The sequence below is a fragment of the Lissotriton helveticus genome, chromosome 11 (assembly GCF_964261635.1).
Source record: "Lissotriton helveticus chromosome 11, aLisHel1.1, whole genome shotgun sequence".
NCBI lineage: Eukaryota > Metazoa > Chordata > Amphibia > Caudata > Salamandridae > Lissotriton > Lissotriton helveticus.
In genome coordinates, this window is record NC_136072.1 from 713,604,737 (window position 1) to 713,676,825 (window position 72,089).

Genomic DNA, 72,089 nt, shown 5'->3' on the forward strand with positions numbered 1-72,089 from the left:
CTTACTAAAAGAAAATAATGATGCTTGCATTTAGGACTCTATGTTCCAGCATACATGAAAATCTGCACTGAGCATACGCCCACTGGGGGGCGGTGACATAATTTAATAAAGCTGTTAGTGGAAGAAGTGCGAGATTAAGGTGTTTCATTTTTGGCAGCCCGAGAAGAAGGGGTTTTTCCTCGAAACGCGTTGGCACTTGGAATAATTGAAGAGCAGGAAGGCAGGCTGCATCAAGGAGCCGTAGGGCGAGGCTCTGTTGTGTGACCTCATATCGCTTCAGGGCACTTTGGATTACAAAAATAAGGAAGGCAGCCTGGCCGTGAGGAGGAGCACCATCGCCGCTAAAGCTGGAGGAGAGTTCCAAATACCAGCAGGGTGAGGCTGTTGTTTTGCACGAACCAAGACAGTATCAGCACAGTGCCTAAAAATGCTAAATCAAGCCTGCCAAATGCTCTACACCTACTGTAGGATAAAAATGCGCCTTTACATTTAATGAAACAATTGAACTTACTAAAAGAAAATAATGATGCTCGCATTTAGGACTCTATGTCCCAGCATATATGAAAATCTGCACTGAGCATACGCCCAATGGGGTGCGGTTACGTAATTCAATAAAGCTGTTAGTGGAAGAAGTGCGAGATTAAGGGGTTTCATTTTTGGCAGCCCGAGAAGAAGGTGTTTTTCCTCGAAACGCGTTGGCACTTGGAATAATTGAAGAGCAGGAAGGCAGGCTGCATTAAGGAGCCGTATGGCGAGGCTCTGTTGTGTGACCTCCTATCGCTTCAGGGCACTTTGGATTACAAAAATAAACACGGCAGCCTGGCCGTGAGGAGGAGCACCATCGCCGCTAAAGCTGGAGGAGAATTCCACATACCAGCAGGGTGAGGCTGTTGTTTTTCACGAACCAAGACAGTATCAGCACAGTGCCTAAAAATGCAAAATCAAGCCTGCCAAATGCTCTACACCTACTATAGGGTAAAAATGCGCCTTTACATTTAATGAAACAATTGAACGTACTAAAAGAAAATAATGATGCTCGCATTTAGGACTCTATGTCCCAGCATACATGAAAATCTGCACGGAGCATACGCCCACTGGGGGCGGTGATGTAATTCAATAAAGCTGTTAGTGGAAGAAGTGCGAGATTCAGGTGTTTCATTTTTGGCAGCCCGAGAAGAAAGGGTTTTTCCTCGAAACGCGTTGGCACTTGGAATAATTAAAGAGCAGGAAGGCAGGCTGAATCAAGGAGCCGTATGGCGAGGCTCTGTTGTGTGACCTCCTATTGCTTCAGGGCCCTTTGGATTACATATATATACATATTATATATATATATATATATATATATATATATATATATATATATATATATATATATATATATATATATATATATATATATATATATAGATATATATATAGGTAGATAGATATAGATATAAATAGATATATAGGTATATAGATAGATAAATATTTATATATCAAAGGTGAGTTATGTTTTTTCAAACAAGTTATCAATTTATAGTTAGTGTCAATCCATTAAAAAATTAAGTACACACATGAATTTTTAGTAAACCGGGGGTTACTTTATATGTTTAGATAAAGCTTGATGCTGTTAAAAAAAATCTTACATGTGTTTGATAAACCTTTTGTGATTCCAGAGTTTATTGTATTGTTTGTATTTTATTTTTATTGATAAAGTGTCAAAAGTTAAGGCCTGAGGAAGTGGTCTGTTATCACGATTCGTGTGTTGGCCAGAGTGTGATTATATTTAATCAAGGACATTAAAGAATAGTGAAACTACTTAAATGTTGTGCTCCTTTTTTTCTCCTGATTAGTAATCCAGGATAATGTGACTTAATCTTGATTACATTTTGGGAATATCTTCTGGAAGAGATAAGGGAAAAGCTAACTATCGGGATTAAGCCAAGATCCAATAAATCACCCGTAAAAGATGATTGGCTTACAAAACAAAAACAGCTGATAGGGATAATAAAATGTAAATTAAACTACATGATGGGGAAAACCACCAACGACACCTCTGAACACTGATCCGTTCAGGTAAAGGTTGCAGAAATTTGCTAGAACTATAGGAAAGCAAGATTCTCCTATCGAAGAATGATTGAAGAAAACCACTGGAATAAAGCGTATGAAATAATAAAGTCACGGAATCAGAAGCGATTTTGGGAGTGGATGAACAATTGCTTTAAATCAAACCAGTGACCCACAATCACAAACATCTTGCCTACAGCGTAGGAAACCCACATAGAAGCCCTCTACGTGGAGTCACCATGTGACATCAGCATAAACCTTAAAATTAAGTCCATTAACATCGGTTCACAGTACCCGGAGACCCAAAAATGACCCCATGATCAAACAGAAATAACACCTGAAACAGTCATGCACTGTATCAATAAAATGCATATTGGCGAAGCACCTGGCCCAAATGGCATTCCACCTATGGTATCTAAAGGGATGGCCCGGAAATGGGCCACAATCATGGCACCGTTATTTTCGGAGTACAGGCCTTGAAGAAACATCCCGAGTCATGGAGGGGCTCCCTCTTAGTGCCATACACTAAAAAGGCCCGCGATCCAAACCAGAAAACTACCGAATTATCGCACTCTTGACGTGGACAGGAAGTGCTACGCCAGTACATTACTACAAGAACTGGGGGCTTGGGTTGAAGTGCGTAACCTGATCCCGCACACGCAACCAGGCTTCTGTAAGAGATGTAACACTGAAGATAATCTGGTCTGTATGTCCCATTTGATCGAAACAGCGCTTGCAAGAAAACGACGAGCTGTACCTAGCATATATCGACTTTCAAACAGCTTTTGACAGCGTGGCCCGCTCGAGATTCTGGATGAAATTAAAAAATGGGGCATTGACAACACACTACTAAGTGCACTGGTGGCCCTATATTCGGAAACCTTGGTAAAGATTAGAGTGTCTACTGACTCGTCCACGTCCCAAAAAATTAAAACCAACAAAGGATTAAAGCAAGGATGTATGCTAGCGCCAATGCTTTTTAACCTGTATTTGGCAGATTTACCCGAGTATCTGGCTGGTACTCGCGCATTTCTCCCCAAACTCGCCGGAACCAAAATCCAATCGCTGCAATACATATATGATGCGATATTGGTTGACCAAAATCCCATCCGGTTGCAGCAGCTCCTAACTGCACTGTCATTTTATTGTAAGACAACCCGAAAATAAACACAACAAAAACATAGGTGATGATATTCTCCAGACAAATAAAGAGGAGAAGCGCATGGCATGTTGATGGTAAACCCATTGAGATAGTCACAGCATACAAGTACCTGGGAGCCTGGATCGACCATGAAGGAAGGCACTTCACTCATATTACCGCAATGCAAGGTTTGGCACACTCGTTGGTGGAGACTTTCTGCAGAGCAAGGAATGTCATGAGCTCTGCTGATCTCTCTCCCTTAATTCAAGGAATGGGGGCAAAACTCTTACCATCTGTGGCCCATGGTGTAATAGCCTTTAAAGACAAGATGTCACTGTGGCTGGACAGATCTCAGTCAGCCTGCTTTCAAAAAGTATTCTTCTTACCTACCTCCACCTCCCAACCCCAAATTTGCATGGAATTTATTCTGACATCCCAAAAGTGGACACTAAAAGCCAGGTTTATATCATACTACTTAAAAGCCAAACAAGCACAGGACAATTTGTTAAAGAAGTACATCTGGCAAATGATAAATGATCCTGGGTAAACCTGGCATGACTTTTTAACACATTCTCTTGAAACACTGGCAGATCGCGAAATATGGTCCGCCCCTATACCCATACCGGCGGCAGCAAAACTTCTAATAAAACAAGCGAAAATAATGTTGGCGGACTGTGATGCAACAACCTTGAAAAAGCTAAAGCACGGATGCTGGGCATCAGAACTATATACCAGTGGGGGCCAGTCATATTATCTGTCTTCTACCTTAAAGCTAATAATGAAGCATCAACTAATGAGGCTATGATTCCGCTTGATCCCACTAATGGCATATAAGTATGGTCAATGGTACAAAAAAAGGCAGCCACACAGTGCCGAGCATGTAGGGGAGAAGAGGAATCACTAAATGACATATTGTGTACCTGTGAGAAACTATGCCCCTTGAGAATTTATTGGCTCTGTATCATTTGGTGTATTTTAAACATACAGACATGTCAGGCAGCCCTGGTAGAGTGCATGAAAGGAGACTCAGCACAGCTGGCAGCATGTTTTATGAAATCTATGACAGCTCCAAAAGCCATGCTGGACCATGACAACTCTACAAAGCTTTAACGCCCAATGCCGTGAAAATTGTTTTAACTTTCTTGTGTCTACAGCTGACAACAAGATGTTTAAATATTTACATTCCATTTTTTTAACATTGGAAATTATGTACTTTATACTGTTTTTAACCTAGTTCGATTGCAAAGATTTTAATTAATTGTGCAATAAAAAACTATCTATCTATCTATCTATCTATCTATCTATCTATCTATCTATCTATCTATCTATCTACCTCCTGATTAGTACATATTGATTCGTATATGCATCAAGATAAGCTGGTATGAACTGAGGGTACAATGCACCTGTCTATGGATTGTGTTTGTCGGTCTGGAAAACGAATATTGATCATGCTTGAGTAGTGGCGTAACAAAACTTGAGGGGGCACCCCTGCAGGGTACGTGGAGGGGCCCCCTCCAGACTCAATCTGGAGCTCTCCGGCCAAAGTGCGGTACTGAGGGGGTCCCTTGGAGGTCGGGTGTTACGCCCCTAGGCTTGAGAGTGCATGGCCAGATCCAACAAGGTGTTGTGAGGTCACAAAACCGGTGATTCGTCAATACACAGTTTGTAACTGTAATACAACTTTTTTTAAATGCACAATGTACTATATTGACAAGTGGCAAAACAAAATAGAGGATGAAAGAGGTGTTCCTCACCAGCTTGTCTGTAGCAAACTATTGGTCTGTTACCAACCCTCCATTTAGGGAGGTAACTGATTCACATTGACAGTTCTCTTTTTGGAATGAGGACTGCTGGCCTCTGAATGATCAGACAGTAATCTAGAGGACCACTACATGCTCTCCAATGTCATTTATTGCAGAAAAACGTTTTAAAGCAGCAGGCTGATTCAAAAACAAAATCCTACTAGGAACATGAGCGCAGAGATGAAGGTCTGTTTTCCCTGACTGCATGTCAGAAAATAAAGTTATTAATACCACAATATCATATTATCCTGGCAAACATATCAATGACCAAAATATTAAGAAGTTAAGCCAAGCCATTTTTGTAGGCAGAGGGACATTTACAAATTTACATATTGACAAATTAGCCACCCGACCACTACTCCTCACAAATGAACTGTTGTAGTTTGCATTGAACCAAGATGTCCCATTTAAGGGCAATGACAGAAGAGTATGGTAGCAAGGCCTTCTCTTGTCTATTGAATTCTAAGTACCCCTCCCCTATCCAGTGGTGGCTCCTCCGTTAAGACAGAGGAGCGTTGGCCCACTGCGCAAAAAGGAACAATAAAATGACAGTAACGTATCATTATTGTCATTTTATTTTTCCTATTACATGCAGTCAGCTGCCTGTGTGGGGCAGGTCTGGCTGGAGCAGGGAGGAGTGGTTTGAACTCAAAAAGTGTATATGAACTGTTTGACAAGCCCTCTTGTGCCGACCAAACAGTTCATGCACACTTGGCATGTTCCCACCAGGCTGCATTAAACAGCCTGGTCAGGAACATCCACAGGAGCCCTGCTCGAGTCTCAGCACTGATCCATGGTGCTCAGACCAATCACAACGCTACATTGCAGTGTTGTGATTGGCTCAGAGGAGCCTGTGTGCCGGGTGCTTCCTGCTGCCGCCAGACTGCAGAAAGGAAGAAGAGGTAGAGAAGGCGGCGGCTGTCTAGGCGGACGGCCGTTCCAAGGTAAGTTGTTTGTTTGATAATTAACACTCCCTGCCCACCACCACCATCTGGTAGCAGCCGCTACTGCCCGTATCTCACCAATGTGCTGGATGCACCATTCTACAATCCCCAATAGGTGGAATAATACTGAGCTTTTATAAAACACTTAATAAAAATGAATATGGCAGGATTTCACATGGGTACTTGGAGTCCATCCATGGGTGCGGCAGTCCCAAGGGGCATGTGATGCACCAAGAGATGTAGCATGCGATGACAGACAGCAGGCAGCTAGGGTCAGGGTGTAACGTTCTTGCTGTCTTCATACGAATGAAAAGTAGAGAGTGTTCCAGCCAGGGGCCAAGAATTAAGCCCAGCGTCTGTGCATCCATGAGATGTAGATACATTTATTACATATACTATTCCATGTCAATAATGGCTAGAGTCATAGAACAGATCCTGCCTGGGTGTAGCATAAGCAAGTTCAAGAAGACAACAATCAAGACAGTTCCAATGCGATGGCAGTCAAGAGGTCTGCATCACTGATCCTTCCATTCCTTTGGGGTTACTCGACCAACAGGTGAAACATTCCATGTAATCCCTAAGTTAATACATAACCCCATGTGGAGACTGATAGGGCCGGGTTTCTCTACACAAATTTACTCTGGAACCATTGGTCAATGGACCTTAATTACCTGCTGAGAAGTGTAGACAGGAGAAATAACTCCTTAAGGCAAACTAATATTTTTTTTTAAGAACCATGACTCTGAAGAATCACAGACTCCGAATTCTAAGTTAGTGTGTTTATTACAAAGCCAAAAAAACTGGATATACAAGCACCTCAAGACGAGGTTGTAGATATACATAGGAACTAATACAAATCCAAACTTACTGGTGAGAATAAAACGCTGAAGCATAAAAAGAATGAGAAATTCCAGAACGAAGACAATGATTGTCCCCACGTCAAGATCAGTTTTCATTTGTGATTGATGAGTAAGAAGCATTAGTCTGTCCCTACACTACTACTACTGTGAAATCAATACTTAGCATTCCCCAGGCAAGATCAGGAAAAGGTGTCAGCGCATGAAGACTTCCTAAGAAGTGCACTCACGTTGCATGGGTCAAGTAGCCAAAGCTAAAGTGCTCGTTCTAAGATACTCCTTCCCTCTACATCGATCTCCTCTACTCTTCTGCCCACTCAAACCTCGGGGCACTGTCCCTAATTCAAAACACAAAGATGTAGAACATGCCCACAGATCACCTCATCTCCCTGAGCACTTCTCATAGGTGATTTTCCATATAGTTTCGATACTCCCAGCTCCTGGCTCGATGACCTTGATTCCCAGGTCTCCTTCAGTGAGAAAGAACACCGTCTCCCAATTATCAACGTTCCTTGCAGAAAAGTTTCCTCTCCTCCCCGAGCCTAATTCCTAAAGCAAAAGGTGTTATTCTAACTAAGACGACTTTCTCCACCTGCAACAGAAACGTTATAACAGAAGAAATCCAACATGCTCATGAAATTCACTAACAAGCCTAATGAGAGAGCTTACAGGGAAAATACATTTCAGGCCTACAAAAATCAGCCAACATAAGAGTAAAGCACATAGGCCCTTCAAATACACACATAAGGGAACATTTCATCTGGGCCTTTCTAAATCATCATGTTACTAAGCACATCAAATGCATATTTCATTGCGAGCAGACTATGAAATCCTACACGTTAAGCACAATCAGCCATATCCACTTAAAGACTTTAATATGGTGCACGTTTAAATCAAATGCATTACAATATGAACAAGCAACTTCATTAATTAATAGCAAACAACTACTAAGTGTTTCATGGTTCAGAATACAAATGTCACATTGTTTCTTTACACGGTGCAAAACATTTCTATCACTGCACTTTCACAGGTTATTAATTGCCAAGTAGATTCTAATAATCAAAAGTTAACACAACAAAGAAATATATATGGATGCAGACTATTCATGATTATGATGCACCCCTACAAACGAAAGAGCACCATCGCACTCCATCAAGACACAGAACACCAATCCAGAGACCAGGACAGCATTGCCATATTTATCATGGAAATCGGGCCCAGCTTTATGATGGCTCGGTCTTGCTGCAATCCTCGGAATGCCACGAGCCAGATGGCAGTTCTAGCCAGAGGAAACATGTATGCACAGAGAGCAGACACACCGGGTGTACTTCCCACTATAGTACCTGTCAAAAGGAGAGAAAAACAAAATGGCCGCTATCCTAACAGGAACTTCCGGCAACGGAAATGACGACTGCAGCAGAAAGCAGATGATAAATCTTCCAGGTTCTCTATTAGCGCTGTAGGGCATGGTTACTATTTATTGGCCTGGTGTAATGATATAGTGCAGTCTTAAGGGATTCTCACACAAGGACCCACTGGTTGTGGTGTTTGAACAGGTGCACTGCCTTTACACTGACTCTCGGAAGGGATGGAAGAAAAAGGAATAGGAACACTTAATGTGTAATTCTGGCCTTGTTTTGGGAAGATATAGGCACTTCTTTTCAGCAACCTGGCTCAAACAGGGCAGCCCGACTGCTATAAGAATGATATTAGGGTCACTGCAATGCCAGGATCGCTGAGCCAATGCACTAGGGGGCAGTGCAGTGCATGACATCTCCCTCCTTCTTCTCTGCTCAGACCACAGTAGAGGCAAAACCGCCCCCTCCCCGCCAATAGAGAACTGACGAATTACCAATCGTGGCCTTGATTTTTGACTGACTTCTCAAAGGTCAAAGTTGCCTTTTTAGTGGGTGTTTACGCATCTAGGGTCAACCGTGTTTGTTTACATTCTGTTCCATAACAAATCCCTGGGGCTACAGGCCAGAAGATTGTAACATTACCTGTGCAGGCTCCGTGACAAGAATTCAGGGTGTTTTTTTCAAACCAATGGTTAGAAGCAATATCCGACAAACTCGTGTTTAGACGATGCTAATCTTTAGAGTTAATACTCTGATCCGCTTTTTGTTAGCTTTTTTACTTTTGGTTTAACTTGTGTTTTTTTCAATAACGATTTGTAGGCACTGACCTAGCAATAATACAATTGATTTTTAACGACAGCACAAATATAGTCAAAAAGTGACAGCAGCATGCACATATTTAGCAATGCTTACAAAAGTGTCTTTTGGAAACTTTTAAGTACCATTGGGTTTTCTTCCTTTTTGCATATCGTCTTCAACCAATAGTTATTCGATTCGAAGAATCCAAATATGGCTGTATAACATAGCACATTATTATAGGTTCAAACACATATCCTTAAAACTTTAATAGCCCGCTTAATGCGCCTGACAGGATTTTCTTCAGATGAAACATGCTTCCTATTTATATTTAACTGTGTTAATTTATCTTTGCTATTTGTGCAAATTTTAAGGCTGAAGTTACATTTCAAGTGTTAACTTCTGAAGTGATGCTATAAATCTTAGAAAATGTGATCACCTCATGAGAAGTTAAACAAGCATTTGCAATGCAATAGGTCTCGCATTTGTGAGAGTTTGTACTATTGGCATTGTAAATGATAATGCCTTTTATTTATGTGTTTTAAAAACCTGCAAGTGATGTCTAAACACTACTTGCAGCTTTTGTAAAGCACACCCTGAGGAATTCATCTATTGTAATCCAGTCTGGCATCACAGGAATTTCAAAACGTTGAAATTAAATATTTACTTGAGTGCTGTTTCAACTTTTTATTTGCAATTCACATGTAATGTCCAATTGTCCCGTCAGAGTTAGACTGTATGCTGGGTCTGCGGTGTTAGTGGGGGTGTAAAGCAGGAGTGCACAACATGCTGGCTCTGCAGTGTCAGTGAAGGTGTAAAGCAGGAGTGCACAACATGCTGGCTCTGCGGTGTTAATGGGGGTGTAAAGCAGGGGTGCACAGCATGCTGGCTCTGCGGTGTTAGCAGGGATGTAAAGCAGGGGTGAAGAGCATGCTGGGTCTGCAGTGTTAGCAGGGGTGTAAAGCAGGGGTGCACAGCATGCTTGCTTGCTTGCTATGTGGTGTCAGCGAAGGGGTGTAAAGCAGGGGTGCACAGTATGCTTGATCTGCTGTCAGCGAGAGGGTAAAGCAGGAATGAACAGCATGTGGGTCTGTGGTGTCAGCTGGGGATATAGAGCAGTGGTGCTCAGCATGCTTGCTCTGCTGTCAGTGAGAGAGTAAAGCAGGAGTGCACAGCATGCTTGCTCCGTGCTGTCAGCGAGAGAGTAAAGCAGGAATGAACAGCATGTGACTCCATGGTGTCAGCCAGGGGTGTAGAGCAGGGGTGCACAGGATGCAGGGTCTGCAGTGTAAAGGGGCATGTATAGGAGGGGTGTACAGCATGCTGACTCTGCTGTGTCAATGGGGGTGTAAGGCAGGCTGCGCAGTGTACTGGATCTGCTGTGTCAGTGGTAGGGGTGTAAAGCAGGGGTACACAACATGCTGCCTCTGAAGTGTCATCAGGGGAATAAAGCAGGGGTGCACAGCATGCTTCCTCTGCGGTGTCATTGACTGTGTAAAGCAGGGGTGTACAGTTTGTGACTCTGATGTGTCTCCTGGGGGTGTGAAGCAGGGGTGCACAGCGCGCCAGCTCTGCCGTGTCAGCGGGGGGAGTGAAGCAGGGGTACCAAGCATGCTTGCTCTGCTGTCAGCAAGAGTGTAAAGCAGTAATAAACAATATGTCCCTCCGTGGTGTCAGCCGGGGATGTAGAGCAGGGGTGCTCAGCATGCAGGGTCTGCAGTGTAAAGGGGGTGTAGAGGAAGGATGTGCAGCATGCTGGCTCGGCGGTGTCAATGGAGGTGTAAGGCAGGGTGTGCAGCGTACTGGCTCTGCGGTGTCAGCAGGAGAGGTGTAAAGCAGGGGTGCACAGCATGCTGGCTCTAAGGTGTCAATACCTTCCGTGCAGGTGGTGTGGCTCACAGGGCATACCCACACTGTGAGGAAGCGCCGGGAGCCAAGGGTGGGCCCAGGGACTCGGCTGCTGGTCCCCAGTTCATCATAGGTCAGAGAGAGGTGATGCATGGGGGTGCCGCGGTTGACTTACTGGTGACTTACTGACTGCAGCCCCTTAGTTCGGCACAGAAGGACATATAGAAGTCGTGTGTAACGCCACCTGCTGGGGAGCTAAGGTTCTGCCCTCTAGGTGGGTTCTCTCGACACCTCTCACAGCTCTGCAGTCTTTCTGTGGACACGAGCACTGATCCTTGGCACAGGAACACGTCGAGCCACTGGTGAGCTGTGCTCCGCGTCATGTGTATACAACAATTTCATTGTCTTAGAACTCCCAACAGGGGTGCTAAGATGACTCACAAGGTTGGAGCACCTGCTGCTGCTGTCTGAAGGCTGGCATACAGAGCCCAGGTTTGAATCCTCAGAGTCTAAGCATCTATGTGAGCAGAGACAGGAGAGCTCCGGAACGTGATAAACAAAAGATTCAAACAGAGAGGCCCTGCTGGATCTGGAGGGTTGAGAGGACCCTTCGAAGGTGAAGGGGGTGGAGGGATACGCCCTCCCAAGTAAATCAGTTCTACCAAAAAGGATCCCACCAGAGGTCATGGGGTGGTTTTAAATGATGCACAGGACACAGGATATAGGAGTAGGTCACCCCAAGTGGGTATGCTAGCTCTGCATAAATTGTGCAGGGAAGGAAAAAATTCCTTTTTATATACAACCCTCACACACTCTAGTAATGTCATGCTTCATCATTGGGTTCACCTTGACTCCTAAAGGTCAGGGTGGGCTTGACCGTATTTCAGGGAGCCCGTAATAGAAGGGTGACCAGGGGGGCTTAACTAGAGATTACAAATCCCTCACCTTCTCCTAGGTATCCCTTTATTCGTGGAGATAGTGGGAAAACTAAAACAGTAATTTGTTGGTAATGTGGACCTATGAGCTAACCGTGAGTTCGTTTTATAGAGCTTACATAAAAATATTTAATCTATTACTGCTTAAATATCCTTGAACAAATCCCTTGTAGGCACACATATTGAACTACCCAAGCCAGCAAGGGTCTATTGGGTATCCCACTATTTGCAATTTTTTTTTTTTTTAGCTCTGGAGACAGGCTCCACCTTGACAACGGGTAAAGGGATACATTCCTCTGATAGTCAGAAGAGACATAGAAACAGAGCTGTCAGGAGCATTCTAGAGATGTATGAAGACAGATGTAGCTGTTAGAAAATATTGTGTAAAACTGTAATGAAAGGAAGGGTCGATCTGCAGGATCAGTGGGAGACAAAGTGGACTCAGAAGCTCCATCACGAAGAAGGTCACCGAAAGCACTCACTTGGGCTTTTCATGATATTAGATTTATGTGGTAAATATAATTAACATCAAAGTAGAAATGTTATCAGCAAAAATAAATAAATAATTAGAAAAATAATGTGCTCAAGCAACATAGCTTGCCTAAGGAAACTATAAGCAAACCAAATAAAAAGGGGTTATAAGCAAGCCAAATTAAAGGGATATAATCAAAAATCTAAATCATGAAATTTAGCAACAGAGTGCTCTGCAAGACAAAACCGAAGTGTGCTCAGCGAGCCTGTAAAAATGTGCCCATTTTAAGAGTGCCAGCGGAGTGAGCTAAATGAGCCACTTGCCAATAAATTTGAATTGTCTTGAAATTGTTTTAACAATACGAACAATTTATGTATGCAGAGTGTTGGACCTGGCCCTTTTGGCAGGTTCCCCCCGAACCTTTTTGCTTTTTCCTAGCCTGTTTCTGGAACCTGGTGTTGGTGATTTTAGGCCTTTGCGCACTTTTTCACTGTGGTACAGTGTAAAGTGCGTGAGCTCTCTGTGTATGTGTGTTGAGTGACCTGCCCTCCCATAGGAATGAATGGGGAATATGTATGCCCATGGTAGTTCCTGATGTGTGGGGAGTGCAGGGTCGAGTTTGGTATGTGCGAACTCGTGAGATTGAATGCTGCGCAATGGTATATGCGGCATGATTGTGTCTAGTGTAGAAGTGCCACTTTTAGAAGTTGGCATATTTGTGTAATCTGTGCCTGGCGTGTGATTGGCTGGAGCCTGGCTCCAGGAGTGAGCCTGGGCCTGCTTGTGGATTGACTGTCTGGTTTGAGGGTGACAGGGGCTGCAGAGCCCCCAGGAGGTTGTCTGAGTCAGCCCGTGGATGAAAGGCTGCATCCGCTGCCAGGGAAGTGGGAGGAGATAGCACCTGGGAGTGAATAGGGCTGTGCCTACCTGCCACAATGCTGGCTCCATCTCCTGATGGGCGACTGTCGCCTCTGCCCCTCACACTGAAAGGAGTTCCCTATAACCAGTTCTAGCTGGTTCTCACACTGCCTGCACCCTTTAGACAAAGGATTTTATAGTATAAAAAGGGGCTGTGTCCCCTTCCAAAATGTTCTTGTTTCTGACTTGAATCCTGCCAGGGGCGTGCTGCTGCTTGGCCCCTGGATACCTGATGGATGCCTGGCCTGGGCTGATTGGGGGACTTTGCTTTGCTCTGGGATCCTTTGGACCTTCTTCCTACCCCCCCAGGACTTTGCTGCATCCCCTGAAGGACTTTGCCTGGATTTTCCTGGCTTCCAGTGCCTGGAAGCGCTGCATCTTGACCCTTAGCGCCTGAGAGCACTTTATTCTGCCCCTTGGCGCCTGGGAGCGCTTTGTTCTGCTTCCAGCGCTTAAGAGCGCTTTATTTTTGCTTATAGCGCTTGGGAGCGCTTTACTTTTAATTTTCTGGCAGAGCACCGTGGTTATCACATGTGGGAAGCGCTCCTGCCCCTTGTGTGCCGAGTGCGCAGGTGCCACCCTGCATCTTGATCGGTATTGGATTTTCCTTGTGGACGGGTGTCACCCCGGTTATTGACTTATCTAGCGAGTGCCTACCTCGCTTTGTTGATCTACAGGGAGCCTACCCCTAGATGTTGTCCGCAAAGGTTGCAGTCCTCAGCCCGGGGACATGGACGGAGAACCGGAGGCGCTGCACTGTCATTGGCGGGCCTGGGAGGCTTGCCCTGTGAGGCCGCGAAGTGATTGGGCCGCTGGTGGAGGCTTGTCTCGGGGCGCCACGCTCCGATTGGTGGATTCTCCAGAAGAGGCTGTGGCGTCAAGGGGGGCTTGTCCAGGAGCCGCGCTAGGATTGGCTAACTCCTGGAAGAGCTGCAGCGTCACAAGGGGCTCGCCGTGGAAGTCGCGCCCCGATTGGACCAGCTACGGCGTCTCGTTCTTAGCGGAGCCGCCACCGGAGGAGCACGTCCGAGGTGAGGAGAAGAGCCGCGGGACTGCCAGCCTGCACGAGGGAGTCACGCAGATCATCCCCCAGCGAGGCCGCATTCTGGTGTGACCAACAAGGGTCCCGGGGGCATTCGTGCTGATCTACTGAGGGCCCAGAGGGGCTCGAGGCGCCCCCTTTGGAAATACGAGCCAGTGAGGATCCGGGGCATTCCCAGTAGCTGAGTCCCCCAAGGGGGGACTCCAACGATGCCGCATATTTGTGCTCGTGCCTAGAGAGGCTCAGGGGGCCATTTTGTTTGTTTAAAGTCCAGAGAGGCTCCGCAGTGCCACAGTTGTGTTTACGAGCCTGCGAGGCTCAGAGGGGCATTTCGCTGTTCTTGAGCCCACAAGGCTCCACGCCCCCATCTTGTGTATTTACAAGCCCTGAGAGGCTCGAGGGCCAGTTCTTTTGTTCTAGAGAGGCTCATGGGGGACACTAGTGCTTTGTGCAGAGCCTGGAAGGCTCCAACGTTGTCACCACCATTTTTACACCAGCTGCCCAGCAATTAGTGGGCAGCTGCACCGTTTAGGACCCTGACTATTGGGACACAGGGCGTCCTAGCCCCAACAAGGCCAGTTGGCCTAGGGACTGCCACAGGTGGTGGCTTATGTAAGTTTCGCGCAATTGTGTGGTTTTATTTCACCTCTGAATGTTCTTAGGCATCATGTGTTTTTGCGCTATTGAGTTGTGTTCTGGCACCTCTGAATGTTTTTATGCATCATGTGTCTTCCCTGATTTCACACCTCTGAATGTGTTGGTTTATGCATCATGTGTTTTTCCTTCCCTGCACCTCTGAATGTGTTCATGATGCATCATGTGCCTTATTATTACACCGCTGAATGTGTTTTTATACATCATGTGTTTACCTTTTCCCTACACCTCTGAATGTTGTGATGCATCATGTGTAATGTGTTCTTGCTGATACCCCTAAATGTATTTTATTCTTAGGTGGTTGTTCTTTCCAGTACAGGTGGTCCTAGTGAGGTCCTGGTCCCCTGCGTGACATTCTCCTAAGGTGGTTAGGGTTGCGTAGGTGGTACTTACCTGTTACCAGTAGTTACTGGTTGTGTGCTATTCTTGCTAATTTGTGCTACAGTGATTTTATATCCTTTTATTCTAATTTCTGACAGTATTTCTATTTCTAAAAGTGTTGATTCTGATAGTGGCCCATGTGGCCCTGTCTTGTGAATAATCCCTTGTGAATATTACCCGTGCCAGTTGGCACGATGTACATGTGTGATTTCTATCTGATGTGATTTTGACAATACAGAAGTTATTTTTATATAACCTTGTGTGGAGTTCCTTTTGTGGTGTGCCTAGGATGTTGTTGCTGTTGTGTGCTGGCGCAAATGCTTTACACATTGCCTCCGAGTTTAGCCTTACTGCTCGTGCCAAGCTACCAAGAGGGTGAGCAGGGGTTATCTTGGCGTGTGACTCCCTTGCCCTGACTAGAATTGTGGTTTCTGCCTGGCTTTGGCGTCACCCTTAGCCTACCAGAAATAGCCAGTTTTAACACAGAGCAATTTGGAAATTTTAAATACATATCATTATGTCAGCAAAGAAATGGCAACCGAGATGTTACACAAAAGGGAAACAATTCCCTTGCTCTTGACATCTGTATAATTAAAGTACAAATACACTACCAATTTCTGTGCAAGCACTCATTAGTCGTGTAATCTTTCCATCAAAAGTGAAATAACAACTCCAAACTTTATTGCGTTAAGTTGCTTCTTTGCACAATATTTTCCTGCACATATTTCAGGCTGGAAGTAAATGTCACATTATATAACAATGAGAACATTTACTACTGCCAAAACATGCTGCAGATTTTGTACTTATAATGTTACATCTTCTTTGCTAAGAAAAGATACAACAAACCAGCAAACTAGGCACATGGAAACTAATTTGTAATATCTTCTAGTTTACACAAAAAGAAACACATGCGTATTTATTGGCTGAGCAAATTTTAAAGCATACATTGCTCACAACTACAAACTGATGCCTGATACATTTCAAATGTGTTAATGAGCTTTTCCACTTTGAAACCTCTGAATGATGTCTGTTAAGATTATGAAATTAAGGGGCATATTCTTAAGAACGTGTGATAACCATCGCAAAAGTAACAACGCAACTTCCAACATCGCAGTCTATCGCGAAAAAAGAACGCGCTGTTTACGGAGCATTCTCAACACGGACGCACCATGCGATATTCTCCAGATAACGCGTCAACTGACCATGTTAAAATCAATGCCACGCCGCAAAAATGTGAAAAGCAAAGGCAAAAAAGCTGCGATGAGGCCAATTGCGATACAAAAATCAGCTAAAACCAGCTACAGGCCTGAAATTCACACGCCTCAGGCGGGAAAAATCACCATAAAACTAGAAAAAAAACTGACAAACAAATGCCAAACAACAGCGAAGCGCAATGGATGTTGGAGAACCAGAACCCCACAACCTCGGGGTCAGGGAAGGCCAAGGAGAAGACTAGGAAGAAGCAGTTCAGTCCGCCGGAAAACAGGATCCTGATAACGGAGGTGATCGAACACCATCAACAACTGTTTGTCACCTCCACTGTGTCATTGGCAACAAAAAATGGACTATGGCAGTCTATTGTGGACAAGGTGAATGCAGTCGGAGTGCTGAAGAGGAAAATGGAAGAGGTCAAGAGGCGCTGGGATGACATCAAGCGCAAAACCAAGCTGAAACTCGCCAACAACTGGAAGGCAGCAATGCAGACTGGAGGTGGAAGTCCTGCGCCACAGGAGGAGCTGGATGACATGGAGGAAATGGTGTCCACAGATATCAGTTGTGAGACGGTGGCAGGAGTTGTGGGACCGGACACTGCTCAACATGACTGGACACAACAGCACCAGGATGAGTAACGACCAGGGACTGGGGGGATGAGGGAGATGGCCACAATGGCACACATGCACAATTGAGCTGAGTAGATCTGCAGACAAACCATGCCCCTGACCCCAACTCCCACCAAGAGACCAATGTACCGAAGTATGCAACATCTCAGCACTGTAAAAGCACAGAAGGCAAAGGCACATCGCAGAAAAGGGATATGGGGCAGCAAAACAGAGCAGCAGAGGCCACACCCCCAAAATACAGCACACACACATACCATGCAGAGCCCATCAACACTGACAAAAATGTGGCACGTCCAGAACAGAACACAGGAAACAACTGGTGCCGACTGGTGTAGACACTGGCCAATCACAAGTGGCATTGCAGGGAAATGTGAGATGATAATGTACAAGTACAAACACGCACACGTCTGTTGTCGAAATGTCCACTGTCCCCCATCAAATAGGTAGCTACTCCCAAATAGCCACAATGCACACAGTCATGCAGTCTGTATGCAAACATGGACAATGCGACAACACACATGTGAACACATTGTTAAACTGCATCTCCCCTTCACATTGCAGAGGGACAATCAACACCTCCTGCAGAGCAGCCCAAATCTCTCTTCTCTGATGACAAAGAGGACCACCACAGCTTCAACTCTGATGCCCTCCAAGAGTTCATTGACAGTCTCCGCAGCCCACCTCCAGGAGCAGGGCAGCCCAGCTGCAACGAGGATACCCCACCCCCTGCCCAGACCACACATCAGGCATCACCCATCACCACAGCAGCCTCCCAGGACCCCCACAAAGAACACATGGCCTTCCAATGCCATGTGTTAGGGTGCCAGGAGCAGCTGGCTGAACAGGTGCGGGTGGGCTTCGACCACATGGCAGACAAACTAGATGCCATACGTGGGTGTCTAAGTCCCATCAGGGATCACTCACAGTCCCTAACGGACACCCACAGTCCGCTCCATGCTCTCCAATGAATCATGGATGACATCGCCAGAGTCCTGACTCAGAGACAAGAACGACTGTCTAGTCGGAGAGGCTCCAGCGAGCTCGCCCGGGAGGTGGGAAACATGCGGAGTCTCATGGAGACCATGAGCTGGCCAATGTGGAAAGAGCAGCTGCCACGGCTGCACACCAGCCAGTTGTAGCTGGATTCCTCGATGACCTCAAAACCATCCTGAGGGCATTGCTGCCACAAGGCCTGGCGCTGATGCATGCTGCTGCTACCACTACATCCACATCTCAACCCCCTGAAGTGTCAGTGCCACACAGTGTGGCAGACATTCCACCTCACCCACAAGTGAGGCACATGAAACAGCAGTGGACGAAGATGCGGATGAAACTGCCACTGTGGTAAGAAGGACACAGTAGCATTAATCTCTGCCAAATGGCCTGTTTCAGCTTGGTTCTGCCCTCTGCATCATCACTTTCCACTGTCCCCGATACACTCTGTGACACTCACCTTGGACCTCGCAATGGACTGCCATATTCTGTTTGATCGCCAAAGACACAGCAAACAAACTGAGGATCAGACTCTTCCTCTTCCTTTGGACTTGTCATTCCCTGAAGGACTCTGGCTGGCTCTCCACGGCCAACATTGTAAAGTGGGGTTTGCATGGCCCTTTACTGCTCCAGATGCAACACTCCACTGAATGTGCATTAAACATTCTGAATCACACAGATGTGTTGTGTTTATGGTCTTTCAAGTGTGGTAGTATTGATGAATGTAGGGTCAGTGTATTCCTCTTACATCCATGTGGCTCATGTCGTTGGACTTGGGTCACAGGGTGGCACATTTCCAAAACTTGTCAGGGTGGCGCCGATGCAACAACAGAGACACACGCATTTGTTACTTCCTTGTCCAGCCCCGTACGGAACAACGCCCAGAGACCCAGGGTTATTGTTCAAACCCTTAAGCTGAACTGGCATACGCCAGGCCAGCCCACTACACTTACGCACACAGGTGGGGGGGGCCCGCTACGTGTCCCAGGTTTTCCCTGTAGTGATCTCCTGCACACAGTTCTAGTTTTCAGCATGCCACAGCCCCTCCCCCATGGCTAGTGTACACCCACACCACACCCATCCAGCACACCCGTCACAGCATGTGACCCTGCCAATAAAAAGGGGCTGGGTGCACATGCTTGACGCCATTTCCAACCTCTCTCTGGGTGTATCTGTGTGGTGTGCATGTAGGCATGGGGGCCCAGGGGCCTGCGACATCACATTCCACAGGGTCAGAGGTGACATGATGGCGTCCGCACCACGATACCCAATTATAGAGGGTCCATGACTAGCAGGGCACATACTTGGTGGCACCAGATAAACTGCGGCCAGCACAGACACACCGCCATTGGACGGTGACTTTCGGTGCACTGAGGTAGGGGCAACGTAACTGCTGAGTGGGTGTTCAGCCTGCGATGATGCCCCTTCTCGGCGGTCCAGACTGCTTAGGTTTTGTGTGCCCTACTGGACCGCAGTGTAGGGCTGAGCCAGTGGACAGCGGGGGCCTACCGCCCAATAGCATGGCCTAGAGGGTCACAGAGCTAGTGGCACCTTAAGGGCTGAGCACGTGTACAGCCTGCAATGATGCCCTGTGCACTGGTATGTCCTCTGCCATGGCGAAATCAAGATCCAGCATCAAAAGTGAGACCCGGTGGCCTGCAGAGCGGAGCTGCATGATGTGGAGGGGGCCATGTCCGCGGGCCCCAGGCTTGTGGCTTGCAGCGGCACATGGTGGGCCTTCTTTTCTAAACACCTGTGGTGGAAGGTGAGGAGTGAGGCCTGGATGTGCAGGGGCGGCACTCTCTCTTCCTGTCCCTCTCTTCTTTTCTCTGTGTCTCTCTCCCCCACTCTGTCCGTCTATCTCTCTCTCCCCTTCTCTGTCCATCTATCGCTCTCTCCCCCTCTCAGTCCGTCTATCTCTCTCTCCCCCACTCTGTCCCGCTGTCTCTTTCTCCCCCACTCTGTCTGTCTATCTCTCCCTCCCCCTCTCTGTCCATCTATCTCTCTCTTCCCCTCTCTCTCCCTCTCTTTCTCTCTCTCTCCTTCACTCTTTCTCTGTTCCTTGATGTACGCAGGACACACCTTTTCATCATGATTTCTGTCTTGCAGGCTGTGACCTATAGATTGTCCCCCGGGGAGCCGCCATGTGTCTTCATTTCTGTGTTTGTTTTAATACATTTTCATTTGTTGCTTTGAAGTTGAATGTGTGATGCTCATTTTTCTGACGACACATGCATGTAAACAGATGTGATTGTGCGACATAATGCGGATTATTTGGTACATGATTCCATGTAGTTGATGTGGCATGTCTTTGGCCGGGGTAGGGGAGTGGGGGTACTGTTGGTGGTGGCGGTGGGTGTTGTGGCCTGTTGGGGCTCCGAGCTGCATGATCAGTGACTCCATGACATCTGTTGCCCTTCAGGTGTGGCTCTGGGCAGGGCTCCCTTTTCTGGTGCAGGCTGTGGTCCGACTTTACACCAGGTCAGAGTAGGTGTTAGTTTCCTTCTGCTAACGTGCCTTATCGCATGTTTTGTGGTCGTATCACCGATCTGGCTGGTCGTTGAGAATGTTGCGGAGTGATGTTGTCACGGCTTTTGGCAGGGGAACGCCTACTCTGCATCTCATTAGCGATAGTGGTGGGGTCATCTGTGGCGATGTTTTTTGCGGCTGCTATCGCAAGTAATCTGGTGCTATGGGCTGTTAGCACCAGCTTGTGAATGGGGCGATAACTTTATCACGACCTTGGCTGCGATAAACTGCTGTTAACTCAGCGATAGCTCCTTGAGAATATGCCCCTACGTTTTTTAGAGTTTGTTGTGTAAGTCAATAGTACCTGTTCTTGTAATAAGAAGTGCAAAAAAAAAAAGCCCTGGAAAAGCAACTGGATATTATCCTTTGCTGATCGGTGAGTTTGTAAATATATTGTATTGACTAGGAGTAATTTTTTTATGGATCACCAGCCCTAGCCCTCAAAAACTCAATATGTTTAAAAAGTATTCTTTTTATGCTGGAAACTGATTCTGTGGCTCTGGGACTATTTTTATATTTGTAATGCATTGAATAATTTTTTAAGGTATTGTAATTAACGATTTTATTGGTTTTGGTTTTAAGGTTTTAAAATATGAGTTTTATTTTATGTAAAACGAGTGTCTATCTTTTGTAATGATTTGTAAAAAAGCAATTCCCATTGAAATAATTGATTGGTTGACTATCTTTTAAAAAAAACTGGCTGAATTACCTATTTTCACCAGAAACTAATACAATAGGTGTTTTTGTATTAGCTGATGCACACCATGAACCACAGCCTCTAATATAGAACATCAAGTATGTGTAGTAATAACTAAATTTCCTAATGCAAAGACACATCATGCACTCATGGGTGTGTACACTAGAGCACCAGCACAACACACTGTAATTAAAGTATGATCCTTTTTGCTCCTGTATAAAGTTTGTCGCACATCGACAGCCAAAACCGCTGAAAGAGTTGACATTAAGCCTAGTCAAAATTCTAGTTACGCTAGCAAAATTTGTGCTATTTTAGTAATTTTGCATACTGTAATTTATGTGTACGTACTTAATTACACCAGTATTTCACATGGCATTTTGAGAAAAAGTTCTAATGCAAGAAGCACAGAAATACCATTATTGGAACAAACTAGAACAGCATTTTTCAAACACCAGCAGCATTTTCTTAATGCATGCGGTCACCGTGCATTTCAGATTTATTTTTACCTGAGCAGACCTTTCAGGTAATTCTTAGAGCACAAAACTACAGTTCCAAAAGCAGGGCTCCCTTTCCTGGTGCAGGATGTGGTCCGACTTTACACCAGGTCAGTGCAGGTGTTAGTTTCCTTCTGCTAACGTGCCTTATCGCATGTTTTGTGGTCGTATCACCGATCTGGCTGGTCGTTGAGAATGTTGCGGAGTGGTGTTGTCAAGGCTTTTGGCAGGGGAACGCCTACTCTGCATCTCATTAGCGATAGTGGTGGGGTCATCTGTGGCGATGTTTTTTGCGGCTGCTATCGCAAGTAATCTGGTGCTATGGGCTGTTAGCACCAGCTTGTGAATGGGGCGATAACTTTATCGAGACCTTGGCTGCGATAAACTGCTGTTAACTCGGCGATAGCTCCTTGAGAATATGCCCCTACGTTTTTTAGAGTTTGTTGTGTAAGTCAATAGTACCTGTTCTTGTAATAAGAAGTGCAAAAAAAAAGCACTGGAAAAGCAACTGGATATTATCCTTTGCTGATCGGTGAGTTTGTAAATAATATTGTATTGACTAGGAGTAATTTTTTTATGGATCACCAGCCCTAGCCCTCGAAAACTCAATATGTTTAAAAAGTATTCTTTTTATGCTGGAAACTGATTCTGTGGCTCTGGGACTATTTTTATATTTGTAATGCATTGAATAATCTTTTTTAATGTATTGTAATTAATGATTTTATTGGTTTTGGTTTTAAGGTTTTAAAATATGAGTTTTATTTTATGTAAAACGAGTGTCTATCTTTTGTAATGATTTGTAAAAAAGCAATTCACATTGAAATAATTGATTGGTTGACTATCTTTTAAAAAAACTGGCTGAATTACTTATTTTCACCAGAAACTATTACAATCGGTGTTTTTGTATTAGCTGATGCACACCATGAACCACAGCCTCTAATATAGAACATCAAGTATGTGTAGTAATAACTAAATTTCTTAATGCAAAGACACATTATGCACTCATGGGTGTGTACACTAGAGCCCCAGCACAACACACTGTAATTAAAGTATGATCGTTTGTGGTATTCCCCTCAAAATACAATATGACAATCGTCACCTTTCCTCTGGAAAAACGTTTTTTCATTTGCCGATAACTTTGGCCACCATTCAGGGATCTGCACCAATTTGGCATTCCTTTAGCAGAGTCAGCTAAGGTCCTGCATGACAAATTTCTGTGCAGGGAAAAGAAAAGTTGAGAGTGGGGTAAAAAAGGGTGTGTGTTTTCCCATTTTTGCTCCTGTATGAAGTTTGTCGCACATCGACAGCCAAAACCGCTGAAAGAGTTGACATTAAGCCTAGTCAAAATTCTAGTTATGCTAGCAAAATTTGTGCTATTTTGGTAATTTTGCATACTAAAATTTATGTGTACGTACCTAATTACACCAGTATTTCACATGGCATTTTGAGAAAAAGTTTGAATGCAAGAAGCACAGAAATAACATGATTGGAACAAACTAGAACAGCATTTTTCAAACACCAGCAGCATTTTCTTAATGCATGCGGTCACCGTGCATTTCAGATTTATTATTAAACTGAGCAGACCATTCAGGTAATTCTTAGAGCACAAAACTACAGTTCCAAAAGCAAACAGCAGTGTTCTGAATGCAAACAGCAGTTCGTTTAAGGTGGATATGTGAAAATGGCATTCAGAAAAAAGCTCAAAACATGGCTCTTCCCGTGATCCTCTATGCAACCTCTGCCAATTCTCTCAGCGCTGGGAAGCCTTCTCGCAGCTATGCGCTTTACAAATTTAATAAACATAAAATCAACTTGAACATGCATTTTTTTTGTATAATCTTTACCAGAGCGGACTGGATAATTTCTCCAGTTTGATCTGCTTTTTTTTTAATATAGACAGGAGTAACTTCCTCTTCCTGCCCTGAAAACTCCTCACTCTCCTTTGTTTAGCACTGTCATTTTGAGTTTTTATTTTGGAGGGAAAACATTACTCTTTTTGTCTGCAACCTCTGATTCATCCACACCCTTAGAATGTTTACATTTTGGTACAACTCAACTAAGTTCAAGGCAGTACTTTGCAAAATGTTTGTTGTTTGAGGGAGGGCAGGCATCACTATTTGTGTTCATTTTTTTGGCTTTCTCTTTCTTTTTGCTTGTTTATTGTTAGATGGACTGGAGTCTGAAGTAGGCATCCATGTGGGATTACCTTCTTTTTAGGAATTACATTTTCACATTCTTTAGTGATGGAGGCCTGGAGTTATGTAGTTGAGCTTATATAGCGCACAGCTACCCGCAAAGCAGGTGTCCCGGCGCTTGCTTAGGGAACCCTTCCTGATATTCCCCTGTGAGATAGCAGGGTATCCACAAGGTGAAAATCAGGCATCCCGCCACGAGGGGCCGTTGTGGAGATTAAGCAAGCTGTTGCCCAGAGTCGCAGAGTGTGAACCCGTGAGTCGAGGAGGCACCGGGGTGAGAATTATCGAGTCCGTGGAATTTTTAGCCCAAGACCCGCCGGGGCGGGGAATTGAACCCTGGTCCAGGACCGATCTCAGATTCCGGGTCTGCCGCCTCTAACCCCCTGAGCCACACTTCTCCACGTAATAATAAACATTTTCTCAATTTCCCTGCTGCTGTGCGAGACTTATTATAGAGGAGTAGGGAATAGAAGCCCCGCCCAATCTCTGCCCGTGTTTGCTATTGGCTTATGTCATTGTATGTCCTAAATGTTGACTTCTGATTCATCAATAGGCTTGTTAGTCCCTCCTCAGTACCGCCTCCTCCTAATTTGTCACCTCCCAAGGCGACTGGCCCCTTTACTTCAAGTGTTACACGATAATTCAATACACGGTACGTGTTATTTAGACTGTTTGCACTATTTTCTTTAATGAGGTTCTCCTACTGCCTTCTTTACCCCCCCTCCTCCCGTTGTCCGTGCCTTCTCCCCCTCCCCCACCTGAACTCCTGTTGTCCATGCCTTCGTGCCCCTGTCCCTCCATTGTCCGTGCCTTCTACCCCCTTCCCTCCTGTTGTCCGTGATGACTACCATTTGCAATGTAATAGATCTCTCATAAATGTGAGACCTAATGCATTGCAAATGCTTGTTTTGATGTTTGATGTTTTACAGATTAGTATAATCATTTAACTCTGTTGTTGTTTTTACTGTTTGGGGTCTGGTCTCTCCTGTTGTAGGCCTTGGATGTATTTTTAGTATACTTTGTTAGATTCGCACCTCTGCTGTGCTTTAGATATTTTTAAATTATTTAATACAGATGGATTTCTATTCATGCAAAATGAAGGCTATTTTTTGTCTTCCTGTGGCTGTTGGTGGCTGGGATCAGCTTAGCTGCTTAAGAACCACATAGCCAGACATTTATTTCCCAATGTTCTGGGATGCCGTCTTTGGGAGCGAAGTCTGCAAATTAGATGACAGTAACTCCAGAGTCCTCTGCTAAGTTCTTTTATTTGTGGTAAATGCTTATCCACAGAGAAAAACTAAAGAAGCTGGCCCCAAAGACGGTGGACTCTCTCAAGAAAGTAGCCAATGAGGAGAAGGCGGTATATTTTTCCTGTGCTACCCCCAGCACCAATCTCTCCTCATTTTTCCAGAAATGGGACCTTCCTACTGCACCTTCCTCTGGGGAGAAAGAGGCTGGAAGGAGGTTTACCCCTCGATCAATGGCACCACACAAAACAACAAAACCAATGTAATGGAGACTAGCAGTGATTCTGAAATTGATTTGTTCCAGCAACAAACCGAATCTTTACTGGAAAGACAAAAACAAGAGCCACCGACAGCAATGCCTGATCTTCCAGAAGTAGGAGCAGAGCAGAAATGTAGCCTGCGCTGAGCAAGATGTTGTAACTGCTCTTCCATTTGACAGATCAGTTTCACACCACCTGCAAGGAAAAGAAAGAGCTTTCCCCCTGCTTCTCCAAGCCTTACTACTAATGATAGTGACGTGAATTGGATCCCAATCGAGACCTGCTATGAGAGACTACAGAGAAGAAAGTTTCTTGATAGCCTTGGAAGTAAGGAAGGCAATGGTGGGACATTGGTAGTCAGTAGATGATGCCTCTTTCTTACCGCCACCAGTTAACCACTTTTGCCTCCATCTCTGGGTTTCTGCTTAGTGCCATGATGCTCTTCGAAGTGACAGTTGTGCTCTACAAATAGCCTATTATTACATTACATTATACATGGTGCCTCTGCATTGTCCACGTTGTATGACTAAAACAAGAAAAAATGTCAATTAAAAATATTGATGAAGCTATGTATTTATTTATTTATTGTTAAAAGCCTCTATTGGTGATGGGGCAGCTCAGTGGGTAGCAAGCACTCTTGGTTCAGTGATCCACAAACGTCAAAGATGTCACAGGTTGAAATCTTTGTAACGCAAACTCTGGTTTTCCTTCTTTCGAGATCGTCAGAATGAGCACACACCATGGGATATTAAAAACCTAGCAATTAAAGCTCTTTAAGAGCACGTGGAAGATGGGCAAGAAATGATGGCTGGCACTGCGGGATGGCTTGACATTTTTTTTTTGCCTACCTCGGTATGATTTTATGTGCACATTCCGATGTGTTTTGCTTTTAAAACTGATCTATTTCGATACTCAAATAGTTTATTTTTAGTCACAATCCAGTTCGTTTTGTTGCGAGCTGATCCTTTTTTATTTACCACTTGTAGACATGTTTGCCAATTTTTGCCGCGCAAAAGTTATAAGGGCTGTAAGAGTAATTTTGTTTTCCCTTCTGTTGAGGAAACGGAAGTTGCCTGAAAGCCAGCGATTCATTGCTGGGGCATATAAAACATGTTCAGCAGTTAGTATGCATTAGTGAAAAGGGAAGATGTGCCAGGGTGAGTATTTTTTTCATTCATACTATCATGGACATTTTGCGAAATTTTTCACAATGTTATGCAATTTCGTGAAACTGTGGTTTTAATATTAAAAGTGCTTATCAAGTATCTCAGTAGAAGTTGTTTTCACATGGGGGTACAGCGCCGGGCAAATGGTAGATGCAAAAAAATATCTCTTAAGTGAGACATTGTGTTCGCGAACCAACCTCACCGAAGTGAAAATGACTCAATCCCGAAAAATACCAAACTCTGAAGAAAAAAAAAAGTCCCAAAATGCCCGGTAACTCGAATTTCAGATTTTTTTATTACAGTTTCCGCCTATAAATTAAATTTCAACCAGGCCTAAGGTTTACACTGAGTGTTGTAGTTGGCCTCAGGTGCCTCTAATCAGTCATGGAAATGACATTATGGGCGCTCAGGTAGCACGTGCCCGCATGAGGTAATAATAAATGTTCTACTTTTCCTTTATACTCCCCCCTCCTCCCTCCCCAAGCCCTCCCCGCCAGTCCCGAGGCCAGGGCCGAGGTGCGCGAGATGGAGCTGATCTCCCAGCGTTCCCAGGGCCGGAAGGCCTGAAGGATGGGTCTGCGGGGAGCCAGGATGTCTGGCTCTCTATTTACCTACAGTAGCGACCTGTCCGAGGACCCGAGGAAGTGGGCAGCGGCCGCCACTCGGAGAGCCTCTTTGTTTTGGTTAGAGGCCAATTACTTCCCATTGGAGGACCTGTGAACATTAAGACCTGAATGGACGCTGATGGGGTAAGCAGGATTACAGAGATAAACGTCTAATTGCCTCCAGAATCTTATCTCCTTTCCCCCTGCAAATGCTCTTACAAGGATATGGGATTGTTAAAAAAGGCCCGGAGACAACATTCTGCGTGGGTTGGAGAGTGAGACAGACACCACCGCCCCCCCACCAGACACACAATCCTTCACCATGTGCTCCACTACACCATCCTAAATTTGGCATCTTGTACATGCTAGTTTAACAGCCACCAAGCTTTCCCTGCCCTTTTCAGGTCCAAAATGCCATGTCATGCTTAGTTCTTTGCATATGGCGCCCAGAGAGGGCTCAGTGTATCAGCTAGCGGTCTATGCATTGCTCTATAAGTACTACATATAACAGCTGCTTGCAGTACTGTACGACCTTGATCACCGATTAGCAGTTCAATGTTACGTGTTATTATTACACAACCCTGGCCTGTGGTACTCCTTTCATCCGACTTATGAAAGGCTGCCTTAGTTCTAGTAGGAATTCCACCTGCAAATTAGTTACACTTTTCTGTAAAATAACACGCAACCTACTAAGGTATCTCAACAGCAATGTACCTTCTCTTATATGTGTTTGATCATGCACTATACCGCACCACCTCTTCATTTCCATTGCTCTGAAAATAAAAGGTATTGCATCACTGACTGGATTTCCGTTTTTGTCTTGGAACACATTTGATGTATTGATGATTTCTTGGGTATTCATTGCTACTATTTGGCGCTATTTGGCACTATATAGGGCACTTAAACATCCCCTGTCTCATAGATGTTCCCTTTGACGGGTAAGGCGTCAAGGAAACGTTAATGAGCCACACTGTTGGGCCATATGGGCCGTCATTAAGGGTGCAATGCGAGCTGAAATATGTGCTGTCTTCATGTCATTTGCAACCAGGCAAATTTCATAAGCTAAAGCTGCTTCTCGCTTCCTGTTCCCTTGCTATTAGATAAGCGCTTAGAAGCAGGCACACGTGCGCTACGCGTGTGTGATGAAACGCTCGTAATTGATGTACGTCAATTAAAGTGTCTTTGCCAAGATGGTCATTCTTGCTAAGATTGCAACGGTAGTATTTTTCCTCCTTTTTTAAAATGAAAACAGCTGTCCATAAAATATTAATTTCGCTTTATGAATCCAGAAGATTTGCTGATATGTCGCTCCAGCTTTAATCGTTCCGATATTGGCGGCATATCCTACAGTTTGGATTGTAGCACATAGTAAAATGGACAACACTGCCCAGAAAAGCATTTTCTTTTATAATCTACCATAAAGCAACGCAGAACATTCAAAAGGACTACGAAACTGCTTAATTGCTTCCTAATATTCCCATGTTGGGAGGGGTTCTCAATCTCAAGCCCCTTGTTTCCGTCCTGTAATGGGCACGCCTTCCAAGTGTGGTTTCCAGGGATATGTATCACTTAGCCAGTTTTCAGCCCCTGCTGACCAGCTCACCATCTTTCTAAATAAAAAAATATTAACAACTATTCATATAGCGCTTTGTACGTGTACTTTTGACGGTCTGGGCGCTGTAAATATTATGTGTTATTACAGCATAAGGAAACATGATTACATGTCCTTGCCCACATTTGAAGCGAAATTATTTGTCTCGTGACACTGAACACCTTTTTTGATTTTTCTCTTATTCCAAACCGTTGCCAACCCACCAACCCTCTGAAAAATAAAGGTAATAATAATAATTGTGCTTTCCTGCAGCAGTTCATGTTGTAAATAACATACTATATCCGAATACCTTTTTTTTTTCTAGTCAACCAAATTTCACCTGATTTTATTTTTAAACCTGTGAGAGAAAAGTATTTTGACGGGCTTTTCTCGTTTTACTCCTTTCTTTGAATTTAGTTCGAACGCCATTTTGTGGATCTGTTTTTGCTGATATCACATTTACAAACCCCTTTACACCTCTCAAGGGCGGATTGAATAGGTGTGAGGTTGAAGGTGTGAGGGGGGGGGGGGGAGGGGTCCTACAACTGCGTCATCAGCAAAACCAAACTCAAAAATAATCAAAATCTAGCAGATAAGAGGGGCACTAAAGAACATAATAGTCTGTCTAGTTGGTATTCAAGTGTTTCTTTTCTCCAAAGTATTCACTCAGCATCAGTAACAACTTTTTCTTAAAAGTAGAGTTCTACTGCACTCTTAGAAAGAGCCTCATATATTGATAAGGTCTCTGAAGACCGGTAAATATATATTTTTTTACACATTTGCAAAAATGTGACTGGTTCACAGACTCGAGGCCAGCAGAGCTACTGCTGAGTGATGCCAGCAGGACACAAACCACAAGTACATTTGGGGGTAGCCTTTAGGGTTGGCCCCGCCATCTCTAACTAAGGTCTTTGTGTGCCCAGTCCCAAAAAGCATTCTGGGTGTCGAAGTCTTGTTGGCTTCGAATGAACACACCCGATAACTAAGGAAACGGGGAGCCCTGACAACATATCACTAACATAACATATCACCCCATTCATTGAAGTGGGTGTTAGTTGGTTTATCTTTTTCCGGTGGATCGTTCAACAACGGGGCCTACAATCTCTCCTGGCGAACAGTGATTATCTGATCCGGTCCAGATTTTCTTTGCATTGTGGGGCTTGTAGTTTTGCTGACCTCAATATTTAATCGTGACTACTTCGAAAAAATCGTGGAGTGGACGTAGTACTCGCACATGGGCCTGGGAAACCTGAGGGAGCTCACAGCGTAGTCTGGGGGAGAATTCCCAGGGCATTCACTGGACGACATCTTGGGTGGGGGACAGATAGGAGTGCAGATTCCCTCATCAGTCTGTGCCTCCCCACCCCGCCCCCGAACTCCAGCGGCACTCTCGGGTCCCCCGTGGAAGGTGCACTAGAAGCCCCTGAATCATTTGCGCGCCAGTCTCACAATCAGAGAGTCGGGGAGGGACAGCGCGGTGTCTGCGCCCTCCTCAGAGACCTGGCACCGGTGAGATGCAGCGCCAGATAACTGCGCACTGTAAACACACGGCCAGGGGGCGCTGCTTTCGCTAAGTGCACCCGCAATTTTTTGTAATCTTATCCCAAATTGGTAAAACACGTTTATCCTGCGTGAAAATGAATTACAATTGCTAATTTAACAGCGACAGTTGTCCCGAAGTGCTTGTTTTCCTCAACAACTGGGCGGTTGAAGGAATGAGACAAAAATACAGCGTTTGTCCATAAGCCCTGCCCCCCCCTCCCCCCCCCCATTCTCGGCGATGGATCCTTCCAGGTCCCAATGTCATCTATTTGTACCAAGGGAAGACTCCACTCTGCTGCGCCTTTTCTGACGAGAGTAGGGCGCGACACATCCAGGCGACGTCGGAGGAAGCGATGGCCTCTGCCTTACCTGAAAACCGGAGGGGCTCGGTTAATAAAGAGACTCTTTTAATCAAACAGTGCTTTAAAAAGATGCAAAGAATGCCTCGACAGGCCAACAGAGATCGAAAAAAGAAGACTCAATTTATATAAATCTTTTAATTTACAAAAAACTCCAAAAGAAAAGAATGATGTTGTTCATTGCTCGCTGTTGTTTGGTTTGTGGCTCTTCTGATGCGAATGCAGTGCATGAGTCCACTACCAAGCCCTCTAAATTGTCAATAGCAAGTATAACATCTTGAGACCATTGGATGTGCTTGTAACTAACTGTATGTTTCTGTGTGTGTAAGAGATATGGCATTTGTATGGTGTATAAGTGGTGTAATTGGGCGCCATTGCTTTGTGAGTGCATTGTGTGTATGTGTTATGTACGCATGGGTGTTTTGTGTGGTGTACATACATGTGGGTTTTGTATTATTTGTGTTGAGCTTTTGGTGTTGGTGAATCTGTGTCGTAATGCATTTCTGTGTGTGTGTATTAGTCATTCAAACACAGAACACAGACGTTTCGGATTTAGAGTTCCATATATACAGGGATATGCAGTAAAAAAAGCGCCGGCTAAAGTGTATGCAACATTTATTTATACGTTTAATACTTCAGAGCTCAAATACAAAAATCAAGGTCACGTAACAAAAAAATGCATCCAGTGTCCAGGTTCACTACGTATTGTGGACGGAGAAAACAATGCCAGTTTAACACAGGGTATATCTAAGATGAATAGCGCAGGGTATATATCAAACATTAATTTTGAGTATTTAAATCTGTATTACAACCCCACGATCTCAAACAGATTTGCTTTCTGGGATTCTCTTATGCGCAAACCTCCCTACGAGGGGCACTCGCTGCAGTCACTGGGGAAAAATCGCAGCAACTTCGCCCACTTTCCTCACCTCGAGAGACTGAGCATAGTTTAGTTTTACCATAACTGTGCTGACTCGTTTAAAATGCCCGGTGGCATAGGAGCCGAGTTTTCACCTGATTCTAAACTTAAGAAGTATTATGTAGTGCTTAATTTGTACAACAATGAGTGCCGGTGCCCAAAGTTTTGCTGAAAAAACCCCGACCGGCCCAAAAAACATCGGGTATGTAGCATAGGTTGCTTAATCTTGATTCCACCTCATGCACCCCTTGCCCCATTTTTTAATATTGCTGGTTCTTTGTAATCTCTGTTTTCTCCCGTTGTTTCTCTTTTCGTTTTTTCTCTCCCTTATTCGTTTCCTTTTTGTGTTTTCTGTATTCTTACTCTGGGCGAAGATACGATGAGGAAAAATAAGTGCCAGTCCCCAAAACCGTAGTGCCTGTGGGCCGCCCTGCTATCACACCGCTGTAATGAGAGGCAAAGATTCGCTCTACGCCAGGTTGCCCCGCCAAGTACAAATGGTTATTAAAGAATGTTTTACACTGGCACTTTTTCTCTAAATCGTCTTAAAACCTTTTTGATTCACATGCAAGGGATGTTACATTTTACAACCTCATTCTTACTACTGCTCACCCCCTTGTCTGCCAATTGACTATATACACACACACATAGTTTTTATAAAAATGCTCCCTAGACACCAGGCGCTTTAATTCCGATTCAGTGCGTTTTAAGGCACCAGTAATAATCTAACAAAAAAATCAAAGATGGCATTATCCTTGGCTACCCTCCCTTCTGCATAGCCAAATAATTAAAGGCCTAGAACATGCATCGTTGTTTGCAGTAATTTGCAGCATATGCAGATTTCACATTTTGTGGTCGGTTCCTGAATTAATAAAAAAAGAGAGAGAGAGAGAGATTCGTAATATTTTTGTAAATTCAACATAACTATATATAGACCGGCCATTTTATAATATATTCACACACTTTGTACATTCAGACCATAGCCTTTTGTTCATTTCAGCGGTGCTGCTGTCAGACATTCGGGTATATGTTTCAAAGGGCCAGATGAAGTGCATTTGATCGGAGTCAGCTACCGACTACTTAGTAGTACATTTCAGATGACGTCTGACCTTAAAACAGAACAGGCCGCATACGTCTTCCAATCTCATATTTAAGGTAAAGGGCGGGTAAAGAAAAATCTTTTGTTGGAATAGAGGAAAACCCGAGTGTTAGCCAACGGAGTCTCCATTCGGAAGGGAAGTGAGTTCGAGTGAGAGGTTTCCTTGAAGTGCATTCACTTAGGCTACTTCCATTCGGCTCAAGACTAGTAGTTGGATGGCCGTGCCTGCGTGACACACACACGGCATGCGTGAGATAGACGACTTGACACATACATGGCATGCGTGAAATAGACAACGGGGCACGCACCAGGTAGGTGCTGCTCACATCCTTGCTTCTCCTCCAGGTGCTATTTACCATGCTTTGCGCAAACAAGCAGGCGAAGGCTTCACAGGCGGCGCCGTTGCAGTGGTCACTGGACTCAGGGGAATAATATTTGAGTGATTTCGACCTTTTTGTGTCACGGCACACAGAACATGAGTTACAGATATCATATACTTCTGGTATGGGCCCATGTGTGGAAGTCTCTGGTCAGGAGGCATGGAGGGTCAGAAAGTACAGGGCCACACATCTCTGCCCCCTTGCACACAGCTCTGAATTAGTGCGGCCGTTTCTGTGAGAGTGTTGCAGGCCTGGAGGCCAGAGGAAAACAAGCACACCTTGAGACTGCATCGCCATATGTGTTAGTGTCGACTGTGTGGTCATGTTATTTTTCTGAAGTCACACACGTGCCCGCACCATCCGCCTGCACAGCTCGCATGGTTTAGATTCACCAAAGTGGACCTTGCTCTTGGGTGGAGTCTGGGGCTGGAGGCAGGTATGGTACAGCCACATATACCCCTGTAGGCTCGCGCTACTGTGTGTTGTAAAAGTGGACCGTCGTCTTCTGTGGAAGTCACACACGTGCCCGCACCAGCCGCCCTGCACAGTTCACAAGCTTAGATTCGCCAGTGTGGACCTTGCTTTTGGGTAGGGTCTCGGGCGGGAGGCAGTATGGGCCAGCCACATGTACACTATAGTCTCGCGAGACTTTGTGTTGTCAGAGTGGACCCTCGTCTTGTGTGGAAGTCACAGGCCCCTTCGGTCCCCGCTGCACAGTTGTTCACCAGGCCCGGATGCCCTGCAGGTGCCCCTGCTGCCCCTGGGCCGCGGCGGCCGCCCCCAGGTTCACGAGCTGGCCGCCTCCGGGGGCGCCGGTGGACCCCGCGGGCGCCCCCACGTAGTTGCATCCGTATCCGGCGTTGTAGGGCCCGGGCGCGTAGCTGCCGTAGTAGGTGTTGTAGGAGTAGGGGCTGATGCTGACGCTGTAGGGGCCGCCGTAGGCCTGGGAGCCGCCCAGGCAGGGCTTGCCGTCGCGCACCAGCACGGGCACGGCCACCCTGCGCGGGGGTGGCGGGGGAGCGGCCAGCTCCAGGCTGCGGTCCTGCCGCTGCCGCTTGCACTTGTAGCGCCGGTTCTGGAACCAGATCTTGACCTGGGTGGAGGTGAGCTTCAGCAGGCTGGCCAGCTGCTCGCGCTCCGGCGCCGACAGGTAGCGCTGCGCCTTGAACCGGCGCTCCAGCTCGAAGACCTGCGCCTGCGAGAAGAGCACGCGGGGCTTGCGGCGCTGCCGCGGCCGGGGCCTCTCGGGGCTGCCCGCCGGGTCCTCGTCCTGCAGCAGACCCTCCTCGGCGGTACACGTGGCTGAAACACAAAGCAGGGAGGCAACGGGTTAATCAGTGCACCCATACATTGTCAAACAGACGCGATCATCAATAAACAAATGTATACATCAATCAGGGAATCTATACATCAATCACATGAAAATGTGCTAAATCAATAAATACACAGGGGTGTAGCTGCTTGCAGGTAAAATGGGGGTGGGGGTGGGGGGGGGCTTTATATTGACAGTCACGCTGGTTAAAATACATTATAGGAGAAGCAGGGCAGGATGGGGGCCTTTAAGATCAATAGACAGGGAAACGAGTGCGGACTGTGAGGGATATTTATAACTCAATAATTTAGAAAATAACAATTTTTAAGACTTTAAAACAGAGACAAGAGAGTGCATGTGTATAAGTAAAATTTCCAAGTGAAATCCACCAACACCTCACCAACCCCTCCTAAAGCACTGGTACCCAACTATTAACAACAGAATACACAATTTAGGGGGGCGGGGGGGGGGGGGGGTATGGCGCAGTAACAACCCAAAAACCTCCCTTAAAGTTACGCCCCTGTAAATACACCCATTAATCAACTAAAACAATGAATGTTTAATGATGCCATACGCCAATAAACAGATGTAACAATCTAAAGCCCATGTAAAATACGTCTAAAGATGTAATGTCTAAATGAAAAAAAATACATAGGTCCATCAATTTATATCAAGTAACAGCAACAGTATATCATTAACACAATAAACAAATAGATAAAACAAGGGAAGCAATACTAAATCAAGATGCAATTAAATTAATCTATCCCGAAGGTAAAACAAAGTATTACAACAATAAGGTTGTAAATCAAACTTAAAGCCATTAAACCAATAAATAAACCACTCTGTCTCACTAACCACTAAAGCAATCTAAAGAACAACGGATTAGCCAAATAATTACACGACAAGTCATCAACAAAGCATAAAATCATCATATCCAAGTAAGGGATACATCAGCACACCGATCACTCAAAAATATAACTTAATATGCCGACCAATTTCCACATCCAGCAATAAAGTCTAATTGTAAACGAACAGAACAGTTCATCAATAACCAGCACACAGGTAAAAGAACCAATAAGCAAACAGTAAATAAGGAAAAGAGACTACCAAAGTGAGAAATGAATTTAAAAAAATCCTCTAGCAATAAATAGACTAATAAAACAACGAAACAATTAAGACATCACCAAAAACCAAAAAGCCAATTAACAAATCAGTATATTTTTCTGTCAAAATAAAAATGTAAATTATAAAGATTGATATTATCAATTAGTATTTTATTTATTTTCCGAAGACACCGTTGTTTTGTTGTTTCGCAGAGCTGCAGGAAACGGGTTACTATGAATCCATACTGAGCAAGGATTGCTCCTTACATGCATTGCAAAGCTCTCAATGGGTGTTTTTAGCAAGAAACCGAGCGCAATCTTGTTTTTGTGGATATTTCGTTTATAGATGTATAATATATATATATATATATATATATCAATGAACGGAGATCTACGCAGAACGTATATTTTGCTAAAATTTGCACATTCTAGTGATTCTAACTGAAACATTGCTTTTAATATTTTGATGGAATGCATTTGCTTCCAATATAAACTGTAAGCGGAGAAGAATTTTGACCTCCACAAAAATAGCCTTTGTTCATAACTAAAGCTAATCATCTTACAAAGAAGCGCCATCTCGTCATGCTAAATGAACTATAAATTAATATTTGTAAAAAAAATATATAGAAGTACACAGGTTGGGCCGGTCATGGACATCTGAAACACATGCGTTGTATCTTGCTATGAAACTCGCAAGAAGGATCAACATAATAAATGCTGTTTATGTTATATTAAAAAATAAATAATGTGTTCCTCCCCGTAACAAAAATACGAACGCCTTTTCTTGAAGAATTACCAATTAAATAATTTCATTTTATTACACAAAAAAGTGTGTGCATTTTAAAACTAACTGCCTCATTATCAAGTGAAAAATAAATATCCTTTAAATATAAGAATAACAAACTTCATATCGGCAAAACGGTATAGCCCTTTTTTAGTACCGGATATATGGAAAGTATAGTAAAGATGAACGATCTCTTTAGCAAAAACAGCACATTGTTATTATTATTACTATTATTTTTATCTGAATTGCGAGCTCATTAATGAAAAACGATGACTGCGGCTGTTACCCAGCGGAGGTGTAGAACTCGAGTTTAGTCTCCCGGCAAAGACATTTTAGCCTTCATCCTTTTTAGGGCAATATCTGAGTAATATTGCATCTTTACATATCTTCACAACATATTTGAAGGGCTTGGAGGAAAAAGTGATGGTAGGCGCTATAAAACCAGTTATTATTTATGGAAAAGGAGATCATTTATGCGAGTAAGCTTTGATGATATTTAAAGTCCCCGTTGCTTGCACGTAAAATAAATGCATCTTTGCTCCACTCCATCTTTTTCCATGATTTGGTTCTCTCTGCCTTAATGGCACATCATTTCGGGCGGGTGCGTGCTCTAACTCACAGGTGTTTGAGTTAATTTAACCACAGATTATCTACAGTCAAAACCTCAATTTGCTTTTAATCGCTTTTAATTGGATCCGGTGAAATTTGTTTTTCACGATTAACAGATTAACAAACACCTCACATAACGTGCAGGTGAAATCTCAGTGCGTGCACGCGCTGGAGGCAGGCGGCGGAAGCACTGCACGGGCAGGCGCGAGCCCTGCTTGCACCCGAGCCCCAACGTGACACCACCGACTCACTTTGTGGCGCAGTTTGTTCGTTGGGTGGTATTTTGGTTCTTTTAAGGGCTAGAAAAGGATGCTCCTGGTGAAGAAATACGTACGATAAACAACTCCTAGGCAGTAGGCACCCAGCCCAGAGTGACAGATGAGAGATGCATCATTCCTCCACAGCCGGGCTCACCCTCATACAGATACTTGGCTTAAATATTTATTACAGCGTTTGCCTACTTATGGACAATAGTTGGTGATCATATACATTATGACGACGACTTTAAAACGCTCCTCTTAATTGGACGGGGCCAGTATATTCATTAATATACACGCATTTGTATATGTGCCACAAATACTTCTTTAATTGCGGTATAAACCAACGAAGATTCTCTGCACACCATAGGATTGCAGTGTAGTGGTATTTATGTAGCGCTGCCTATCTCTGCCGAGGTTCTGAGGCGCTAATTTTAAAAACAACGTTGTTGTCTGAAGGTGCTGCTAGAAGAATGCTCGCGCCTTTTAACTGTTAAAGTTGTAAGTAATATCTATGCAACAATATAAACGTGTATATCGAGAGCAATATTTCCCCAGGCAGCCTTACGGACACCCACCCACTAAATACCTCCAATTTCCGTGTTCTAAATTGTGTTCACTATTCCAGTGGGAGGCTAAATGAACGCAAATAGAAGACCAAGGTGTTGTAATGTTGACACCAAACCCCATTGACTTTTCACATTTTCATAATGATATTGTTTTGACAAATGATCTGTAAACAACTTGCAGAGTATTGACTCTGAAGCAGTCCCGGGGTTCCTCTTTAAGGGTATGTAATGATTCCGGGTCTCACTATGTCACACTTAACCGTAGTGTTTACACAGTGTCTGACACATTTACACTTCCCTTCTGGAGTGCAATAGCACACAATATTCAGTGCTTGAGCATTCTTACAACGGGTATTCTCTTCTAACTTATTCAGTCGCAAGGGGAAGCACGCGACGTAAAACGTACACGGAAATTAACAACAGAGAGAAAGGACACAGAAGATAATTCTGAGGGAGAGGAATGGGGGAAAGGAGTGGGCTATATAGTATTTCACCCTTTAGGCTAATATTACATATAAAACACAAAAAACAATAGTTTAAAAATCCATAATTCACAGAAATGACAGTAAATGATGTCATACTCATTTTTGAAAAACATTTAACGTCATTGAATAATTCCGTGTACTTATACCCTACAATATGATCATACATGCGGGCTAACAAAAAAGTACGGCTTTCTAATGCTATCTCCAAGTGCTGGTGGCAGTGATAAAGTCTGAGTGGTTTGTAAATATCACCATTACCCTGAGATGGCCGTATAGGATATCACATATGTTACTTGTTCTGTATATTTAATAGTACATATCTACTGTGGGTATTTAGTGTGGAAAATTAGTTTCCTTCAAAGTGCAGCTAACTAAGGTCACTGATTGGATATAGAAGTTTGAGTGTTTTGTATTTCTTTCATGAATACATTTTTGATAAAGCGATGGACATTGGATTTATGTGATTCTATCGATTCATCCTTTACAGCATAATTATAGATTTACCACATTTGTCACAGACAGGTGTTGCTTGTTATACTGCTTTTATGTGAAGGAATGCCTTCTTTTATGGGGTCTGTTTAAACTAATGTTACTGAAAATGTTTTTTTATGCAACAAACCTACAAAACTATGGTTTTGTTAACTGCTTGTATGGACGAGTAACTGCTCTTATGGAAAGCTCTCAGCAACCCATTTGGGTATTACACCAAAATGCAATGCCTATGACCTCACAATATTTATACAAACAAGCAATACAGAAGCTCAAAATGAAATTAAACAAGACATAAATACTCCAATAGATAAGGGTACATTCACAGTCGTCTCTGTCAAACTGGTAAAGGTAATGTAATATGGAATCATATCTGTAAGATTATTTACAATATATGTATTGCATCTCTTTCATTAAGGGTGAGGCCCTTAGCATTGAATTTGGTATTGCATGTCTTTTGTGTGAGTTATTAGTCGTGGCCATAAGCATAGCGTGCACATTTCAATGGCATCGTGCTACTACTGCCCTACTCAACAATGGTAATAAATAGCATATGATTGTTTACATATGCGAATATGGTTTATGCCATGCTGTTTTTTCATTTGCATTAGTTCTAAATCTAGCTGTTTAATCAGATCCAGAGCACAAACTTATTTTTGCATAGATCCATTGTGTGAATTAGTGTTCAGTATGATCTAAGTCCAGAAGGCCCAGGAGATGCAGATCTACTATGCCCAACTATGGGAGTTCACTATTGCACTATAGCCGTAAATGTATGAATCTGCATTTATTACTACACTTAGTCCAGATGACTCATTTTATTAGACACATATATTTTGAATGACATGACATAAGTAGCATATATTAACGTGGATAGAGAGTAATATAATATACATTTGACACATTGAGTGTGATATACCTACATATAACTAGAGGTGGGCAGGTTTATTTTCAGGCATTTAGCTTCAACAACATGTTGTTTTTCAAAATCGAAACGTTTATGGAAAATAGTAGTGTGTTAAAGGACTGTATTTGGTTGTCTGAAGATAAAAGACAAGAAAAGTACTTTATTGTGCAATGCAGCATTTTAGGAAAAACACCCATAGCTGTGTAAAAAAAAAACATTCTGTTCACAGAAGTGGGAGTTTTGAAGCTGTTTTTTTTTTTGCAAGGTGCAGATAACTATGGGCATTGATTCGATAAAAAAAGCCCAACTGATTTTGTTTCATGAATAGATTCGAATGTTTATGAACCAGAGGAGATGTGTAATCCTGCAGAGAGTGGTTTGTGACTGTTACTATGAAGAGGAAACTCGCCTTTCACATAGATCCCTGTAATATTTAATTTCTTTTATAGTGGTCTTTGAAATATTTTCCATATCTCATAGGTCCCTATAATATATGGGATATTATACCACTGAACATAGTTAACATTGGTATGAGTTCTTTGTACTGTACTCTGAAACTTGGGCAAAGATTAGCCTGGGCATGAATTAGGGCCCAACTCCAACAATGCCAACAGATAGAGGCCCAAAACAAGGGTGTGTTCTTGCCCCAACATTGTTCAATCTTTTTTTTTCAGATCTGAGCATTGCTCTGGATCAGGTGAGCTCACCCCCCCCCCCCTCCCAATTAAGACCGCAACCGCTGACACCACTTCAATGGCCGCAAAAAGAAGGGCAATTGGTACCTGGAGGTAGAACTGTAGAAAGGAGTCCCAGTTAATGAATACCTTGGGATTTGGCTTCATGGGCGCCCCTGTCCCAGGCTTCTCCTAAATTCACTAAAGCTTCGTGCTTCACTCATCGCTGCCTTTCAAAAACTGCACAGTAAATTCCCCATGCCAACTTGGAAACCAACTCTGGCTGCAATCAAAGCAAAACTGATCCCAATGCTGTCTTACGGATCAGTAGCCTTCCCATGAAAGCTAAGCCTATTTCTGAACAATGTCCAGAGTAAATTCTTCCGCTTTCTATTCCATCTCCCACAATATACGTCACCCGCACAAATTCGTTCAGAATTTGGACTTCACGAGCAAGAACTAGTACAGCAAAGCACCCTCCTTAAGTACCTGTCAGCCCTAAGAACGGGCCCTCCGAATACACTAAAAGCACAAACCTGGAACGAGATTCAGGATAACAGCTAAACTAACTGTTGGGCCCAGGTGAGAAGTGAGGCCTTAGAAGCGAAGTCGTCGCAACATCTGTAGGAAGCACACTTACCACATCATTCCTTTAAACTCACAGTGAACAAACAAATGAAGCTATTTTCCTGGGCACAAGTGAAGGAACGCTTCCACAAGTATAAACACTTGTGGCTATGTATCACTACATAGAAATCATCAACACCACAGAGCTATCTTTTTGAAAACATTGAAGGCTTTTACAAATCTAGATTTCTAGCGCTAAGGCTCAGCCTTTTACCATCAAAGGAGGCCAAGCCACCATGGGCCCCAGAACCGATTTCACTGCCATGCAGGCTGTGTCAGGGGCTGGACAAATATTTTTGCACACAGTGTGCATATGCACAATCTTGCAACCTGCACGCAGAAAGATGCTATGCAACCTTTTTAATGCTAACAGTAAGAACATGCAGTCAAGCCTTGCTGCTCTGCTTGCAAGGTCGGAGCCACCAAGTAATAGCTTGCCTGGTAAAATGTATTGTCATTGTGGAGCAACTATTTAAAGTGGTTGAGCAACCAAACTGAGGAACTATTTACTAACGGTTTTTACCTTTCATCTGCACTTTCCACGCTCTGGCACTTTATCTTGCATATGTCTGGCTCAATGAAGGAGACTCACTGAAGAGTCCGCTAGTGTTTAGTATGCAACTGTACCTTTCAACTGTTTTAGACTGGTAATACGAGCCCCATTCATCAGTTTTATCTGCGGCGCACTAGCTTTTTTAGGTATCATTAAGTACAATTATTGAAGAGTCCACGCACTAGCACTTTACCATGCTTATGTTTAGATTAATACAGTCAATTACTGAGGAGACCTCGCGTTTTAGCACGTTAGTGTACTTTTTAACTGATTGTATACTGGTATTCTCCGTCCCCATGCTCCATTCTCATCTGCGACACGCCAACTAACTCTGGATGGATCCTCGTTCTTAGAGTTTGTTATAGTACTTTTTACATTGTGTTTTTTTATCTTGTAAAGGCTTTAATTTACTTTATAATGATTAAAAAATGTATAGAAATTCTTTGACACCAGTAATTGCATTAAGAAAACTGCTAGTCTAAAAAGAACAGACAACTTTTAACTGTGATCTTCTGTTATCTGAAGCTAATTCCCTTTCACATTGCATTACGGTTGGTCTTTTTAATTTTGTGGTGGTATTGCAGACACTCTCTGGTCCACCGCAATCACATTAGGTGATTGTTTGAGTGGAGAGAGTAGTCTTTCTTCGCTTTCCTGGCTGAATGCGAGCAGGCTGTTGGCGGTCTAGTTGCCAACTCGCCATCACGCCACTCCCATAAATTTTGGCTCCCGGGCGGGCGAGCCGCTGGCGTGCCTAAGGCAAGGCCGCCTGCGCCCGTCCGCGCCAGACCGTTGCCTGCCGCTTGGGAATGCTGCCAGCCCCACAGCAAGATCTCTTGGAGAGTCGAATGACTTATATGTGGGAGACTCTTCTGGGTTACAACCTCCCACTCTCATGTTCCAGGGATATCAAGCCTCGGACAGACGGGGGTAAGAGGTTAACTGAGATTGAGAGGTGTACCAACTGTGGGTGGGCTCCGGTTAAACAGTTATATCTGTCTTCCAATTTTCAGCCTGGGAGACAGGAAAACCAATGTGAGAGCCAGGGGGAGAGCAACTGGACCGAACAAGACAGACGGAGTCCCGGCATCCGGGGACTATACCTAAATGCCAGATCCATTCCTAAACACTCTATGGCGACCTGGGACCTATTAGACGACCGTAAGCCTGATATCTGTTTTTTCACAGAAACATGGCTTAACAATGATGCCACTCCTGTTTTAGCAGTGGCCATTCCGGATGACTATGTTGTCATCAGATTAGATAGGCCCGGGAGACGCGGTGGAGGATTAGCCATCGCCACGCGGCCCCCTTATTACTCAGGACGTTGGACTGAATCTCTGCGTCTACCATGGAGCTCCTTATCTTTAGCGTAGAATGCAACCTGGCTATAGAATGGACAGGAGCACTGGTATACCATCCGCCAGGGGGCAGTAATAAGGAGTTTGGTACAGCACTTCTAGATAGATTGGCACCCCATGTTTTGACTGCAACAAATTTTCTACTGATAGGGGACTTTTATCATCATTTAGAGATGCTGTCCAACTCGGACTCAGCCAGTCTGATTGCCATAATGGATTCTCTTGGGCTTTCTCTTAGAACTACTGGCCATACTTATAGTGCAGGCCACACCTTGGATGCCATTTTTTCTAATATACCGGATTTGGTTACTGAGTTCCCACAGGCACTTGGTTGGACTGACCATATAGCACTGAGTTTTTCAGTGGGGTCTGCTCATTCAGTTCAGCGGGGACAAGGTCAGCAGAGTTTCCGAAGACCTTGGTCAAGAGTAACCGTCTCCACTTTCAGCCAAGCCTATATGGATCCCCTGCTTAATCTGGACGTGGACCCTAATTTGGCCTGGGAAAGATGGGAGGGAGCAATTCAGGCAGCTTTAGACACCATAGATCCATTGAAAAGAGCTACTACCCAGAAGAGGGCAGCGCCGCCCCCCTGGTACTCGGACACTCTTAGGAAGGAGAAGTCCAAGTGTATAGTTTTGGAGAGAAAATGGAGGAAGTCAAAGAGGGAGCAAGATGAACTGCTATATCAGAAAGCACATAGAGACTACCTAAACAGCTGTAATACAGCAAGGAGGACACATCTGGGTGCATGCATCACTGAGGCCAAGAACTCATCAAGAGAACTGTATAAGATACTGAAGGAATTTACCAACCCGAAGGCGGATAATGCTGCACCCTCTACCACACAGGAACTAAGCGAGGACCTAGCCAGGCACTTTCTCCTTCGATACAGCTAGGGCGGAACAAGGAGAGGGAGATGCTCCTAAAGAATCCCGGCCGGCAGAGGGCTCTCCCTGCAGGCTGGATTCCTTCGTTCCCACAACCAGAGAGCAAGTAGGAGCCCTACTAAGCCAGGTAAAGTCGGGCTCGCCATCTGATCCTGTACCACCGGCAATGATGTCAGTACTCAGCCCTATCCTAGCAGATGCACTCTCTAATATTTATAACATCTCGGAGACAGCTATATTTCCAAATGAGTGGAAAAGAGCCCGGGTCAAGCCTCTCCTAAAGAAGGTGACGGCGGACCCGTCTGAGCCACAGAACTATAGACCTATTTCACTCCACCCCTGTTGTGCGAAGGTTCTAGAAACTCTGGTAAATCAACAGCTGTCCCATTATCTGGAACAAAACCACCTCTTAGATCCCTCTCATTCTGGCTTCCGTGCATCTCATAGCACGGTGGTTGCACTGCTGGAAGTGACGGACACCATCAGAAGGACACTAGACAGAGGGATTCAAGTGATCCTGGTCCTCCTCGATCTTTCAGCCGCTTTTGATACCATCTCACATTGGCTGCTGCTGGACAGATTGAGGGGGATCGGGGTGAGGGGTAAAGTTCTTGAGTGAATCCAGAGCATTTTATCGTGACGTACACAGAGTATCCAGTTGGGGTCATTTGTATCTCAGACAATAGGGGTAGATAGGGGTGTCCCGCAGGGCTCAGTCCTGGGCCCGACCCTTTTCAATGCCTATGTGACACCTTTGGCAGACATCATCAGAAGCCATGGGTTCGAAACCATCTCTTATGCGGATGACACGCAGCTAATTGTTCCCATTGAGGAAGATATCATGTCAACCCAACGGATATTTAGAAGCTGCATATCCAGTATCGCTGCCTGGATGAGGAGGAATTTCTTACAACTTAATTCCTCAAAAACTGAAATTCTGCTTTTTAGAAAGGCGGAGACAATTTAGTCCCCCGAGTGGTGGCCACCTGAGCTAGGGGAGGCTCCGCCACCCAGGAGATGGGCCTGGAATCTGGGTGTTAGGATAGATGATGAATTATCTATGGAGGAACAGGTCAAGATAGTATCCGTCATGTGTTTTGGCACAATGAGGATGCTAAGAATTTTTTTCCCTGGATCCCTCTATCAGCAAGGAAAACCCTTGTCCAATCACTCGTGGTGAGTCGGCTGGACTATGGCAACTCGGTGCTGGTGGGGGCCAGGGAGGACCTATTAATGCGTCTACAGGTGGTGCAGAACACCGCAGCCCGTCTAGCCCTAAACAAGCCGGCACGGACCCAGTCTGCCCCCTTGTTGAATCAGCTACACTGGCTCCCGGTGAAGAAACCTGCTATCTTTAAGATGCTCGTTGTTGTCTTTAAATCATTACAGGGGGGAGGACCTGTGTACCTCAGTAAGAAACTCAGGCAGTATCAACCGGCACAACAATTAAGATTCAGTAATGCCAACCTTCTGTGCTTTCAGAAGATACAGAGGGCGGTAGAGCCTTTTGTCACCTGGCCCCGAGACACTGGAATAAACTGCCAGCAAACATCAGGGCTTGCAGTGAGCTACCCAGGTTTAAAAAACAATTTAAAGACAAGGCTGTTTTAGATTGTCGTGTCCTCCATATCTTTCCCCTACAGCGCCGAGAGATCCCTTTGGGGATGATTCGCTTGCGCTTAACAAGTTCACAAAGTAAGTAAAGTAAAAAAAAGTAAAACCTATCTCATCCATGAAATCTGAGTAATAAAATGAGTGTATGATTGATGGTCTGAGAATTTGAGTGACTGAGAGACTACGTTTAGTGACTGAGATATTAAGCCAGTCAGTAATTGTATACATGTTTGTTCATCGCTGCTTAGCTATTTAAAGTGTGTGAGCTCGTGGATATGGGGCGTGAGGTATCTATATACTGAACACATGCCATCCAACATTATTAAAATATAATCATTCATATAGTTCTTAAATTACACTTAATGATTATGATTTAGTTTTTTATTGTGCTGATCCTCTAGATTTCCTTCTTAAAGGGTGTTTCCACCACATGGGCAATATACATCCACCAGCCCACCTGCACACAGCCATTGGACGTGAGTAACAGGATGTTTGTCCCAGGCCAGGCTCAGCACCCATCTCCACTGAGAGCTGCCACCCCCTGCTGCACATGGCTGTAAGCAGTAAAAGTGTTGGTGGCAGGGACTGGCCTCTGGCCAGGCCCTCCCCCGTTCCCCATATGTGCTGCAAAGCCCCTGCTGTTCATGGCTTTTGGCTGTGTGCAGGGGGAAATTTGCTGTAAGTTGCCCTAGAGTGTTGGATGTATGCCCAAATTTGAAAATCATCATACAACCCTAGAAATTCACTGTAAAAAAACAAAGGTTAAAGTGATATTGAGATTAGGTATGATATGATCTTAGCTACCGTTACAAAAACCAGGGCCCGATTCACAGCACTAACCTACAACAAAATCCTAAACGTACTACTCATGGTATTCACAGAATGCACTTACGACTGTCCTAAGTTTACGTCCGCACTCGGGTCGGAATTTCCACACCCGGATTGTGGGTATTCCGGCCTGGAAGCAGAGATTCCGGCCCAATGGTGGAAATTCCGCTCCGGGTGAGGAGCTTCCACACCGGGCGGGGAGCTTACACTCCGGGTGCAGAGCTTACACTCCGGGTGCGGAAATTCCGGCCTGAGTGCGGACGTAAACTTAAAACAGTTGTAAGTGCATTCTGTGATTACCATGAGTAGCAAGTTTAGGATTTTGTCGTAAGTTAGTTCTGTGAATCGGGCCCCCAGTAATTCAACGAAAAAAAGGTTAAAGTGATGTTAAAGTTAGGTTTCGAAATTAGATAAAAACAAACGTTTAAAAAACAAAAAGAAAGCAAAAAACATTCCGGCCAAGCCCTGTGCCTAGCCAACCTGTGGTCAGCCAACCCTCCATGGACTTCCAACCCACATTTTCTTCTCCTTTTGAATTTTTTCTGAGTACCGCAGTACTCCTGAAGTACCCAACATGCAAGCTTCAACTAGGTGTGGGCGGAACTGGTGGAGTTTACTCTGAGAAATTCCGTGCAGTTACATGAAAACTCTGCGAGATTCCGCAGAGTTCTGCGTACAGGTAGAATTAGCTGTGTTACACTGCTCACACTATTTTTCAGCACCAGGAGTTCATTCTGTGTTCAAAATTTGCATGAACGGCACCAAGCAGCGTGCCAGAGGTCGTTGCTTCTCAAGATGATTTTGCATCCGCTCGATTAGATTTTCTGCTTTAGTGGTAGCTTTCTGACCGTGAATGGTTGCGACCGCCCATGTTGGGGAAATCTTGCTGGGTACCCTCTTAGTGACTGAAAATAATGCTAGGGGACGCCAAATCTTGGTCGCTAGTTTACTGTTCGTGAGTCGCGTGTGAGAAAAAAACTCCACCACATGGCAGTTGGCGGAATTTGCCCAGAACTTTGCATTACATGCTTAACGCAGAGTGGCCAAAACTCTGCCAACTTCGCTAGCGGAGTGGAATTTATCACCCACCCCTAACTTCAACCCCAGGGAACTATCCCTCACTGTAGCCTTCATGGCATCACAGCACCATGGAGACAAAGCTTCTGTAATGGGTCACACAGAAGCACCATACTATGTCATGAGAGGTTTGCATTGGGCCCACACTAGTACCGTGGTAGTGACAGCACATTTCTTTTTTACTTTTGACCTCTAGGAGGGACCATCTGGGTCTCCTCACAAGTGCCTGGCGGTCAGGCAGTCCCTACCCTGCCCCATTATACCCTTTATGTACGCCCCTTACACCCTTTTTATCCAAGTCCCTGTGTCCTGTAATGGCAGCTGCAACATTTTCTTCCAAGTTGTGGCTGGCCGTTCCTATCACGGGGTCCATGGAATCAGTTCTCAACCTGCAGCACCGAAATGGGTGACAGGAGAAAAAGCTCCTTCAGTCAATCAGAAGACCTTATTTTTTTTAATTTTCGGCACCATGGAATTTCTGCAGGACTAACCATCCAGCTTAATGCCTAACCTTTTAAACCCTTGGTACTCAGCCTAAGCCCCTCTTTAAATGCTAATTTACTGAAAAATCTGAACAGATTTAAACCAAATCACTAAAAGCACACTTTCTAAGTATAGTTTTAACTTTCTGACAAATTTGTTGAAATTCCATTGGCTGTGTTTTTTCTGTATCGGAGAGCAAAGTTTGCTATGACAATTAACATTGGAAATTAATATCCAATGAAGGAGCAGAGGTGGATAAACTATTTTTTGGAAACTTTTATACAGATTTGTCCAATGGTGTCAACATTATTAGTGAAAAAAAATGCTCCTTCTTTGGAACCTCTTATCTAACTATAACTACACAGGCCCAGCAGCCAACACCCTACTACCCATTGCCAAAGGTTGTGCACAGCAGGGGGTTTGCTACCTGCAGATTTGCCGGGTGCAGTACCAGGCACCAACAGCCAGCTGCCCTTGGCCACAGGCTGTGCGCAGTAGATGCGGTGGCTAAATTTGATATTAAAAAAAAGAAAGGTTAAAGTGAAATTACAGTTAGGTATGGTAATAAGATCTTAGCTTACAATTTAAAAAAACTAGATATTCACTGAAAAAAATATAGGGCTTAAAGTGATGTTATAGTTAGCTGTTAAAATAACATAAAAACGAACATTTAAAAACAAAAACAAAAAACACAAACTCAATAGTTAAAGTTTACTGAGCTAACTATAACAAGGGTCACTGGAATTATGCGATTGTGTGGCAATTGCGATTTTCGCATAATTGTAGATTTGCAACATTTGCCAAATAATCCATTACCTGCTGCATAATCTGTAGATTTTAACAAACAAAAAATTGTTTCTACCTGAAACAGTTCAAAAGTCAGTAAAAAATGCAGTGATACCTGTTGCCACGCAGTGAAAGGCCCTTTGCAAAGGGTGATTGGTCACCTTTCTGTAATGTGCTGCTGTATTTGGGTGTTTAACTGCTACTAATGACATACAACTAATGCCCATACAGTGTTAACAAGCATTAAAATTACAAAATAATGAAGTAATACTGTCACGTTATGCCGCTTAATTAGCATTTTCTTGCCAAGTAATTTAGTTAACCCTGTCTCATAATTTGACCCACCTCTGCCGCATAATTCCAGTGGCCCTGATTATAACTTGAACCATTGCCATTCGCTGCTTATCACCTCACATCTTATATCACTCATGATACGTCATTGATGCCATCATTGATGACATCATCCAGTCATTGTTGCAGCTTATAATAGGGTTTGTGAGCTTGAAGTAATTCAACATGATAGAGCTGTGGTCAATTTTCTATTAATTTTATGGGGTTATCCTCTTAAAGACTTCACATGACTCACACATTTAGGTAGAGAGGTTGACAGGCTTGCATTGGCCACTGAAAAGACAACTTTTTCACAGGCTCTATGGACAACACTTGTAGTTTGGTAGATTATACTACAAAGAATCCTGAGATGGGCAAAATGGCATGCAACCTTACAGCCATGCTTACAACCCTAGTGTGGGATAAACCACCTCTAACTGACAAGCTGGAGTGTTTTGCAAACAAAATGGCATACTAGTGCCATGTAGGAATTGTGGCAATTATGTTTTTTCCAACATTTATATTTTTATCGTGCCACCAATATTAATAGTTTTTTACGTTGGGGTGGTCAAAAGGAGTGTTCTGGGGGTCCACAGTGGATGGGGGGGGGTAATAGAGAGAAAGGGAATATTAGGGAAATTGGCTGGTTGTCAATGGTAGAAACATGTTTAAAAGATAGGTTGCCAGTTACTTTCTAAGTGACTCTAAAATAATATCTTCAGTGCATGATGTTCAAGGAAAGTTTGTTCAAGTAAATAATCACTTCAATATCCTTATGCCTTTAACCGTAATAAGACACATGAATGGGATATATGATTCACTCAGGGCTGGCTCTATGGCGGTGCGACCGGTGCCATGGCACCGGGCGCTGCTTAGGGCAGTGCTGTGTTTGCAAGCTTATTAATGTCTTAAAAGCACCTGTTGCTGCGTTCCTTGCATCCATCAATTTCCAGCAACAATAAAAATGTCAAGTAAATATGACGATTAATGTTCTTCCTGGGGAGAGATCAGAGTTTTGTCTAGTTGAAGTTTTGACTCATCAAAAACTATCGCACAGGATTAATATGCCTGTTCAGTAGAGGCTCATGGAGGGAGTTCCATGGGGCAGTGAGGCGGGGCGGGGGAGGGGCAGGGTGGTGGGTAGTAAACACCGGAAAATGGATGAACGGAGGTAAGTAAACATTTAAATAAAGAAAATGAATTTCGATATGCGCTCTGCATCACATTTTGCGGTGCAGCGCGCACAAAAAAAATTATTTTATTTATTTAAATGTTTACTTACCTTCGTTCATCCATATTCTGGTGTTTACTACCCCCCCTGCCCCTCCCCCGCCCCACGGAACTCCCTCCACGGGCCGCTACTGTGCCTGTTGCAAAGAACTTGTACCATGCAGATCACAAATGCATATATTGTAGATAGGTCAGTAGGTTACTGCTTTTGTAAGAGACATCCTTTTGTTACTTGCAGTTTATAAGTTAAAATCCTAATATAGAATAATGAGCTATTAACTGTCATCAAAGTACTGCATGTACACTGCAAAGTACAGATTAGAGCATAGATTAATGTTACAAAAAGGGTTCTTTTGGGTAGAAATCGATTCTTCCTATTAAAGAGAACCTCCAACTATGGTGTTCCATTTTCCATTCTGAGCTTGTGCCTCTCCAGACCAAGCACTCTTAAAATATACTGCCTACCAGTATGGATGACATGTGACTCCTACATCTTGTAGTCCTCTGGCTTATGTAACATTTCCTATACACTGATTTACAAACGTATGATTGATTGTCTCTGTGTAATGTGTGTGTGATGCAAAGTGCTCTGACACCCTACATTGGTATGAGTAGCGCTATATAACTATATAAATTCATCAGAGTGGTTATGGAGACTTAAGGAGCACTGTTGAAGGATGGTGGTGATGAGGGAGTGCGTGGTGGAGATGGTCATTGGTGGGCGCCAGCAAACATTGTCGCATTAGGAGCCAACAGTGATGGATGCACTTATCCGGTTCCTGTGTTAAGGCAGCTTCATAATTTGTTCCCTAGAAGCCCTGGTAATTGTGTCTAGGGTGCGTGAAGTTCCAATGTTTAATTCTGAAACCTTCAAGAAACTCTATAAACATCCTTAAAACCTTTCACAGTTTCCAAAATCTTTTGCAACTGGTCATCCAGATGAAAACCGTGACTTTTGCAACAAGTTGTGACACAAATATCATGCGTAACACAAAATTTAAAATCATGTGGCAAACAATGGATTTTCTTTTCCTCTATAATGCCACTGATGTGGTCCGTTGGCATAAATGCCCGACTCTGGTGCTGGAAACCAGGGTTAGAGCCTCAAGGTAGGGTCCACATCCTGTGATTCTGGGCAAATCACTTAATCTCCAGGTGCCTGAATGTGTAATGTAAATACGGTGCTTATGTAAAGCGCTCCAATACCTTCGGGTCGAGTTCGCGCTATATACAATATGCACACACACAAAAAAAAATTGGCATACATTTTCCAACTTGGAATTATGTTGAATAAATGCACACAGTGTGAATCGCAGTTTAGGAGAAATAATTGGCATGCCTAATGCTAACGGTATGAAGATATTCTTGTTGCCCAGGAGAAAACAGGCTTGCAGGAGAACAGGAAAACTGGGTTTTTTTTGTAAATGGGATACATGATGACCTTCGCAAAACTTCATTGGTAAAAGAAAATGCACACATCTACTTGTGACTGTAGTGATAGGTATCATGTACAGAAAACCGGAACCTCCTTTCCGCCAATTCCATCTTTCAAAAAAAGGGATATCTTTAATACCTATAATTAATCTGAAAAATCTCTATAAAAAATGTAAAGTTATTCGATGCTTTGCAAAAACGGGAAAGAAGGAGGGTCATTCATTTAAATTTTTTGCAATTCTAAAACTGTTAAAACCTTAGAACAGACATCATTACTGGTACATTACACTTTCCATGGGAATTTAAAAACATGTTTTGGGTACGACTTATGAAATTGTCTAGTCATTTTATTTAAAAGAGAGTTTAAACAAGGGATGTATTTAGCTATATTTTATAGGATGGAGTAGAATGGACATGTTCGATGAGTAAACAGAAAGTACGACAGGATTCAGTGCTGACATTTCCATTATAGACACGTTGAGATACTATCCAGACATGTTACTAGAACAAACACAAAGCACACTTTGTTAGCACTTGGAACTCTGCCCAGACAAACATACATCCACTTTAACTTTATGTATTTGGACAAACAAATCCACCTTCATTGTGCAATCACTTATTCGAATACGTGGGGATGCTATTGAATGTGCATTTATGGTTAATGTGCATTTAGTACATTCGATTAAATAAACGCACATTTGAGGCAACGAACTAGTGAACGCACATTCATATAGACCAATGCACATCTAAGCATACGTGTTTACAGAATCCTCTCAACAGCACATTCACAGTTCTCAAGTAAACATATACAAAGAGGATAAACCCTAAAATATACTGCCCGTTTGGGGACAATACAACAGTAACATGTGGGAATGAACTACATATTCAGTGCCTTTACTCATTTAGTTAATGCATAGGCTTCAAATGGGAGTTATTGATGAAATCGGTATATAGGGGTTATTATGGACTATTTAAATCGCCTTTTTCTCTTGGTATGCTAATAAACCATTTGATTGCCAGTTAATGGCTGGTTGAAGTTTTAGATCCAATCACAACCTCTTTGAATTACTGAGGCACCATACATATGGCACCCGTTTTCATTGACATGCAACGCTTTTTTTAAGCCTAGGTTTTCAATAAATTGTAATCTGTACTTCCCGGGAATTGCATCATTTTGCTGAAATATGGGTTGTGAAACCACCGCTGTTTGCAAAAATAATAGTAACATGTCAGATTTGTACGTGCATTTAGATTAGTTCGTTGAGCTACATAAATATATTGGTTGGTAGTATATACATCGCTATCCACATCTATTTTTACATATAAAGTCCTATGCATGTTTCTATTTAATTATGCACGTTAACGTATTTATTTGAACACTTTATGCCTAAGTGTTGATATATCTTTAAATTATAAAACACATGTGCGGGGTATTCAGAGTATGTCTTCATACACCTGCCCTTGTTTCTTTAGGTGTGTGCTTTTCGCACCATAGCTCACAATTCCGTGTATGTTTGCTAACTCTATTGTTAATGATGGCATGTGGCACACTGATGCCTAGCGCGTGCATTTGTATCATAGCTCATATCTCCCGCACCCCTCGGAAGCCCTGCATTTTATAGTGATCATTGGTGCTTAAACCTACTTCGTCTGTGCTCGGCCGCCTCCATCTCCTCGTCCAGGGGGGATTCACAGGACCCTCTCAGGAGATCATAGTCCGCTCCAGCCCCGCAACTTCCACCATCCACCTTGAAGGAGAGGCTCTTGTCCCCGCTGAGTGTCCTCTCGGTACTCTTAGGGGGGCTGTGCATGCAGAAGTTGCCGCCCCTGGCAGGGGGCTCCCCCGAGCCTTGCTGTCCCACAGCCCTGGCGCTCTGTCGCCTCTGTTGCTCCAGCTGCAGGATGTCCTTCACGGAGAATGGGGTGGGCAGCATCCCGGGACTGTGGCCAGAGGAGGGTGGACTAATGGAGCGGTGTGGACCCCGTCCAGTGACGAGGGTCCTATTAATTTTCAGGAAGTGCTTTCGTTAACCTGAAAGAGGGTCTAGCGCCTCGAGGCAGGCAGGGTCCACCGAGGGCTATGTGCCTGTGGCCGCAACAGGTCTCCTTACATTCCGGGACTGGTGCCTGTGCTCACAGCAGGCCCCCTTGCAGGCATGGTCCGCGGATGCATGTGGCTCCAGTAGGGCAGGCTCCAGGTGAGCTGTGCGTCTCCTGCGGTTGCCTTGGGTCTCGTGGCGGGGGAGACACCCGAGGAGCTCCTGGCCAGCAGCAGCTGTCCCGGCACTGCAGGGTCCCTCGGAACGATGCCCCTTTATCAGCAGGACGTCTCCAGTCAGGTCAGGGGTCCGTGCAAACGCGCGGCTGCGGCTCCAGCAGCTACTCTGACAGGGTCCCCAGGTGCCGAGTGCATGTCGCTCCCGGCAGGGCGGGCTATGAGGCGCACAGAGCCCGCAGCACAGTCACAGCGCCGCCTCTGACGTGTTTAATGAGCTTCGCTGCACTCTGAGAAGTTGTGAATGAGCCGAGCCCTTCTCTGGCGTCCATTGGCTGCCTCTGCGTGTCAACAACACCCTCAGACGCGCGGCTTATTTTGCAGTCGGTGGCCACGTGCTGCTGGCACACCTGGAGGCTGCAGCACTGGAAGAGTGAGACATATTTACGCACTGAACGGTCTACCAAGGTGCGCAACTAGAGCCACATCTGAGGGGGGCATTTTTTTTTTTTTTTTGGGGGGGGGGGGGGGGTACGTTATACTCCCAGCAATGTGTCCTTGTATAATGTAACTGGTGCTCATGCAAAGTGCCTCAATACCTTCAAGTGGAGTTCGAGGTATATAAAACTGCAAAAAAACACACTACCTAAGGTTACTTTGCAGGAAATGCATTCTCACTCTGGCAGCAAAAGTGATTTGCAACTTTAAGGAATAGGCTGAGTGGAGATGTAGGGGCCCTAGGAAGGGGTGAAAAAACAGCAAATCCTCTTTATCAAGTAAATGGTCTTTTGAAGACCTGTGAAATACTTGGTGTGGCTGTGATAAGACGCCAGACCAGCCAACCCACAACAGCTCACGATCTGTCTGTGTGTGAGCCTGTGTGTACACATCTGGCTCCACCTATTCAGTTCAGGGAAGTAAGGCAGGACCCAGCAGCCCCTGCATCGCAGGTGTAGGGAGAGGATACACCTTCCAGCCCCCCAGTAAACTTTAGACCTATGAATTTATCTGCGTTCTTAGAATCCCAAAGACTCCTCACCTCTTTCTGCAGGGAGCCCCATCATTTCACTTTACACCACTGTTCGAGTCAATAGGCAGGATGCACGATGTACCCCATTAACACCCTGTATCTCTCTTTCTTTCTCTCTTTCTCTCTTTATCTTCTTTCACACTCTTTCAAGCTCGCGCCCCTTGTGTTGGACCACTTGTGATCTCACAACAGGAAGCTCACTGAAGCAGTGGCGGCTGGTGACATTTGAAAGTGGTGGGGCTTAAAATGTGTGCTGGAGCACACTGAGGCGAGCGAGCGTAGCGAGCGAGCGCGAAACAACCTAAGGAGGGTTCGGGGGGATTTCCCCCCGAGAAATTTTTGAAAAATGTGTGGGCAAATGGTGCATTTTCAAGTAAATTTGAGAATACACACACTTTATTCTTCACAGTCAAAAAGGAGGTGAGGTTTGGCCTAAACTAATTAATAATTAGTCTAAGCCAATGCTCACCTCCTTTTTGACTGTGAAAAGTAAAATGTATGTGGTTATGTAGATAGTTAAATACATACATCCCATCCTAGTCAGCCTAGTCTGACCATTTACCTCTCCCTGCCCAGCACTCTAAAGACTCCTTCCCTTTCTTTACCTGTGCCTCCATTAAGCTTACCTAACCCTTAAATTCTCTTTTTTTCAAATGGCATAATATGTATGTCATTAAAAAATACTATACTGTGTGGTAAAATACTGCCAGGTAAAGTACCAAAATGGGTCTTGGTGGTTCTTTCCTATGTGTTGCTTTCCTGTGTGGTAATGCCTTGTGGCATAAAGATTGCATAGCCTCCCTCCTCGTCTCCATCCTGTGAACTCCTCCCTCTGCCACCACCTTTGTGCAGAGCTCCTTGTCTTTAGCTAGACTCGCAAACATCAACTTCACCACTGATAGCTGTTGTGCACTTATTAGAAAAAAGCATAACTCTCTATAAAGGCATTAAGGCATACATCTTCCTCCACGTCATTGCTGGTCAACTCAGAACATGAATGGGATACCATAAGAAATATCCTGGAATCCAGCTGACCCCCACGCCCCCTGGTCTCGCGCTACGTTCCTGGACCTGACCATCTGTCGTCGAGTGACATTGATGTAAGATGCTTCCACTGGTGCATAAAACCCCTATTGCGCCTTGTCTATCGCTTCTGAGCCCACTCGATTATATCTTCACTTATAAGGACCCATCACCATGGAAAACCTGCTCTGGACATGAAATAACTGGCTGGAGCTATCATTCCACTGACATCAAATCAATACTTAAAGGCGTGTGAAGTGTTCTTCTGCTGGTCTGCTGATAACTAGGCATAGTTTGCAACACAAACCTTTTGCCTCTTGAGATTCGAGTGAAAATACACAAATAAGTCATGTGTGAGGTACACGTTGATCCCAATTCCAAAACGATAGCTAAAGAGGTTGGAAAGTTGCTGCAGTGATGCGCACCTAACTTAAAGGTCACAGGTTCCAGTGAGAGCGCGCGCTGTAACCTGAAGGATCCGTCCTGTTAGGTATTTGAGAAATCACAAAATGAACTCCTTGGTGGGGAAGAAAGCTTTACAAAACAAGTCTATTATCATCAGCAATCCTAACGTGCTAAATATGGCATGGTCCTGCATAATGCATGTAACAAAAAAAACTGTGTACAGAAACAAAAAGAATGAGATGATTTGGCGGGGTCCACAAGCCACCACTCAAACACTAGAATAATGCAAACCCAGTATTCATTTATATATTCATCCCAATAGCTAATCATCATTCAAGAATAGAAACATTAACATACAATTTCATTAGTACTCCCCAGTGTTATTGTTCTATCTATCTGGTTGAGAGGCTGCCTGTACTTTTTTTGAATAAGCCAATTATGGCCGCCGCACGCCCTCTAAAGGTATGACATGTTGCAGTAACAGATGGTTATATGCTACAAAGCAGCCTGCTTTGAAATACAATGCCTAACCACCCAACTCTTTCTAAAACATTGATTTTTTTGACATTTCAAAGCCAAGCCTGCAATTCCAAGGTACTTTGCGAACCTCATTGTTAATCATTATTTTCTTCAGGAGGCTTCCCTGCAATGACGTTCCAGTGCTCTCCCAGAGAAGAAAAAGCTTTCCATGCACCTCAGATAAATCCAGGTACGCTGGAACGATATGACTGAAAGCACATTTAAATGTGTGAATGCAATTTTTGTATTTACTGTTTAGTGCAGTTTCACTATGCAGTACTCTACGTGCTATGCACTGTGTATGGTTGTAGGTTTAAAGGTACTCTCGTTGGTGTCTGGAAACTGCTTGTTGAGGGGGGGGGGGGTCCCCTGTGTCACCAATGATAGGATAAGACGTGTGTCAGTCGGAGATGCTTTGCTCTGACCTTTCTTGAAATCTGCCCTGCACCAGAAGCTCACGCTGAGCGCCGCACAGGCTTTTGGGCATGTTCCTTTACATCAAATGTTTTAGTAATTTCACTATTAAAACGATGCCACGAGCAGAGTCTGTAGGGACCTTGGAGGGCATGCTCACACTGTAGGAATGCCCATTTGTGGTAGAAAGATAGACACACGCCGCGTATTGCAGGTCTGTGCTGAGCACGTGTTGTTCAGCTACCGGAAAAGGGCAGTTGTGAATTTGTGTCTTAAAATTTCCGGTAGTTCTGTGTAGATGTGTCAGCAAAGTGGAAAGTGCATTGGTAATGCAGCCAGCAGAATTTGCTTCATATTGAAGTGTGTGTCGTTCTCTTCCCTGGCATTGTTCCTGTCTCCTCACTGCTATTTAGTGTCGTGCTATCCAGCACCTGTGAGAATACTAAGGAAATGCCGTTTACATGTATACAATTTGGACGCACATGCGCTCTACAAAGCACTTAGCATACACTCATCCATCTGCCCCATTGCATAATTGCAGTTCCTTGCCTTGTAAACTGCCTGCCTAGCTGCACTGCCGACTCCTTCCCATATGGGGTCTTGCTCACAAGCTGCCAGCGATGCAGTAAATCATTCTTGTTTCCGACTGTGTGAACACTACCGAAATAAACAAAAAACCCATTTAAGTCATCTCTTTCTGCTGTCCTGCAAAGCCTCCCAGATGCAGAGCTGTACGAGGCGCCTTGACTTGATCAGATGCAGAATGAATGACTTCTAATCTAGGCCAAATCAAACGAAATGCACAGAACAGTTTTTCTCTGAAATGCTGGCTGGAGTGAGGAATGGCTCGCTTTCTCCTTGGCACTTTCTTTAGCGCCGATTGGACTCCAGCATTTTGCGCTTGTGTTTTGTGCTCCTTTTTGCCGCGTGTTTAATGTGTTATGAAAAGAATAACTTTATTTTTACTGAAAGACAGACATCTGTGTGCACGTAAGAATTAATCTTATGTCCTTCTGTGTAACCATGAACGAGCTGCACGCCTCTGCCTAATCAATCATGCCAGGCCCCATTTGAGCAATTCATTGGGGGGCACTAAGGACTCATGCTGAGGTGAGGTGTATTAATGCAGCCCTCCGTGATAGCACAGTATATGGTGGTTGCTGTGACCTCAGTCCCGGCCCCCGGGGCACAATTTTAGACAGGAGGCAGCATTATCATGTAAGTGCCAGAGCGCGCGAGCGGTAGCAAGGAGGGGGGAGTTGTGTGTCTGTGAGCACGCACGCGCAATATGCACTTGTAGGTTACAAACACTAGAAAGGGGTTTTTAGAATTTCAGATCTCTCGGGCGCACTACCTCAGTTAATACGTTACAGAGTGTAGAGTGACAGGTTGGTGTGTAGTGCGTGAAGAGCAGGCGGAAAAACACCCTTAACCGTCTAAAAAAGTCAAGGGACTAAACAAATATATACAGTTATGCTCTCGCTACTACAGTAAAGTATCACATAAACAGTACAGTGACTGGTGAGTATTCAAGGAAACAGAAGCAGATTCTTTAGTGTGTTCTTAGTCACAGCAAGAAGATGGTTTATTCTCTCCAGACTTGAGGAATGTCATACAAAGCCGACACGTGTTTCGTCGTGTACAGTTGAGTCAACACGACTCTTCAGGGCTTAGGGCTCGGTTCAATCGTAGTGATTAACATTAGGTCTGGACTAATATTCATGTGCTGGATGTTTATATAGGAGAGAGACACTGATTAATCCAAATGTGACTAATTGGAAACGGTATGTTCTATAAAGATAGTCACGTAGAAAGTACTTATGTCTTGGCAATCTGCCTTATTGATTGCCAGATATCTTCGAATTTAGGTACTCTGACTACTGGTGTGTGTCAGGCGGTAGCCGGGAGGGGATCCATCTGATAAAAGGCTCGCTAGAAACGGGTGCGTTTCTTAAGTGGCGGTGCGCCGTGTTAAGGTATCCCTCCTCCTGTGGTTCCCGGTCGTCGTCTCTCGGTACACACTAAAGAATCTGCTTCTGTTTCCTTGAATACTCACCAGTCACTGTACTGTTTATGTGATACTTTACTTGTAGGTTACAAGGCCCACGGTCTTGAGGAAAGTGGCTAATAGCGTTAGACAACATTAGACTACAAGTAAATTACAGTGCATTCCGACTCTTATTCTCTTCCAGTGGCGTCCAACGCCACAATGAACAAGCTCGTGTAGGAAGCGAAGCTGTCTCACTGTCAGTCACACAACAAGTCGTGTCTGCGCAGACTCGATTCCTGGTCTGCCTCCTTCCGGCTGCCACACCTTTTCCAATTCGTCATAGAGTATGGTCCCACCCACACCCTGTAACGAATTAGGGGAGGGAGGGGTGACAATGCCCTCACTCCCTGATTGACGTGGAAGCTTGGCAAAACCGGGCTTGTTTTTAAAACGCCCGGGGCCAAGTTTACCCACACGTCATCAGGGGGTGGAGACTGGGCCGGAATGCTAGGTCTTTGCCGAGCTGATGACCTCACAGGCCTCAGGGCGGAGAGATCGTCAGCCGGCAAATACCCACCTGCCCAGGGCCAGGGGAGCAAGCAGTTAAAAGGCTGTCACGTGTCCGCATTGTGGAGCACAGCAACAACGCCGATGTCCGTGAGTAGGGCAGACAGTGCCCTCATTCTAGGAACTTAAATGGAAAATAGTTTTTAATGACAAAACATATTTTAACCATTTCTATGATTGCTTCATTTGTCTGTGAAAGTAAGGGGGGCGGAGCCCCGACGCCGTGCACAGAAACCGCCACTGCACTGAAGGTTTTCAAACGCATTTATTTATTGCTTCAGAAAAAAGAAGGGGAAAACATCCACATGTCAGCTTTCAGCATCCTGCATTTTATTAACTTATTCTCAGTGGTAAAGAAATATTTAGCTTTCTTATTTTGGCCTCCAAATCATAGGCGTTTTCAAGAAAGCTGTGTTTTCCCTCACATTGGAACGCAGTAAACATTTTTAAGCAAAAAGAATAGACGATGGACCGAATGCCGAACAAATCAAACACTCACCCCCAGTCACAGATCTGGGTTTAATCAATTGTTTTTTTCCTCAAAACGCCATCCCAGTTTAGACCCAGCAATATGCAAATCAGCCTCGACTCTGCTCCCCATGGGAACAGTCCACCTCGAACTGCCTGGTCAGGTCCTCCCTAGAATGGTAACAAGCATCCAGGGACCAGTTTCGGGGTATCACCCCTCATCAGCAAGACTAGCTTGTATCCAGTGGCACTATGAGCACAGGATCTACTTCTCGGTATTCCCTACCACTAACGGGGACAAAAGCCAAAAGAATAGATGATGGATGGAATGCTAAACAAATCAAACACTCATCCTCAGTCACAAATATGGGTTTAATCTATTGTTTTTTTTGCTCAAAACGCCACCCCATTTTAGACTCAGCCTTATGCAAATCAGTCTTGACCCTGCACCCAGTGAGAACAGTCCAGCCTGAACTGCCAGATCAGCATCCTAGAATTTGTTTTTAGGGTACCACCCCTTATCAGCTAGGCTAGCCTGAATCCAGAAGCACAGTGAGCACTGGACTCACATCTGGGCATACCCTTCCCACTTAGGGCAACAAAAGCAAAAGACCAGGTGATGGATGGAATGCCTAACAAATCAAACACTCAGTCTCAGTGAAATACAGCGTTTTTTTGCTCAATACGCCACCCCAGTTTATACTCAGGCATATGTAAATCAGTCTTGACCCTGCTCCCTATGGGAATAGTCAGCCCAACTGCCAGGCCAGGTCCTCCCTGGACTGGAAACAAGCATCCTGGGATCCATTTCGGGGTAACCACCCTCACCAACCAGACTCGTTTGAAAATACTCACACCAAGTTACAGATCTGGGTTTAATCCATAATTTGTTTGCTCAAAACGCCAATCCACTATAGACTCAGCCATATCCAATATGGCCAGGAAGTTGCCGATGTCCCATGGTTACTTACCATTACCTAACCAACATCAATGTAAAAAACAATGCCATTACCCCATTTTTTTTATTTATTTGGGTTGGGGGTCATAAGAGCCCTGGCCGTATTTATTATTTTACACACATAATCATTTTATGATAACATCTCAAACAGTAGCCACATTATGTACATCTTGTTTACAAATTAAAACTAGCCTTAACAGAGTCTCTACTACATGGAAATCACCTAACCAGACATAACTAATCTGTGTCTGTGCAACTAACAAAAAACTCCATAATTGATCCGAGTGAGATCAAGACTGACTCTGTGCTCCTTCCTCTTACACCTCCTCCACCCCAAAGGATCGTGGCCCTCCTTATGTAAGGACCCTGCCTCCCCTTTCCCATACTGGGATCTCTCCCGCCTTGGAAATTCTTGTTTAGGGGACCGGACTTCCCAATGGATACCTACCGCGGGCAACCTTATACCCAGGTTCCTCATCCCCTAAGGGTCAGTGCTAGGTTGTGCCCAAATGTGCCTGCACGGGTGTTGATAGGTAACGACCACGTGTCAGTGGCTGTCCAGAACCCCCTGCAACTTCCTTTCAAATTGGTGGCAACACTCCTTGGAGGGTCCAGGAACGGTGATGTTAAATTTGGTATAAACAGGATGCCTTCAAGGGACCCAAAGTGTCCCCCCCAATCTTGACCTCACCCGCCCCATCTTAAATACGACAACTCAATACATTGAATGCTAAAGAAAAAAATGGTTAAGCATGATATTGCATACAAATACATACATCCTGATACATCGCTGCAAAAGAAAACAATATTGTTATCACTAAGGCCCCCATCGCTCAACCCCTGCTACCGCAAGCACCGCCTTGGGCATCCTACTCTGGGGATGATGGGTGGGGAAAATCTTTCTAGCCCGTGCCACTCCTGGCAGTGCAATGAGATGGGAGGGGGGACACCAGCAATACGTGATTGTTGTGGGGAGAGAAGCAACCGCATCCTCCTCGTCTGTGAGCAGGAACCAACAGACCTGCTCGCCCCCATGTGGACCTTTAAATAGGGGCGAGGTTTGGGCCATGCTACATGGGAAGCACTTTAATACTTCTGGGTCAGCTCCTGACTTGACCCAATCACCGCTGCCCCTACCATTGGGACCCAGGGCAAATAAGCTCGGTCCCGCGCATTGCCCCCAGCTCCCCACCATATTGTTGGCTCTCTCAAGGTGGAGAGTCTCTATTATATGGCCAGGGAGTCACCAATATTCCAAGGGCACTCACCATTACCTAACCAACATCAATGACAAAAACAATGTCATGAACCAATTGCTTGTCTCTTTGAGTTAGGGGTCGTAAGAACCCTGGCCGTATTTATTATTTTACACACCCAAAAATTTTATCATAGCTTTTTGCACAGTAAACACTTTATTTACATCTTGTTTACAAGTGTGACCTAGCCTTAACAGAGACTCTAGTACATGGAAATCACCTAACCACAACTAGTCTGTTCCTGTGCAACCACCCAAAAACTCCATAACCGTTACGAGTGAGATCAAGACTGGCTCCGTGCCCCTTCATCTAACACCTCCTCCGTCCCAAAGGATGTGGGTCCCTCTTATGGGAAGGCCCTACCTTCCCTCTCCCATACTGGAAGCTCTCACGCATCATAAGTTCTTGTGCAGGGGGCCGGCTTCCCTTAGGATACCTACAATGGGCACCCCTTACACCTAGGTTCCCTGTCCCCCAAAGGCCAGTGCTAGATAGTGCCTAAATGCACCTGCGCAGGGGGTTGATAGGTAAGTACCATGTGTCAGCGAGCATCCAGAAACCCCGTGCCCCTGCAACCTCCTTTCATCTTGGGGGTAGTATCTCTAGGAGGGTACAGGGTCTCTGATGTTAAATTTGGTATGAAAAAATGCTGTGAAGGGACCCGAAGTGTCTCCCCAAATCTTGATCTCACCCGCGACAAGCCAGCATAGTTTACCAACTATCTGCCCCCTTCATGCACAGTGCATGTTGGTCCAGCTAGGATAGCAAATTTTCCGGAAACATTGCATGATCTTCTTCTGATATGTGCACTCCAACCTGTAATAAAAAACACTCACCTTTGATGCACCCATGAGGTATAGCTGATAAACAAGCTGCCTGAACAATGTACCCACCTTTTGGTTCAACCGATTCACTTATTCTCTGACCGACTTTCCACCTCTCTAACTCAATTTCGGGACAATATTAGACCATACAACTATGGCGTCCGGGAACTTCTCTCAGAGCCAACACATTTCAGAGACAATGAACTCAAACACGTCTTTCTGATCTAGCTCCATCAAAATATTGCCTCCCAGAGGCACTATTAACACCCCTGGAAGCGTACGCCTTCCGGGGCAACATTTTGTTCAATTCAGTTCTCCAATGGGCCAAGCATAGCCCCCCTTGTCTGCAGAAGGTCAGATGATATCTGTCTTTCTTTGCTCGTGAAGCGCAGTCACTTGCAGAATAAAAGTTATTTGCGCGCCTCACAGAGGAGTGTCCCAACACCAGCACATCTGTAATGCCTCTTGCTCCAGTGTAGAACGGAGGAAATGAAGTATCCAGTGACTGTATCTCCTTAACATCTCCTCCACCTGTGTTGATAGGAGAATATGGTAAGGAATGGGAAAATCACACAATAAGAAACAGGGCATTCACAACATGTTCAATCTCACATAGCGCTCGTAGCACTCAGACTTCAATCTTTGCATTGCCTGTTCTGCCAATCCCATACTTACCGTGGAGGTCACTGCACCAATCTGAAATGAATGGGAACTATAGTCTGTCAGATCCAAACCTGTTGACACAAGAGCCATGCTGAGCACCCTGGCAAATTGAAAACTTGTGAGTAGCATCCCATCTTCATTTACCAAAAGGGGGCCTAACGTTTCTTCTACCTGGTGGGCCACAAAGACTTCCATATTCCTTAGTGGACAGCAGTCATTCCCTGGGGCTCAGTGAAGCAGTATGTGATCCACCCTACCCATTTAGTTGGTCTTAGAATGGGTAATGGTGACCGCCAGGGAGCCATTTGGCCATTGATTATATTTTCGCTGCACACCACCTGTTGAACCTGCGATGGGCAAGCCCAGCACAAAGGGGGTAGCTTGTCTCAAGTGACAAGGCAAGTGAAGGCTGTAGTGTTAAGCCGGCTCTGACCCAATAATAACTCCTTGCACATCCACACACAGAGTGCGTTGTAATGGCATGTCCAAGCTGTGGTTTTTTCCCCCAGCCCTCCCTTCCTCCGCGCCCAGATACTGGTGCGGACCGCACTACAACTGTCAGAGCGGGCCTAATCAACGCTAGGTCTGTGGTGAAACACGCAGCTGACATCTTTGATGTACTGGCGGATGGTCAGCTCCACATACTTTTCATCACAGAAACATGGCTCAATGATTCCTGTGCTCCGACCATCGAACTGGCAGTCCCTAGAGGTTTCAAGATTGCTAGAGTGGACAGACCTGCAGGTAGAGGGGGGGGGGGTTGGCAGTAATTTTTAAAGAAGAGTGGCACTTTGCCTCAGAGCAATTAGCGGGGGGGGTGGAGGGTGAAGTTCTCCATTTTTCCCTTATTATCTGTCCCCATTTCACGCTGGGGGGTTCCTGATTTATAGGCCCCCAGGCCCTGCCATCCACTTTATTGAAACTTTGGAGGATTGTTTAGTGCCCCGGGCCCTGAGCTATCCCAAATTCCTTCTGGTTGGCGATTTCAACATTCATGTAGACAACATTGGGTCGCTGGAAACGCGCAGACTGGAGGAAGCTTTAGATCTGTCACAGCTCAAACAATGGGTGATGTCCCCGACTCATACCAGAGGTCATCTTTTAGACTTGGTGTGCTCCAACTTTCCCATTAAGATGATGGGCCCAGAAAAGGTTACTTGGTCGGACCATGACCTTGTCAGGTTCTCATGGGAGGTAGACAATGTAGGTAGATCAGCTTGGACACCTCCCGTCAGCCACCCTCAGAAAATTAACCTGGCTGTGTTCGGCCAGGAACTACAAAAAACTCACCTGATACTCACCCCCGAGTTGGACAAGGCGGTTGATGATTTTAATGGGTGGGTGTTGCGGGCGGCGAATGCGTCCACCAAATGTGCTACCGCACCCAGGCTTCGACACAGCCCCTCTCAGCCCTGGTTTTCGCCTGAACTGAGGGACTTAAAACTGGGCTGTAAAAAATTGGAGCGAGCCTGGAGGCGGGAGTATAGGCTGGACACAAAAGCCGCTCTGCGCGCAGCCCAAAAAAACTATTATGCCACTATTAAAACTGCTAAAGGGCTCTATTATGCAGGGAGAATCGCCAAAGCGGAAAATAACAGTAGAGAAATTTTCTCTATTGTTAAAAGCTTTGTGTCCCCTGTGGCAGAAACCACCCCTCTTCCCTCCTCTGGGGAATGGTGCGAAGTTCTGTCTAATTTTTTTGTAGATAAAATAGCAAAGATTCAGCAGGACTTCACATCTGTGTCACCGGCTGAGAGCCTAGGGATGGACCTTTCTATTAGGTCACATCTCTCGGATATCAAACAGCTCACCGACTTTGCGCTGGTGTCAGAGGGTGATGTCTTGCCTCTTCTTGAGTCTCTCAAATCAGGCTCCCCCTCCGATCCGTGCCCTACCCGGGTACTATTAGAGGTGCCCAGTATTGTCTGTAGGGATGTCACCCAGATCGTGAACCTCTCTCTTTCCTCGGCAGTGGTTCCTGCCGAATGGAAACAGGCTAAGCTTTTGCCGCTTTTGAAGAAACCAGGCCTTGATGCCACTGTTCCCGGAAACTACCGGCCTATTTCCCTGCTGCCTGCACTGACTAAAATCTGTGAGAAAATAGTCTTTCGACAACTAGAAAGCTTTGTTGAGACTTCTAATGTTTTGCATCCAGCTCAATCAGGCTTCAGGGCAGCATATAGTACGGAGACGGCTTTGGTAGAGGTGACGGAGTTGATTAGGGAGTGTTTGGACGGAGGCGGTAGAGCGGTCCTGATTTTATTGGATCTCTCTGCCGCCTTCGATACCGTTCCCCATACGCTCCTCACTGCCAGGCTCTCTGCTATTGGCGTGAGTGGCAATGCCCTGGCCTGGTTGTCCTCATTCCTCTCGGGTAGGACACAACAGGTCTGGATGCCACCTCATGCCTCAGAACCAAAACCACTCCTTACGGGGGTTCCACAGGGATCTACTCTTAGCCCCCTGCTGTTCAACATTTACATTACCCCCCTGGTGTGCCTTGCGGAACAGTATGGGGCTAAGATTATAGGGTATGCTGATGACACGCAGCTGCTCTTCACTTGGCCTGATGATCATCTGGATACCGCAAAGGTCCATCTTTGCTTGTCCTTAGTGTTTCAATGGCTAAACATGGCCCAGTTGAAATGTAATGAGGATAAATCGGAGGTCCTCTTTTATGGCTCCTTCCCTCCTAGTTTTAAAAACTCACTGTGGCCCCCTGATATCCCATGCCCCAAGGAGATGGGTGGCCCGGCAAAAAATCTTGGGATTTGGTTTGGGGAGGATTTAAGATTTGAGGACCATATAAAAAAACTAACCGGGACCTGTTTTGCCACTCTGAGAATGCTCAGGAAATTTTTCCCATTGCTCCCTAGGGAGGCTAGGGAGACTGTTGCCCGAGCACTCATTTTAGCAAGGTTAGACTATGCAAACTCTCTGTTCAGCGGCATTCCGGCATATCTGATCAAACGTCTGCTGGTCATTCAGAATGCCGCTGTTCGTCTTCTCTTTAATGTTCCTAGATGGAAGAGCGTTCGGTCTCATATGTCCAGCCTCCACTGGCTCCCAGTTCCTCAACGCATTCTCTTCAAGGCTCTTGTACTTGCGTTCAGAGCCACCCATGACCAAGGACCGGTCTATCTAAAGAAGAGATTTACTCTCTATGTCCCCACAAGAGCTCTTAGGTCATCCTCGGTATTCAAAATGACCCTTCCTAGGTTCAAGTGAACTAGATTGGGTGGACAGTCCATTGTAGTGATAGCGGCTCGAGCCTGGAACGCTCTTCCCTTCCATCTGCGTTCCAGCCAATGGGTAGCCCAATTTAAGAAAAATCTAAAAACCCACCTGTTCAGCAGCAGGACTTAAGACGATCCTTGTTCATTCAGCTTTGCCTTTCTATCGCGCCAGGATACTCCCAAGTAACAGTGCGCGTTACAAAACAATTTATACATACATACACCAAAAAGAAGGACACCACACCACTGCTGTAGAAAAATACGATTCTTTATATAAAATTTCTTTGTTGTAAATAGGGTTGACTGGGAAAGCACATACACATTTCTTTTGGTCATACAGTTCTGGGTTTCAGTTCGGTAATAAATAGTATTAATGAATAGAATAACTTCAGGAATGAATATCAGAATAAATATCAGAATAAATATCAGAATAAATATCAGAATATATATCAGAATAAATATTGGTTCATTTAAATAAGCAACCACATGTTTCTTCTGGTATCGCTGCCACCAATTAAATACTTTAGGTACATCACATTTGCAATACGTTTCAAATGGGAAAGATAACTCTTACAGTTTGTGTTGATTTCAATGACCATGTATACGGCTTCTCTGAGCACAAAATAAGGTTTAGGACTCTTTAATGATCATTCAGGGCGTATGCGCGCATATCTAGAAAGCAAGGAAACACAGTGACTACATCATTTGAACTCGGCTGTCACCAGGATAGGATCTCTGCTTTTTCCGGTGAAGTCTATGCGCGCCTACGGGCTTTAGCACCACTATAACACAGGCGGCACCAGTTCAAAGTCTTTAGACTGACGAACGGGCTGCCGGAGAGGTCACACAATCTTCACGCACAGTCAAATGAATGCCGGTTCACAGTTCCTTCACAACGCTGCATTCACTATGAAGAAACGGGCCCACCTCACATCGGCTGCAATCGGAATACAATTCAGTCGGGCACAGCACTTCTCTCGTCAGCGACGGGGTTCTCAGGGGCTCCACGGACCTCCCTCCGACTTCCGCATACAGGGTGGTTCCTGCCCACAGCTACAGCTCCCGGGTCACTGGGGAGTGGCAGAGACGCTAGTCCCGCCCAACGAAGGCCGGCCTTTCCCCGCCCCGGCGCACCACCTCACTTTCAATCTGCGCAGGCAGCGCTCTACGCTAGTGGGGCTCGGAGACGTCCGAGCTCCCCTCTAGAGGCGCCTGTCGCGCAGGGGGCACAGCTGACGATCGCGGTCGCGGCGAACTTGCTCTCGCCTCGCGACTCGTTGAATCGATCACAGTTCACCACCGGGGTGGGGGGGGCGGGGAGGCACACAAATCTGGCCACAGTCTTTGGGGGCAATGAGGTACTCGCTGGGCAGGCGCTGTAGGCGCTAGGTCACTTCTCACGCAGCTGACTGGAACGCCAGTCAGACACAACGCCAGCAACCCTTTGCTGCTCTACTGCCTGCGCTACCAGCCACCTCAGGGGTCAACAGGGCAGGTGTCAATCTGGTGTCAAGTCTGGAATCTCTTCTCATCTAATCTCAATCTTAATGTAAAATGGCCGCCAGGGACTGGGCCTTATATAGCCAGTGCCCTGGGGTACTGGCACGAGCCAGAAGGTTCTAGAACCTTCTCTGGCTGTGACAATGACATGGCACTCTTGAGGGGTATTTAGGACACTAACAGCCACCGTACTGGGGTTCTAGAGCAGCCATTTTGTGTACCTGAGGAAAATAAAGGAATTCCTGTCAGGAATGCGCGCCAAACAAAGGGCGCCAAAACCTCAAAAGGCCAGGGTTTATGAAGGCTCCAATGGGAGTCACTCACATGAGGAAAAAGGGTGTCCACCATTTTAGGGCCATTTATACAGGTTGACAACCCCAGTTTGTAATGCCACAGGTTTGGCCAGGCGCCTTGTAAATAGGTGCCACAAACCTTGTGAGCAACTGGGCGTCATGGAACATCTAACCCCATGAAACAACACATAAAAAGTCCTAGTAGACAAAGAAAAGCGACAAATTTTGGGAGGTACAGGGGAACAAAAGAAATCATAGTGGTGAGGGGACTCTCAGAAGCAGACGGGTCTAACACGCGTCCCCCCCAGCTGAAAGTGGGGAGAGCTACCCAACCCCTTGGGAGTCCTCAACACTAAGGCGGAAATACCTGGAGAGACCGTCTGCATTGGCGTGGTCAACTCCGGGCCGGTGTTCGACCCGAAAGTCCATTCCCTGTAGGGAGATAGACCACCTCAACTGTTTGGGATTTTCCCCCTTCATTTGCATGAGCCAACGAAGGGGTCGGTGGTCTGTCTGAACAAGGAAGTGTGAACCAAACAAATATGGTCGCAGCTTCTTCAGTGCCCAGACCACCGCAAAGGCTTCCCGCTCGATGGTACTCCACCTCTGTTCCCGGGGAAGCAGTCTTCGTCACAGAAAGACCACGGGTTGATCCAGACCTTCTTCATTGAGTTGCGATAGCACCGCCCCAATGCCAATGTCGGATGCATCTGTCTGGACAATGAACACTTTTGAAAAATCTGGAGCCTTCAGGACTGGAGCTTTACACAATGCTTGTTTCAGAGTGTTGAAGGCTCGCTGGCAAGCCTCCGTCCAAATGACTCTCCTGGGATGCTTCTTGGCCGTGAGTTCTGTAAGGGGTGCCACGATAGTGCCATACCCCTTCACGAATCGTCTGTAGTGACCTGTGAGGCCCAGGAAGGCTCAGACCTCAGTGTGGGTCTTGGGGGGTTTCCAGGCCATGATTGCCTCAATCTTCGCCTGAAGGGGCTGCACCGTTCCCCGGCCCACCAAGTGTCCTAAGTACACTACCGACCCCTGTCCAATCTGACATTTGCTGGCCTTGATCGCCAAGCCAGCCCGTTCCAGGGCCTGGAGAACGGCTTGCAAGTGCTGCAAGTGATCCTCCCAACTGCTACTGAAGACAGCTATGTCATCCAAGTAAGCAGCAGAGAATGACTCCATCCCGGTGAGGATCGTGTTCACCAGCCGCTGAAAAGTGGCAGGAGCGTTCTTGAGCCCAAACGGCATGACGCAAAACTGGTAGTGTCCATCAGGTGTGGAGAAGGCTGACCTTTCCTTGGCTCCATCAGTCATGGGAATCTGCCAGTACCCCGCAGTGAGGTCAATGGTACTGAGATATTGGGCAGCTCCCAACCGGTCAATCAATTCATCCGCCCGAGGGATCGGATGAGCATCCGTTTTGGTTACCGAATTTAGTCCTCGGTAGTCCACACAGAATCGCAATTCTGGTGTGGTGCCAGGTGGGGCAGCTTTGGGAACCAAAACCACCGGGCTAGACCAAGGGCTACTTGAAGGTTCGATGACTCCTAGCCCCAGCATCTTAGCTACTTTGCTTTGGATACTGGCCTTCACCTTGTCAGACAGCCGGTAAGACTTTGACTTCACAGGTGGGCTGTCCCCTGTGTCCACGTCATGGGTTCGCAGGTGGGTCTTACCCGGGACAAGGGAGAACAGAGGAGCGAATGACCCCAGGACCTGGCGACATTCCTCCTGCTGCTCAGGAGTCAGGGTTGGCGAGAGTTTCACTCCCTCCACTGACCCATCCTTTTCTTGAGACGCAAAAAGATCGGGGAGAGGCTCAGTGTCCTCTTCCTCCGATCCGTCAGTCACCATAACCAACATGACTTCAGGCTTCTCGTAGTGGGGCTTGAGGCGATTGGCATGTAACACCCGATGCGGATGCCGAGGGGTCTGTACGTCCACCAGATAGGTAGACTTGCCCTTCTTCTCCAACACCTCATAGGGGCCTGTCCAACGGTCCTGGAGGGCACTCAGCTCTCCAGGCTCCATCACCCACACCTTCTGGCCAGGCTCCAACTCCACTGGGTGAGCGTTGTGGTCATACCACGCTTTCATAACTGCCTGACTGGCTTCCAAGTTGTCAGAAGCTTGCTTCCACAACTTAGCCATTTGGCTTCGGAAGGCCAGCATGTAGCTCACCACATCCTGTGGAACTTTCCGGGGAGACTTTTCCCAGGAGTCCCTCACCAGGCTGAGAGGTCCACGTACAGGGTGCCCGTACAAAAGCTCGAAGGGGCTGAAACCCACTCCCTTTTGCGGCACTTCCCTGTAGGAAAAGAGCAAACAGGGTAGGAGGACGTCCCATTTCCTCCGCAGGCTTTTGGGTAGACTTCTGATCATACCCTTCAAGGTTTGGTTGAACCTTTCCACAAGACCATTGGTCTGTGGGTGATAAGGAATGGTGAACCTGTAAGTCACTCCACACTCCTTCCACATGGCCCGCATATATGCTGACAGGAAGTTGGTCCCCCTGTCAGACAAACCTTCCTTGGGGAATCCCACTCGGGTAAAGATCCCCATCAGGGCCTTTGCCACTACTGGTGCAGTAATGGTTCTCAGAGGAACTGCCTCTGGATACCTTGTGGCGTGATCCACCAGGACCAGGATAAACCTGTGACCGGATGATGTAGGTGGATCTAGGGGCCCAGCAATGTCGATGCCCACCCTTTCAAAGGGGGTGCCAACGACGGGAAGTGGTTCCAGGGGAGCCTTCAGCTGCGTCCCTGTTTTCCCACTGGCTTGGCATGACACGCACGACCGACAGGATGTGTCGGACGCCACCCTCATTCGAGGCCAATAAAGTGGGGGACAAGCCGGGCAAAGGTCTTGTCCTGACCCAAGTGTCCTGCCAAGGGAATCTCATGAGCCAACTCTAATAGGAAGGCTCGGTAACACTGTGGGACTACCAGGGCCCGTGACAATCCGTGCACTGGCGCCCTGGGCTCACTGTAGAGGAGTCCATCCTCCCAGTAAACACGATAGTTCCCAGACTCGTTACCTGCTGCCTGGGCTTCAGCCTGTTGCCTCAGACCCTCGAGGGTGGGACATTCCCTTTGTCCCTTGCTCAGTTCCTCCCTGGATGGTCCTCCCTCCACTCGCCACTCAGCGGGGATAGGCAAGCCCTCCAGCGGAACCATGTCCTCCTCCGCGGACTCCGGGTCCACCTCC

General features: G+C 45.3%; 2 protein-coding genes across 2 annotated transcripts; both read right to left on the reverse strand.

Moving 5' to 3' along the window:
• Nucleotides 1-6,451: 6,451 nt before the first annotated feature.
• LOC144790877 (cytochrome c oxidase subunit 7B, mitochondrial-like) lies at nt 6,452-8,261 on the reverse strand. The gene is made up of 3 exons (XM_078665531.1): nt 8,178-8,261; nt 7,934-8,072; nt 6,452-6,513 (listed from the first exon to the last, which is right to left on the reverse strand). The coding sequence occupies exons 1-3, from the start codon at nt 8,259-8,261 to the stop codon at nt 6,452-6,454; spliced, it is 285 nt and encodes a 94-aa protein (XP_078521657.1).
• Nucleotides 8,262-31,329: 23,068 nt separating this feature from the next.
• On the reverse strand, nt 31,330-53,898 carry NKX2-6 (NK2 homeobox 6). Its single transcript, XM_078665781.1, has 2 exons — nt 53,161-53,898; nt 31,330-34,415 (listed from the first exon to the last, which is right to left on the reverse strand). The coding sequence occupies exons 1-2, from the start codon at nt 53,447-53,449 to the stop codon at nt 33,835-33,837; spliced, it is 870 nt and encodes a 289-aa protein (XP_078521907.1). The 5' UTR covers nt 53,450-53,898; the 3' UTR covers nt 31,330-33,834.
• Nucleotides 53,899-72,089: the final 18,191 nt, after the last annotated feature.

Coding starts and splice junctions, on each gene's coding strand:
- NKX2-6 (XM_078665781.1), bottom strand. CDS start 53,449: ATGCTGCCCACCCCATTCTCCGTGAAGGACATCCTGCAGCTGGAGCAA. Junction 34,416..53,160: donor GGCGGCCGAGCACAGACGAA/GTAGGTTTAAGC, acceptor TTTGTGTTTCAG/CCACGTGTACCGCCGAGGAG.
- LOC144790877 (XM_078665531.1), bottom strand. CDS start 8,261: ATGCCCTACAGCGCTAATAGAGAACCTGGAAGATTTATCATCTGCTTT. Junction 8,073..8,177: donor TTCCGTTGCCGGAAGTTCCT/GTTAGGATAGCG, acceptor TCCTCTGGCTAG/AACTGCCATCTGGCTCGTGG. Junction 6,514..7,933: donor TGTCTTGATGGAGTGCGATG/GTGCTCTTTCGT, acceptor GTATTAACTTAG/GGATTACATGGAATGTTTCA.